The sequence below is a fragment of the Acipenser ruthenus genome, chromosome 9 (genome assembly GCF_902713425.1).
Source record: "Acipenser ruthenus chromosome 9, fAciRut3.2 maternal haplotype, whole genome shotgun sequence".
In the NCBI taxonomy this organism is placed as follows: Eukaryota; Metazoa; Chordata; class Actinopteri; order Acipenseriformes; family Acipenseridae; genus Acipenser; species Acipenser ruthenus.
Window position 1 is genome coordinate 27,695,674 of NC_081197.1, and position 72,089 is coordinate 27,767,762.

The 72,089-nt window shown below is 36.8% G+C and overlaps 2 protein-coding genes across 2 annotated transcripts; both read right to left on the minus strand.

Annotated features, from left to right (window-relative positions):
• Nucleotides 1-35,827: 35,827 nt before the first annotated feature.
• LOC117406376 (POU domain, class 4, transcription factor 1-like) lies at nt 35,828-38,974 on the minus strand. Its single transcript, XM_034010361.3, has 2 exons — nt 38,576-38,974; nt 35,828-38,239 (listed from the first exon to the last, which is right to left on the minus strand). Exons 1-2 carry the CDS (start codon nt 38,696-38,698, stop codon nt 37,271-37,273), a joined length of 1,092 nt encoding a protein of 363 aa, XP_033866252.1. The 5' UTR covers nt 38,699-38,974; the 3' UTR covers nt 35,828-37,270.
• Nucleotides 38,975-45,270: 6,296 nt separating this feature from the next.
• LOC117406225 (ORC ubiquitin ligase 1-like) lies at nt 45,271-55,930 on the minus strand. The gene is made up of 6 exons (XM_034923541.2): nt 55,796-55,930; nt 54,798-54,933; nt 53,941-54,032; nt 53,481-53,726; nt 48,412-48,500; nt 45,271-47,238 (listed from the first exon to the last, which is right to left on the minus strand). Exons 1-6 carry the CDS (start codon nt 55,865-55,867, stop codon nt 45,696-45,698), a joined length of 2,178 nt encoding a protein of 725 aa, XP_034779432.2. The 5' UTR covers nt 55,868-55,930; the 3' UTR covers nt 45,271-45,695.
• Between the last annotated feature and the right edge of the window lie 16,159 nt (nt 55,931-72,089).

A 72,089-nucleotide genomic window follows, 5' to 3' on the forward strand; every position in this document is an offset into this window, starting at 1 on the left:
GGAAATCTAAATAAACCATGTCATATGCTTTGCAGTTATCTATTGTCGATGTTGCATCCTCAAAAATTCGAGCAGGTAAGTTAGACATGATCTTCCTTTCCTAAAAGCATGCTGACTGTCTCCAGAGGATATTGTTACCATATAGGTCATTTTCCATTTTGGATCTCATTATAGTTTCCATAAGTTTACATATAATAGAAGTCAGGCTTATTGGTCTGTTGTTACCTGGTTTGATTTTGTCTCCCTTTTTGTGGATCGGTATTACGTTTGAGATTCTCCAGTCTGTCGGTACACCCCTGTGTCATGATCCTGGTTAGAGGTTTGTAAATAACTTCTTTCATTTCTTTGAGTACTATTGGGAGGATCTCATCCGGCCCAGGGGATTTGTTTATTTTAAGAGCTCCTAGTCCCTTTAACACTTCTGCCTCTGTTATGCCAAAGTTATTTAAAACTGTATAGGAACAGGTCGACATGTGGGGCATGTTGCTTTGTAAAAACTTGTTTAAAGTATCATTTAATACATTTGCAATTTTTTTTCTCTTCGTCTATGATTTTGCTAGTTGTATCTCTTAGACATTTTAACTCCTCTTTGTATGTTCTCTTATGTTCTGTTATAATATTGGAAAAAACTTTTTGGAATTGGTTTTAGCCCCCTTAGCAGTGCTCATTTCTATCTCTCTCTTGGCCTTTCTAACTTCCTTTTTGACTTGTGTTTGCAGTTCCAAGTACTCTTTCTGTGTACATTGTTCTTGGTCCCTTTTAAACACTCTGTAAAGTGCCTTTTTTCTCTGAATATATTTTTTATTGATCTATTAAACCATTTTGGCAATTTTGTTTTAGATTTATATTTGTCTACTTTTGTGATGTAATTGTTTTGTGCCTCTAGTACTACATTTGGAAAAAACAGCCATCCTTTTTCCATGGATGTTTTCTCTATTTTACTCCAATCTATTTCTATTAGTCTCTGTTTCATACCTTCATAGTTTGCCTTTCTAAAATTGTAAACCTTAGCTTTAGTCATTGCTTTTTGGGTTTTAAAAAGTACTTCAAATGAGACCATGTTGTGGTCTGAGTTTGCCAATGGTCCTCTGATCTCTGTTTTAGTTATTCTGTCTTCGTTATTTGAAAAGAGTAAATCAAGGCATGCCTCCCCTCTAGTCGATGCCTTGACAAATTGCATTAGGAAGCAGTCATTTGTCATTTCCACCATTTCAATTTCGTCTGTCGTGCTCCCTACCAGGTTTTTCCATGTTATATGGGGGAAGTTGAAATCCCCATTAATATGGCTTCACGCATTAATATTGCTGCACGCATTTCTAATGTCATTGTATAACAGATTATTTTGCTTGATGCCTGAATTTGGCGGTCTATAGCATGCCCCTATTATTATGCCCTATGATTTTTTGTCCATTATTCTGACCCATATTGATTCTGCGTTGTTTTTTTCTTCCAGATTTAACACCTAGGCTTCAAGACTATTTTTGATTTCCACAAAATACAGAATATACCCATGTATAAACCCATGCCTCGATTATATGTTAAATGTCAAAATAATAATACGTCTTGCAAATATGTTTACTATTTATTATTCACATAGTTTATTGATTGCTTACTAATGCAATCATTATTGAAAAATATGACCTGTGTGTTTTTATCAGTATGAAAACAAAGCAAAACATTTTATTTTCCAGGTATTGTTTTCTATACTGTTATCTGAAAAGTAAATAAAAAGGGTACAGTCATGAATTTTAAGGTCAGTTAATCCTGAAATATGCATCTTCTCAAGGTGCTAACATGAATGCTATAGATCCAGTTTGTTGAAATGACTGAACTAAATAAGACATTTTCACACAGGGCAAATTCATACAGTTTCTGTTTGTACCTCAGAATCCACGCCATCCTTCTAGAGTGTGCTCCCACACTCTTGCCACTGTCAAGACTCAAAGTTCCTTAATAATTTAGTATTACTGATTTAGTTCTGCAACGTTTAGGCACATGACACCAGTAGCATTACCCTAATGTACTGACATACCTTTCACTTTACAGGCACATCATTAATGGTTTGAAGGGCATATAATTTAATTTCAAGCCACTTTGTGAAAATAACAAAAAGTTATTATGTTTAGTGGTATATTAAACATTAGGTCATGGTTTTTTATTGTGAGTTTGTTCACATAAGTGACACTCGATGTACTGCATGTAATTGTCTTTGGGTTCAGGTCAGCTACCACTGAAATAGGACAGAGATGAGCTGATGTCAAACCTGCAGGTTAATGTCTTGGATATTAAGGTATTATCCTTTCAATATTGCAGTTTATGGAAACTTTGTAGGTTAATAAAATGCACATCTTTCTTTTCAGTAGCACTGTACTATATGCTGTCAGGCAAAAAAGTCCTTTGGTTCAGTCAGCATCCACTCATGTCACCAGGAGCTTCTGTTGTCTTGGGGGTATGTGGTTAAACTATAAGGCATTGTTTCAAATGTATCCTAGTATTCGTATTATAGTATCTATCTAGTTATTATGCACAAACAGAAATACCTGTAATTTTACAGGATTTTTTCATTTAAAAAATATTTTTTATTTGTTAATTGCTAGTTAATACAGTATTGGTTTATGTACAAATTAATTAACAAATTCTAGGTCGATGGGTTTCCTCCGAGCCCACAAACAATGCCCTTTATACTGAGGAGCTCCACAGTAGATATCAGTGACCTACCGGCCCCTGGAGGACAGGGGTAGTCAGCCCAGCAGGTATCTGCTTTATGCTAACCGGACGTCTGGCCAGCAGGGTCCGCTGCAGCATCTCTGCTGATTTTGCTGGTGGAACCCTCAGCAAAGATCAGCAACTTTGCACAGCCAGGATGAGAATCTGTGCTCCCCTGACTGTGTGACTCACCTTGCACACCACGCAGACGTGTATTCAGCAGGTGAGCCACCCAGGAACACCATTGCATGCACTTTTAAAAACAACATCATAGAGCTGTCATGCTACTTTAATCAGGGTCCACATGATTATACCAATGTATTACTTTATATATTAACTAACCATTAACAAAGCCTTTTGCTTAAATTTCTAATAACAAAGTACAAGTAAAAGTAGACAGGAAGGACAGAAAGATTAGCAAAAAAATGAATATTTATTATGAATGATATTATTGTAGTACTGTGGTATTTCAAAGTTGTTTAAATAATACAAGACAGGCAGGTTATTTTCATTTAGGTATGATATGAAAAACTTCAGCATTGAACATGAATATGAAAATGATCTTTACTGATATGGGCCTTATATAACAGAAATTTAACTTGACAAGGTTATGTTTGCTCTTTTGAGTAACTATTGAAACTGAAATACGGATTTGTTTTAAAAGTGTTGAAGAAATAGATTGCAGCTTGTCAAAGACATCATCTGTAATTACAAATAAAATTACAATTCCGCTTTCCAACTTGAACTTTACTGAAGGGAGAAAATATATATATTTCTAATCTAGCCATGATTATATCTGGACTGCTGCTTCTTCAAGGCTTATCAAATTGCTTTTCCTAATAATTACGCAGGAAGTGTTTGATCTCCATGATGAATAGATGATTAGTTTTTCATGAAATCATTCAACCAGAATGCTCAGCACTGCTCATGTGAGACATTGTTGATTTAGGTGTTTGAGAGCACATAGTCCTCTTCTAGTAGACAACTGGATAGTGGTCCATAGGGAAAACAGGGAGGTCAAGAAGGCCAAGTTTATGGGTAATGATATTGCACAGGCAGATATTTTAAGGTTTTGCTAATTCTCTTCTCAATTATCTTCATTCCCCCTTTTCTCACCCTGAAAGCAATGAAGCTACGAATTCAATTTTAGTTTTGGAATGCATTTTTTCCACTTTAAGAAAAAGAAAAAAGGTTTCCTGGCACCTTTGTTAGTTTGAAGATCATAGTGTCTTCTCCAGATGGGTATGATGTGGGTGTCTGATGCATTTTAGATCACGACGCTACGTCACACAGCAACCTTTGTCATTTGATTCCATATGGCAATGAAGGCGAGCTAGCGATCTTGCCAATTTTATGGTTGACATTTATTTTTCAGGGAACCAGAGTTACGGTAAGTAACCTAACGTTACCTTTCAATCTCGAAATGTCAACCATTACGCGTTGGGAAATGTATACCCAAGCTGTCGCAGTGAGCCAAAGCAGACACAAGCCTTGTCCTGGTGCGAGCCTAACTAGAAGGCTGCTGCATAAGAGGGCAAGCTGCATCAAGGACTCTGGACCCCACAGAAGGCGCTGCTGAAGTAGCCACATTCAGTCGGTAAAACCTTATAAAGGTGTGTGGTGTGGTCCATGCCGCAGCGTTACATATGTCAGTTAGGGATGCCCCATGAAACACTGCCCAAGACGTTATAGTCCCTCTAGTGGAGTGAGCTGTAACATCACTTGGAGAGGAACCAAGGGATTTGGACCCAGGCAGCTCTGCTCACAAGGGCTGCTAGTTCATCCGCCAATGGACTGCTAGGAGCCATATAAGTCTCCGATGGAGAGCCCTCTGTTCCCCCTTTGAATTTGCCTTCCTCCGTGGAGGCGGCCAGGGACACCACATCGTCTTGCTCCTCCTCAATCAGCTCAGACTGAGGGAGAGGTGGGATCAGTACTGGGGCTGAGGGAGTTTCTAGTATCCCAAAAGCCAGAGTGGGTGCAGGGGGAGCTGTCATATTGACAAGGTGCTCCAGCAACGATTGCTGATTTGCAACCGTGCTTGCCAGCCATGTCACCTATGTCTGCAGGGCTACCACATCCATATTGGGAGAGTGCCTGTGCTTCTTGGGCTTCTTGGTCTTGTGCTCGGGGGAGCGAGACACAGACCGAGCCCTGCGACTCGCAGATGGCTCATGCGAGGAGCTCCTCGAGAGCGTCAGCAAAGGTCGCGGAGAGCCAAAGGAGGTGGGACGACCTTCAGGACGGTCTGCCCTCTTAGCCCTGCCCTCTTTTGAAAGCTAGCGCACACCATACAAAAGCTGCTAGCGCTCGCCGGGCATGATCAGTGCCCAGGCATTGGACGCACATATTGTGGCCGTCCTCTGGAGGGAGGCTAACTGGAAGGCTCACACAGTCTTGGAATGACATGGTGAGGAAGCTGTGTACTGATGGATAAATGTGCGGGGTGCTCTGCACAGGAGTGCTATGCACCTGTACCGAGCACGGGGTAAGACACTGGTGCTATGCACAGGAGTGCGAAGTACCAAGGTGTACCAGGTACGGGGACACTGAGGAAGGGCACAGGGATGCACGGGAGTGTTATGTGTACCGGGGCTATGCACGGAGGTGCTATGCACCGGGTTAATGCACAGGCACCAGATGAATGCACGGGGCACCAAGTGCGAGTGCACAGCAGTGCGATGCACGGAGGTACTGAGTGTACCGGGGCTATGCACGGGAGTGCTATGCACCAGGTAATGCATGGGACACCGAGGCACATCGTGCATGGAGTACCGATGGATGTACGGGGTACTATGCACGGGAGTGCTATGTACCACCAAAGAAGGCCCAAAATGCTATGCATGAACAGTATATATATCTCCAGTTTCTCTGGAAGGATACGAATGTACCAGCTTTACATCATTTTCTTTTAACGTATTCTCATTTTGTTGATCATTAACAAACATTTCTGTACTGTGGATGTTGTCAAGTGATTGAAAACTAGACATTATGTGCTTAAAATGAAAGTGATGGTCTCAAGGAGTCGAATGGGTCAAAGTTCAAGTATATTTTCCTCTAGAGGAATTCTCACTTTTTGACGTCACTACTGTGGTATTATGCCTTTTTTAATGGCTCAGGATGAAAATATAGCCTTATTTAGGATATTTGTGAAAGGAAAAACCCAAGAACAAAAACACAACTCAGTTTGGCACAATGCGTGAACGCGGACCAGAAACCAAGACACAAAAAACTATTTGTAGAAGACAAAATCCAAAATGGACGATGCGGGAAACAGCAGTCTCGAAAGAGAAAGAGATTCTCACGATAACGGAGCTAGTGGTTACACGTCTGCTTAGGTTGGAGTGAGGAATCAAATAGCGAAGGTTGCTATGTGATGTTGCGTCTTGTTCCAGAATGCAACAGACACATGGTCACACCGGGCCTATAAGGCAGCTTTTTAAATATGTGCTCAGGTCATGTGACATGAGGGTCATTTCCCAACTCTACATGTAAGAATAACATGTAGAGTTGTATTTGTTTTATTTAAATCTTCAAAAAGATTAAAAAAAAAACAACACCACCAGTTTCCAGAATTAAAATAGTATCCAAAGTCAGTATTCTAAATTGCATATTATTTGATAAAACCCCAATGTCACAGTTCACTTGCAAAATGAAAATGCACAAAAGTGACTATAGATCACAGATTAAAAAAAAAATGCATCACAGTATCTAAAACTGTTTAATGATTAACTATTACATTACTGTGTCTTGTCTCGTTCACTTTGTTTTTGCTGCATTTTCGTCATATGAAATTTGAGGAAGCAGTGTGTAACTGCACAATAAAGGCAGACAGATTTGGCTTTTGAGAAAAAAAAACAGGATGTGACAGATAAACAAGTACATTGTAACATTGAAGAAATGGGCTTTGTACCAGAAAACTGGTGACAGAGTCGGAAATCGCGTGGATGGGTAAGTGCATTACTTTGTTACATATATATATTGTGAAAGGATTGCACTCACTTGGGTTCGTTGCCCCTTTAAAAACACGACCCAGGACACTCAAATGGATTTTTTCCAGCGCGGTTGCGCTATTTTTTTAATAAACACAAACGTAAAACAAAGCACACAAAATAAACACCTAGCTCTTTCTGAGCACTAACTACACACGCAGAAACCTAACTATCACAGGACGGCTAAGCCGTTTCCCTGTTCCACAAAACTTAACCACACAGGTTTGCACTGTACCTTTTTCCTCGGGACTGCCAGGAAGCAGAGCACTCCTTCCTGCCTCCTTCTCCTTAGCAGCCACGAGCAGACTGCTTGCTTTCCTTTTAAACCCCCGCACCTGGGTCTAATTCCCTATAGCGCCCAGGTGCGGATGATAATTAATAATAAAACAATTAAACAATTAAACAAAACAAAAAGACAATTAAGAAATCAATTAGAAAATCAAATGAAACAATAAAGCAACACAAATCAAAACGGTGCATTTCTATAGCAGGGAGGTTTTAACCCCCTCCCTGCCGTCTCTCACAACCCTCTATCTCACATATCCCCCCCCCCCCTTGTCTTTACAAGACACAGGCCACGAGACGGCCACCTCCTCCCCTAAAACACAACCACCCACCCTCAAGTCCATAAATGTCCTTTCTTGCCCTCTTCCACGGGCAGGCTTGAGGGTGGATCGGTCCACATCCCGGCTCAGCCAGGTAAGGACCGCGCACCGGCGACAAGGGGACCCAACGGTTCGACAGGGGCGACCGGAGCGTAGACCGTGGCACTGGAGGATGCAGCAGTGGACAGAGATCTTCCCCTGGGAACCAGCGCAGTGATGTCCGATCACCCAGGGGAAGCGAAGCAGCGAACAGGGGGAGCGACAGCGACGTCTGGCAGCAGCCCAGCGACGTCTGGGTGCTCGGGGAGAGCGGAGCAGGGAACCAGGGGCAAAGCTGTGGCCAGTGCTGCAGACTCCTGGGCTCTAGGTCCAGCGCAGGAAGGTCCGGGAAGACCGGCCGGGTGTCCTGGAGCAAGGAGTGAGGGACTGGACGCAGCAGCGCCGGACTGGACCGTAGGGGTGGTGGTCGGGGCTGTGGTGGAGATATGCGTTCCCCCTCCTCCCCGGGCTCCAGAAGCAGCGGCTCCTTCCCTCTGGGCTCTGGCAGCGGCAGCACCTCCCCTCTGGGCTCTGGCAGCGGCAGCTCCTCCCCTCTGGGCTCTGGCAGCGGCAGCTCCTCCCCTCTGGGCTCTGGAGCCTGCGGAGCTACACTAGCCTGCTCCCATTCCAGGAGTAACCGCTCCAATTCGGTTGGCTCCCGCTCCTGTCTCTTCCGCGGTGCCAACCCCATCTCTCTCTCCCATCTCCTAAGTTGCTCTCCCTGAGCAACGGCATTCTTCGTGATCTGCTCAATCAGCTGTAGTAAATCCATTTTCTCTGGGTCTTAGGGGCGCCCACACTCTCTGCCACCATATGTGAAAGGATTGCACTCACTTGGGTTCGTTGCCCCTTTAAAAACACGACCCAGGACACTCAAATGGATTTTTTCCAGCGCGGTTGCGCTATTTTTTTAATAAACACAAACGTAAAACAAAGCACACAAAATAAACACCTAGCTCTTTCTGAGCACTAACTACACACGCAGGAACCTAACTATCACAGGACGGCTAAGCCGTTTCCCTGTTCCACAAAACTTAACCACACAGGTTTGCACTGTACCTTTTTCCTCGGGACTGCCAGGAAGCAGAGCAATCCTTCCTGCCTCCTTCTCCTTAGCAGCCACGAGCAGACTGCTTGCTTTCCTTTTAAACCCCCGCACCTGGGTCTAATTCCCTATAGCGCCCAGGTGCGGATGATAATTAATAATAAAACAATTAAACAATTAAACAAAACAAAAAGACAATTAAGAAATCAATTAGAAAATCAAATGAAACAATAAAGCAACACAAATCAAAACGGTGCATTTCTATAGCAGGGAGGTTTTAACCCCCTCCCTGCCGTCTCTCACAACCCTCTATCTCACAATATATATAACAGGGAATTATTTTATTCTTAATACAAGGGCGGTAAAATGTGACTGATGTGTATCTGGGTAACGGATATCTGAGTGCTGACTGTAATTGTAGATAATAAAATAACCAAAAAGAAACAAGTGCACTTTATATAGAATGTTGATGCATCATGCCCAAAGTCCTAATGAAACTTAATATTTACACACAAAAGTAAAAGAAAACACACTAGAGGCTCCAAATAATTAAAACTATTGTCAAATAAACACTTTAATGCAATCTGGACTCTTCAGAGTGAAACTGAGTGCCGGTACTAACCCCACCCACTTCCTAACTTCCTATTGGGCTCCGAATAACAAATATGAATATGACATCCCCGAATACAGATATAGATACAGCTGCAGATAATGGACCCTCTGCACACCCTTCTAGACAACTTGTTCATTCAGCCTCGCCACTCTCCCAATATTCCAGAAATTTCCAAGTACTAATCATCCAAGAACTGCAAGAATCATTTAACAGATCTCAGCACATTTCTTCTGAAGCCTGGAACACGAGACCCAGTTTTCATTAGCAGTACTCAAGCAAAAGAACAAAGTCAAATTTTTATGAAGACTGAATCAAATGATGAAATGTGTGCTTTTCATTTAATAAAAAATGACCAAGAACGTTTTATGCATCCAGAAAATGCTCTGTAGATTAATAACTTATTTATCATAATAATATATCTATTTCTTCACATTTGTTTAATGATTCAACATGTGTTACCTAAAACACACTCAACTTTAAATGTGGCAATAATGGTAACATTTCAAAAGTGGTATTCTTGTGATTGTAAGAAATACATGCTGTCCCTCATTTTGTCATTTGTCGAGTTGTGAAACCTGCAAAAGATTCAAGTTGAAGGAATTCATCATGTATTCATGAATTCTGATAATTTAGTACCCAATACGAATAAGGAGACAGAAGGTTATGTGTCCCAATGTACTATAAACACACAATACAGTCACAGGAACAATACTGGTTTATAAGAGAAATAAGCCACACAAACGGAGCCTATATTTTAGCATAGAGAAAACCAACCTTCTTACTGAAAAGGTCAAATTTTATATTTGTATAAGGCCCTTTGTTAATAAAATTGCTAAAATGCTGTTTCTGCTATGTAACAATAACTCCAGCAGCAAATTCCATAACTGCAGATTGACTAAAGTCACATACACCACGTCATTGTCTTACAAATGAGACCACGGCAGTGGAGGACAGGCTGTCATAGCCACAGGCAGGACATGCCTCTTTTGAGATGTGTCACTGTGGCAAAGTGGTAAAGAAGTGCAGGTGAGTGCAGTGCAGAATAATCACACAGACAACGTTGGTACAGGTGCAAGGGTGTTTATTTAATTTAATAAATGTCCAGAGCCTTAAGGCAAACCTGCAAATAATAATAGTGCTGGAAGTGATACAGCGGCGTGTATCAACACAAAACACAAACACAAAGACAGTGCGTGATTCAAGTGCTAATGGTGCAAACAAAAGACAGTTCCTGTAGTGAAAAAGGTGAGTGGTGAAGTCCGGGTTTTTCGCTGGCCTGCGGCTGCAGCTCTGGATCGTGCTCAGTAATCTTTAGTGAAAAACAATACACAAGAAACACATAGTGTTAATACACAGACACGAAACACTCACGGTTTATTTCTTTATTACGGGCTCCTTCTCGGTTATATGTTTTAACCATATGCAAAGGAACAGATCACTCAAGCCATGCCCCCTATTTATACCCTCGCCCATGACCCCGAGGTTAACGAGCGCATCCGCTCCTCCAGTCCTCGGATGCCACGCCGCTTACCGTCCGGGTCACTGAGCTCGGGTGCCGTGGCTCCGCCCCCTTCCGAAATGACCGACTTCCATCTACCCTACGGAATAAATTGTCGTGCCATTTCATTAAGGGTACTCTGTTCCTCGTGTACCGTGCCCTCACAGGTCGAGAGGGAGATCTAACACCAAGACTCATTCGCTCTCTGTCACAGTCACCAAGCCTTTTTTGGATCCCATCAGAGATCAGACATGGCATTCTTATGGGAAACACCAAATAAGCGGCTCACCGAAAAGCTGTTTTTTTTGTCTTTCTCCTTTCTTCTTGTCTATTAGTATTACCAGGAGTTCACATAACAGATACGGTGGGTATGCATGCACACCAGTAAAAAAAAATGCAGACTTCTATATTGTTTTTTAGGATGCAAAGGCATACCAGCAGAATATTTTTAACAGAAAAGCATGCTTCATAAAGGCAGAGTGGGTGCTAACGTTTGCAAGGTTAAGCATATTATCTGGCTGTGATCCATACCTGCCTAACTGCTGGGTTTTCCTCAGAGACTCAGGGTTTTCTATTCAGTTTCAATTTAACTAAAAAGTCACTCCCTACTAGTGCTATCATTGGCTGTGGCAAGTTTTTATTACAAAATGGAGAGCGATAGGTGGAACCACTGCAGTTCATAAGATCAATAATTTTATTTTAATGGGCTCTTGGAACAACCAATGATAGCAGGGATCTCCATTTAGCTGTCCATTCAGAGAAGAGCGATGCAGTTACGGGGAGTGGCGTTTGTGAAGCTCGCTGACGCTTCACTTCCCAAACTGAGCATGAATGAGAGGAGTTTAAAAAGAATACATTTACTTAAAATATTATTTTTACCCCCTCAGTTAAATATCATTGTGCCGTCAAGCTAACATGTTCAACAACACTAATAAAGTGACAAAGTGTTTTGGTTTTCACTTTTGAATCCCTAGGGCGGGAATACGGTGGTAGGCTATTGAAATAAATAGAGAATATGGGTGATTTGTTAATTGTAACAACCAGCAATACAGACGAAGTGGAGTTTGACAGCGACTTGGATGATGACCCCTATTTTTGGTGTGTACCAAACCATTTCTGCTGGTACTCACGTGAGAACCTAATGATAAAAGTTACATGAATCCCTGTGTATAACCTACTAGTTAACCTTGTTATGTGATTTCTAAAGACACAACACAAGTGATCAACTGTATTCCCTATGTGCCTCTGACCTATCCATTGCATCTTTATTGAAATTATGAAAATATGCTACATTCCTTTAGTTGTAACAATGGCTGTTATGGTAATGCTTGGTATGGTAAAGGGTTCAACTATTTTTCCACAATGTGGTTCATATGAATATGAGTAGCAATGCTAGAGGGTAAATACATGTAAGGTGCACAAACTTAAAAACAAAATGTATTCTACAGTAAATATAAGCATTATAGTTAGGGCTTCTGATTTTCAGTTTTAACCATTAAAAACCGATAAAACACCCCTGATACAATATCCAATATACACCGGAAAAACACTGGAAATGGTTACTCAATTCATGTTGACTTGACCCCTTTCCCTGTAAAAAGAAATAATATAAAATAACCTACAAAAATCAATACAAAAGACTTTCCAAGTGCAATTGGCTTATGTTTCACATTGATTCGTTCTGAATACTTTAAACCCTCCCCAACTACTGAGTGGCAGCAAATTCCTATATCTCTATTGGAGGATTGTACACGCTTGCAAGATTTAAAATGAGATACAATTTAATATGGAGCATTGTTCTTGTTTGCAAGATTTAAAAACTATATTACAGTTTGATAGGGTTGATTTACATGCTCGTAGAATTTAAAATAGAATTGCAAATTGTGGCAAAATGTAAAAAAAAAATGCCTAAACACACAAAAACCCCAGAAGAATGTGCCCGTGACCATAAGGATGTCTTTATGGAAGACAGCAAAGGAAAGAAGGTACAAGTGTGCAAACACTATCAAGTTACTGTACATATTGTGACAGAAAAAAAAACGCAGAAGAATTTTGGAAAGTAACCGAAAACAATAATTTCTTACAGTATATAAAAAGTGAAAGCCCTGAAAAAAAAACTATTTAAATAAAACTAGAAAATAGCTAAAAATAATCACTGAAAAATGAAATGAATATAAAGCGAAAAACAGAAGTCCTAATTATATTACATAAAACACACGCACACAAAGTGGACCTATACATACCAAGATACTGACATTTCTAAATTCTGATTTGTAAAGTCAGTACATACGTGTGTAGTATGTAAGACTCATCTACACAGCCTACTTTTCCTGGACTATATAGCAAACTTGAATTTAAAATATACACACGATGATGTAATACTAATTTCACATGTATAATAAAACATTTTTACTAAAAAGTGTTTTCTTTCTGCCGTAGTTTCAGATATCGTGTACAATACCTTACAATGAGCATTAGAGAAGTACAGTATCTGTGGAAGGGAGTATACTATACATTCAGTTAAAAAATGTATGGCTATATTTTAAATATGTATTTATTTACTGTAAAAACAGGAGCATAAAGTACCATTTGAAGCACAATGTATTTTTTCTTTAACATGCTATATTAGCAGAGCTTTCCTTTTGTCAAGCAACATAGGATGAAAAAACTAACAAGCACATGTCGATTCCTACCCATCAGATTTATGACAGCATGTCCACTGGACTTTCTTATCAAGAGAATTTTATCAGTGGAAGAGATGGAATTTTTCTTAGAAGAAGACAAAAAAACCCCCCAAAAAACAGAGCTCATCAAAAATTTCAGATATTTGACATGAGGGCATGCTGTCTCCAATAAAGGCTTTTGATCGCCTGCTGCTCTTTCATTCAGATTTGACATCATGCTATGGCTAATCAATATCTAACATAGTCCAAGGCTCCAGTCAGAAGTCATCACACAATCGGACAGGGAGGCCTGCTAATTGATGAAAATTCAGAAAGCCAGGTACCTTTTGCCCTCAGGCCAAAGACCTGGTTCGACTCTATCATTCCATGGTGTTCTAGAAATGGTGGAAATAAAATGTGGAGCTCTGACATGCAGGCAGTAAAAAGATCAATTCTTGTCACTTGCCACCGTCTTGCTGGGCCTTCAGAGGGTGTTTTTATTTCATTGCTTAGGGGGTTAACCTTTTCTAAATGTGCAGTAGGTGTCTTCATGTATTTTAAGTTATGTTATCTAAACTGTATGGTTTTCTTTATAATCTGAAGAGAAAAATAATGACTGTGAACATCAAATGCACTGACATGAAAACATCTCCAAGCGACTTGTCTATGGGCTATTTTTTTGATTATTTGTATTTGTTTTTTGTTTTTATATACTTGTACCTCTCACTATTACTATAACAAACACAAAAGAAGTACACAAAATAACTTTTGAATAAGAGCTATTTTGGTATGTTGCATATTATTACCCTTTCTCAAGGGTGCATGTGTTTGAAAACAAACAGTGGAGGTAATTGTGGGATCTCGATGGCATATCAACGATTGTTGTTCATTTTTGTTTTTATTAAAATATTACTGTATGTATGTAATGAAAATACAGCCAATCTGATGTAAAGAATTGCTTAAATAAGGAACTAATATAAAGGGAATTCTATCAATTGTATATAATAAGTTTTAATGTGCCAGGACTGGGAAATAGTTCAACCCTTGAACTTGACAGATCTCTTTTAAATTCACAGACAATAACAACAACAGTATGGTACTCCTACCCGGCTTAATTCCAAACCCACTTCTACATGACCCCATTAAAGTATGCAGTGGTGTGCAAACTCACTAACTCCATTAGACTTGCCTACTGATGACAGCTACAATATGTTAATGGATTCATGTTTGGCTGGAGTAGCCTTGCTACCACTTAGGACACAATGCTAATTACCATAAGGTGGTGACAACAGGTGCATGTGTCACTTCATATCCCCATCATTTATGGCAGAATAGTGATTGCTTGTAAGTGAGCATTACATTAAACAATACTGCGTCTGCTCCATCTGACCAATTATACAATACGTGAAAGAATAATATACATTGTAATACATCATTTACCCATTAAAGTATGTTTCAGGAGCAAAAGAGTAGACCACAGACCTTGGAAATTCTAATTTAAACATGATGCTGGAGCTCAATGTTTTAAAAGGGCAGAGGTATAGCGTTTGTATTTTGTTAATGCATATTAAATACACATTGTGTAGGAGGTTTGTTGACTAATCCTGTTAAGGATTAGAAAGTAGTCTTCAATTCAAATAGTTGATAGATTTAGTCCAAAAAGTTAACAGAGGATGCCAATGCGGGTTTGGATTTCTTAGCTTTGCTGATTTGAAGAGGCTATATTTCTCATAACAGACAAAACTGAAAAGGCTACTTGCTATTTTAACATACTTCCTTATCTAGCTATCTACTAGGTAATGTTCTTGATGCGATTGAAAATGTCTTCTAAGTTTTATTGATTTTCATATTTATATAACCAGTGATTCATAAAGCAGCTATCAGTATTAATAAACTGTCTGATAAACTTCAATTATTAGAATATTAATGAAGGAATTACACTGGTCCCATAGTTGAAAAGGTTTTTAAAAAAAAAAAAAAAAAACACTGTTTATTATTATTATTATTATTATTTATTTCTTAGCAGACGCCCTTATCCAGGGCGACTTACAATCGCAAGCAAATACAAATACATTGTTTATATTTTGTTGAAAATTATTAAGAGCTCTAATTAGAGATTAAAACCTAATTTAAGTATATTGTCACACAATCATACATTCTTGACTTGAACCAGACTCGTTAGGCTTTGATAAGCATTTCCCATCAGAAAGTGTTTATGGTTAGGATTAAGGTCTGGGTTAGGTTGAGGTTAGAGTTAGGTTTAGTTTAGGGTTAAGGTTAGGTTAAGGTTAGGGTTAGGTCTAGGGTTATGATTAAGGTTATGGGTAGAGTAAGGGTTGGGGTAAGGGTTAGGGTAAGGGTTTATGACTGGTGTTAGGGTCAGGGTTATGGTTAGAGTAAGGGCTAGGGGTAGGGTTAGGATTAGGGTTGTTTTTGGAGTTATAGATGGGGTTAGGGTTAGGGTATGGTTTAGGGTTGGGTTAGGGTTAGGTTCAGGGTTTGGGTTTGTGTAAGGGTTAGGTTTAGGGTTAGGTTTAAGGTTAGAGTAAGGGTTAGGTTTAGTGTTAGGGTTATGGGTAGAGTAAGGGTTAGAGAAAAGTTTGGAATTGGAGTTAGGGTTATGGTTAGGGTCAGGGTAAGAATAAAGGTTGGGATTTGTGTTAGGGTTAGGGTAAGATTTGGGTTAGGGTTAGGGTTAAGGTTTGGGTTAGGGTTAGGGTCAGGGTAAGAATAAAGGTTGGGATTTGTGTTAAGGTTAGGGTAAGATTAGGGTTAGGGTTAGGGTAAGAATAATGGTTGGGATTTGTGTTAAGGTTAGGGTAAGATTAGGGTTAGGGTAAGAATAATGGTTGGGATTTGTGTTAAGGTTAGGGTTAGGGTTAGGGTTAGGGTTAAGGTTTGGGTTAGGGTTAGGGTCAGGGTAAGAATAATGGTTCGGATTTGTGTTAAGGTTAGGGTAAGATTAGGGTTAGGGTTAGGGTAAGAATAATGGTTGGGATTTGTGTTAAGGTTAGGGTTAGGGTTAGGGTTAGGGTCAGGGTAAGAATAATGGTTGGGATTTGTGTTAGGGTCAGGGTAAGAATAATGGTTGGGTTTTGTGTTAGGGTTAGGGTAAGATTTGTTTTAGGATTAGATCTTTGTTTGCAGATCTGATGATATACAGGGATATCAAAGTATTTATGAGCAATGGGCCTCATAGATTTTAGTATGCGTGCGTAAAACAGGCAACAAACTCCCCAACTCTAGTTTTTCTAAATGTATTTATGTAGGGCAATACTTGATGGAGGGTCATGTAAATGTAAGTTAATTTAATTACCCTGATTTCTCTAAATAAATTCTTTATCCTGAGGTTGGTGGTATCTTTTAAATTGTGTTTTTCCCCTGACAGTTGACAATTATCATTTATGATTAGGTCAGTATTTTATAAGATTATACTGCTCTACTGTTACAACATGTTAAGAAATTGACTTCATTCACCATATGAATATATTGATATCACATATAATAACTGCACCATGATAATTATTATTAATAATTCAGCAGGATAAAAAGGCAAATGGGCTTGCATTCAAAGGTCTTTCTGTGCACTTCTTAGTTGTGGAGACATTCGTGCCAGCATTACTAATTTACCATTCTTTTATGTGTCACTAAAGATTTTCTTTATTTGTACCACATGCATATCTGGAATATCGCTTGTTACTAGCAAACAAGGTTTTATGATTTTCATTGACCCCATGGACTCAATAACTACATGCACAGCACCAGCCAGGCAGAAAAATATTTTGAATTGCTCATTAGTAAATTAACCCTTGTATTACTTCGGAATATCAAGTATGAAGTCATATCAATGACTATATAAATATATATATATATATATATATATATATATATATATATATATATATATATATATATATATATATGGTAAAGGATTCCTTATTAATCCAATGTCAAAGACTGCATTGCATTGCATCATGGTTTTTCCAATTAAATATCTTTAAGGAACTTCTCTTTTTCAAAGCTCTGTGATATCATGAAGAGAATTTCATACTGTAGAATGGAGTTTAAACTATTTCACATCTGTGAGTGACTTAATTTAGTATAGAGGGGTTTTCTTTATTCTTGTTTGTTTGGGATTTATTCCAGTGTAGTGCTTTAATGTACTTCACTGCTTGATTGGCAGTAGCAATGGCACTGTAGTTATTAAAAAGTACTAAATGTATGTTTTTACACATTCGGGACAGAACATTTTAGCAGGAAAATGATACATTCTTGTATCTGGGTACTGTCTGATTCCAATCTTTCAACCCACCAAAATCACCCTAATATGCTCTGTCATAATGAACCATCAAGGGTTACCAAGCTTCTTTGGCAGCATTTCTGCTGAATGCTGGTAATATGATCTCCTTGCAAGTCAGTGTAAGGCACATTGCATAACTAGCCAGTGCACAATTATCAAGCATGCTCACGTTGATCTCATCCTTAAGTCCCACGGGTTGTGAAAACCTAAAAGTCTAGCACCACTGAAATGAAATGCGAATGAAAAGGAATGATTCTGTCATTGATGTTCTGTTCATTACTGATGGTCAATTCTTGCTTTATTTGTCTGTGGTATTTAAGCCTGTAGACCTCTTTCAGTGTAGTCATAGGTTTTCATATAAGTATAAAGAAAGTTCAGGGTCAGTATTGACTGAAAACAATACACCCTGGAGAATCAGTACACTTTCCAAAATGGAAATTTTCTTTTTTGAAAGATTATTTTTCTTCACTCCTGTTTTTGAAGCTTATGAATTCACCTTTAAACAGCATAACATAATCAATGGTGTGTTATTAATAGGAAAATCATTTAAGTACATTTTTGTTGCTCTCCCTGCTGAGTTTGAGTAAGTCTTTAGAGTACAGTGGTGGGGTTTTGCTTTATCCATTAAGTCTCCTATGGAATTTTCTGGTTTTTTTTTTTTTTGACAGATCATGTCTCCAACTCAGTTTGAAGTCAATTTAGGTATTTGTTTTCTTTGATTTTATTTGGTATAAGGAATTGTTTGATATTTGATTGGCAAAATAACAGAATGCATCCTGTGCAGTATAACAGCATTTTAAATGAAGCTTGACAGCAGAAGTTAAAATAAGTGATTCTTATCAAAAATACATGGCACTGGAATAAACAACAGTTGGTTATTGTTCTGCTACATTCATATTTGAAATAGGGAATGGTGGTGGTGTTGGTGGTAGTGGGGGGTGTATGGTTAAATTAATTAGCTGAATTCCATGTTGGTTTAAATTAATTTAGCAATAATTGGCAGGAACAATTAATAAAGTCATCTATAATGTCCCCTGTTTTCTATTAATAACTAGTAATGATCATAGTGTCAACCTTTTTAAAAGCCCAACAAGTGCTTTTAGAAAATAATTTGTGTAACTTACAAATGTTTTTTATTGCCATTGTTCATTTTGAATATAACCCTTTAGTTCATTTAATATATACCGTAAAACAGGAATCAGCAGTTGGTGTCAATTAGATATTTATTGCAAAGGATGTTCTTATTTTAGACAGGAATCTACCATATTCAGTAGTACTGTATTATCCAATATGCTTCTTAAGCTTGTTAATGAACTCTTTATTGTGCCTGCTTATAAAAGTCTCCTTCAGCTCCCACTAGAAAGTCTCTGTTTATCCATCAAGCATTTACCGCTAGTGACTACTGGGAGCAGGCTCAGATTTCCACTCCATTACGCACTTGTGGCATAAATCACATTAATTATAGATACATTACAGTATTCAACTCATTGAGGAAAATTATATGATAGAGGCTCATTTTCCTTGACAATAAGCAAGTTAATGAAAATACTAATTACCTGATGATGTACTGGAAAAAGTTTCCTAGATTCCTCCTCCAACTGACTATACTAATTGGTTGAGTAATACAGTTTGATTAGTCTACATACCAGTGAAAACTTTAGTGGGTAAAGGTATGTTTAACATATAATTGTCTGTACCACAATGCAATGCTGATATGTTTTTTTTTTATGCTGTTCTATATGTTTATAGAACAGCTGCACAAACTCTCTAAAGATTAACTTTATTTGCAGGTATGAGTTTTATCACCTAATGAGTGACACATCCAGCCCTGAGCTCACTACTTTGTGCATTTCTAAATGCCAGACACACACTCCGCTTCTACATGGACAGGATTCAAAACCAGACTCTTCTAGCTTATAGACAAGCATCTTACCTACAGAGCCACAAAGGCAGCAAAAGTACCATAAAAGAGGCTCCGAAGTATAACTGCTGACATACATTTAATTTCATTATCATTGCCCCTCAAGATATTGCACAGTGCTTATAGCCCTTGCATTTGAATACTACACTTACCTCCGCCTCTACACTCTATTTTCAAACCAAATGGTTTCTTCACCTTTTAGTTAAAAGGCCATAGGCTTGTGACAGTGTTATCATTGTATATAGAGACATTTTGTCAGCTTCAGGTTATAGTAAAATTTGTCTTATTAATGAGTGGGTGGGAAAGTCTTATATCTTCATTAGTTCCTTGTACTGAAAGACAGCAAATTATAATTATGGCTTATTAATCAGTCTTCCATGGCATTTTCCATTAAATTTGATTACTTCAGCAGCAGTCAGTCTAATCAACTGAGATTTAAAATGCTGCAGACTATGTTTAAGCAGCAAACGATGCCAATAAATGCTTGATCCAATTAGATAATAATCATTAGTTTAAAATAACTGGTTTGTATGCTTCCATTAAGACTTCATATAAAAAAATGACCAATCAAGGAAATACTATGGCTTAAATGAGGGCTTTTTAATACAAGCTTACTGTAGTACATTCAAATGTATTTCTTAAACTGGAAAGCCATAAAGGTTGTCTTGATTCCACAACCTAGACCAAACGATAGGTTTCACATTGTAACAATCAGTATACTGTAGATATGAATTATTTTCTCATTCATTAAGAAATGTCATTGTTAATTATGCAAATAATTGTATTACAGTGTATATTTATATTCAGTAAATAGGGTGCATCATGATATTGATGTATATATACTTTCATGAATAACAAGATAAAAATGACTCGATTGCGTCTCCAAGCCAATCAACCCATCCTGAAATACAGTAAGTATTACTGAAACCAGCCACAGCCTTAATATGTAAGTTAAGTAAGATCTACCAAACACATACAGTAACTGTGGAAGCAATGCAGGTGACACAGCAAGTAGGAAAAATAAAGCTAAAAGTTAAGTTTTTCTTTCAGAGAAATCCTTTCTGTGAGTAGCAGCTGTCTCCAGTCACCTTATACTGCTGAGTTTAATGTGGCTTCAATATCAGATACGCTGTATCGATTTCCTCTGTGTATGTTTTCATTCTGAATAATTCAGTGGCACAATTTTTCCCATCATGGTCAATAGCAGGAGCAAATTTTGAGGATAATCAATTGAGTCCTGCTTGGCGATCTGCGGTGTTGATATCCCCAGATGTGAGGGGGTCGGAAATGCAGGCAGATAATATGACACAATAGTCAATCACTGCAATCAGCAGATGTATCAACACCGGTTTCATGTTGGGAGCCCAGATCCATAAACCGGGCCCATAATGGCTTCTAATAGTGCACAATCTTGACTTTGTGTCTGATGTCTGATGAGCTGCTGTGTACTGGTCAAGGAAAAGCAGTCTCTTCCAGTGTGAGGCCCTTCTTATAGACATATTACTTGTTTATTGTTAGTTATTAAGCCTTGTTCTTACTTTTGAAAGCTGTTAAGCATGTAAGACATGTTTGCTGACTGCTTATAGAGGCAGATACATGTGTCTATATCAGATAGATACACAACAGGAGTCTAAACAGTGTAAAGCCTAAATAACAGCACCCTAAATTGAGTAAACCTTCTTTTTAGGGAGATCTTTCCAAAATCTATATTGTATTTTGTGCAGTAAAAAAGGGGACAATAAATGCCCTCTATGGTGGTATGGGGGGTTGGGATAACAAGATTAATTTAGAATTGAAAACCAGGAGCATTTAGATCTGACACTGTTTACATCATTAAAATAGAAATACTGTAATCACATTTTCTGAAAAGATTATATACCACACTATAGTTCTAGAGTTTCATCATAAATGAAGGTACTTATTTGTAAACATCAGTCTCTTTGATTTATGGCAACACATCATCGTTGCTTACTCATTATTGCTTACTCACTTTATGTTGATGTGTATAGATATTTTGGACGAAACAGAGTAGTAACTTTTAAGATATTATATTTTCCTCACTTTCAGCATATTGTTAGTGTAAAGCATTATTGTTCATTATATTTAATCCTGCCATTTGTATACATCCACCCAAGTTACAAAACTGATTCATCCAAAACAGGCTTTAGCTTTAAAAGCGAAGCTATTTAGCTAAAAATGACTCATTGTAAATAAGTATAAAACATGTTATCTGAAGGTGCTTCAATGTATTACTTAAAAATATACTGAGCATTTGGTAGATAAAACTAGCTGAATGTGTCAGAAATGTGCCTTCTCCCACAAACAGCTTAAGCTCAAGAAGCAACCACAGCCTCTCAAGTTTATAAAGATCTGTGACACTTAGTTGAAGTGCTGATCCAACTGGTGGATGGCAGGAGTACAATATTACTGTCATTGGATATAGTGGGTGATATTCCAGTACTTAAATGCTGTGGAAGGATGTTAATGAAAATGCAAAATGCTGTCATTGACAGTAAGACAATCTGGGGCACAAAAAGAAACTGAGCTCGGATGTGGCTTTCACAGTGGTTTATAATATACAATTAAAAAAAAACAAAGTTGGCCTCCAGAAAGCCTGTTTAGTAAGACTCAAGACAGATGTCATGGACCCCAGAGCCCTGTGCAAATGCACATAGGTCAGCCAGCAAGGTTACATCAACATTGCAGCAAAGGGTTCATGTGCACTGTTCCTTATGACCCCAACATGAGACACTCAAAGCCATACATTTCCATCAACAAAGAAATGTAAGATTTATTGTGTCTCAACAAACATGTTAGGAGTGCATGGAAAAGAGAATCTAACCCCAAATCCTTAGCAAACGATGCACATGTGCATTTATTTTATATATTTGTTTATTTGTAATCTTTCATTAAATATCCTAATCAAGGACTTGTTAAAGTTGTGTTAACTAATGGAATACATTTTCACAAAAAACAAGGATATTTAAAGGGAATTACTAACTGAAACGTAATATTATATTTCAATGTTTTGTGACTCCTTAGAGCAGAAAACAAAATTATCACTGGTACAGTAAAAGCTGTAGTCAATGTTATCTGTGGACAACTAGGATTTCTGATTTTATGTCGCTGTTACTACCATTGTAAATCTAACATTCACTGACAGATTAGTACTGCTGTTGTATTACACATGTTGCATCAGTTCAAAGGAGTTTTGTTTATAGAGACATGACATTGTGATAATAATGTAAACTGTGCTGTTTACACACACTATCCTTTAATAAAGGGTTTACCTAAAAACGGCAAGATTGAAAATTGAGATCGAGCCCCCTGTAGTGTTTGAACATCGAATTGCAATGCACATTCATTAAAAGAAAAAAAAACAAGGCTGGCTACTGCCACTATATATCTATATCTCTATCTATCTATCTATCTATCTATCTATCTATCTATCTATATATATATATATATATAGTTGGAGAAAAAGGAAAACTGCTGTGTACCAAAATGATCAATAAGAAAAAAAGAAAAAAGAAAAGGATATTTCAGGTACTAAAAAGGTAGAATAATTGATTACAAATCAATTATCAGGACGTTTCGGACTACAAGTCCTTCATCGGCTGAATACAAAAAAACAAACAAACAAAAAAAACAGTGCTTTAAGAAGTTGATAAAAAATAAACAAGTAGTCTTTTAAACAAAATTCCAGAATGTTGATGATGATGATGATGATGATGATGATGATGATGATGATGATGATGATGATGATGATGATGATGATGATGATGATGACCTCAGAATAGAATGTTCATTCCAAATGGCTCCATAGTGCCTAGTTTCAAAATAAGTTCACAGGAAACAAAAGGAATGTGAACTTATTTTCAAACTAGGCACTTTGGAGCCATTTGGAATGAACATTCTATTCTGAGGTCATCATCATCATCATCATCATCATCATCATCATCAACATTCTGGAATTTTGTTTAAAAGACTACTTGTTTATTTTTTATCAACTTCTTAAAGCACTGTTTTTTTTTTTTGTTTGTTTTTTTGTATTCAGCTGATGAAGGACTTGTAGTCCGAAACGTCCTGATAATTGATTTGTAATCAATTATTCTACCTTTTTAAGTACCTGAAATATCCTTTTCTTTATATATATATATATATATATATATATATATATATATATATATATGTACACACACACTTGAAATTGGACTAATTTCACCTGTCTATCATCATTGACTCCCTATTTAAACCCAGTCACAGCTCAGCTCTTTCTCTTGCATTTTGCTTTTCCCTCCTCTTCCTCACTTCTTTCATATGCTGTGTGCCTCTATGTTGGTCCCCTGTGGGGGGATAGTGAGTCTCACTTCCCTGACCTGGAGTTCTAGTAACTCTGCAGGTTCTTTGTGTGGTCAGAGTGGACCACCGGCCACACTATTCTTTTGCAGCTCATGGCGCTGTCTTACTTCCTTCTCCATGGATGTGGCCATCTTACTCTTAGTGCTCCAGTCCCATAACTACCAATTATTTGTGTTCTTTCAGATTCTCTTTTCTTCCTTACATCAAGGCTTCGTATGAGCTGTTCCATCCTCTGAGGGTCGAACACTGGTCGGTAACTGGGACCCAGTCGAAGCTCCGCCTATAATGACTCTACGAGAAGTCAGAGGACTCTGTCTTTTCAGGGGCCCGGAGGCCTTTAGGGCTAGCCTCGACTCCATAGGAAGGCTCTCTCGGTTGGAATCCGGCCTATCCTTTTCTCTCTCACTTGTCTAGAGGCCGAGCCTCCAATCCTAATTGCAAAAAACACTCTCTTCCGCTCACAGCCCTGGCTCCCTCTCCGTGAAACTGAAGACACTCTTTCTCCTCTTTACAATGAACTCGACCAAAATAATTTACCAACATGATCAAATCTCTTATGAAAACAACAAAAAATGTAACCATTGGCTGTGATTATACACTGAAACGCTGTGAGACATGGCAGTATTCCCTTCACACCAAAGGCATATCTTATTGGCTTAAATCATTTTCTCTACTGCATGAATGCAGAAGCACTACACAAATGATAACATTGGTATTTCTTTGAAATGTTGATTCAGTTTAATTATGAAAACCACCAAGGTATTTTCTGGCTGCTACATCACTCCCTGTACTATGATTAATCACATCACCGTCATTCATTTAATGTTCAAAGAGGAAGCACTTGCCCACAAAAGTGTTCAAATGGCCTCATTAGTGCAATTTTCTCAGAATCAGGTCCTTAGTTGCAGCAAATGATCATGCATAAGGAGTTCATTATCTGATATTTTCTTTCCTTTTCTAATTTTGACATTTCAAACTTACATAAAAAATCTATTAATAGCTATAAATTCTGTTCAGTAGATGACTTATAAGGTACTTGGATAGGGTGTAGATGCTGTTATTTCTGGTGTCTGACAGGTATATTCACATTCCATATTTAAGTTTAATTACACTTAAAATCACTCACTTTTGTGTTGGCCCTGGACTCACTTTGAACAGTATATGTGATCATTTGGAACAGGCTGTGATTAACAAGGTCAAATCACCTTGTGAAACTCAACTCATATTCTTTAGTTACTTTTAATGAAATAGGTGGGATTGCATCAGGCTTTTAGGATCTGAGTGGATCACTAAGAACAAAGACAATATTATATGATATTTTGTCCAACAAACAGCTAATACAGAATATATTTTGAGGGAAAAAAGTGACCTTTCAATCAGCACCTTGAAAATCAGAGACCAACTTTCCAAAATAGTTATTTTATTGATTTTCGTGTAATATCTTGTATTGTCATGTACAGCAAATTTATTTTGTATATACACACACACACACACACCAGGAAAATTGTATTTGATGTTGCCAAAGAATAAAGAAAAACAATGGTGATAAAACCCACTTTTTAGGAAGACACAACTGTAACCCCTTAAAATGTCTGTCTAATTTTAAGACTGAAAGTATTGAGTATATTTTTAGTACTGCTGTAGGATTTTATATTTTCATGTTCTAGCATTGTTTTTAACTCCTAATTATTCTACATAAAACAAATCAATTTAAATTTTCTAAGAAGTAGCTTTACAATTACAGTTTTGTTCTAGTGTTTAAAGATGACTCTAGTGTAGCATTATACTGTATACAGTGGCACAAAAAAAAATATTCTGTAACATTTTACAGCAAGTGTCTCTAACTATACAGGAATGAAACTGTTTACACAGTAACTACATAGCAAACACACAAACACATAAATAATGAATCATAAATACAGTGCATTTACAACAGAAGTCAGTATATATATATATATATATATATATATATATATATATATATATATATATATATATATATATAATTTATTTCTTAGCAGATGCTCTTATCCAGGGCGACTTACAATTGTTACAAGATATCACATTATTTTTACGTACAATTGCCCATTTATACAGTTGGGTTTTTACTGGAGCAATCTAGGTAAAGTACCTTGCTCAAGGGTACAGCAGCAGTGTCCCCCACCAAGAGTCCAGAGGCCTAATCATTACTCCACACTGCTGTCCACAGTGTGGAGTAGTGGTTATAAGTATATATATATTGCAATTAAGCATGTTTCACTGTAACTAGAGAACCATATTTAGAACTACACTGTTAATCACAGTGCAGTTAGAGACACAATGTAGTGTTACCAATTATTGAGGTTTCCATAACAATTGGTCTACATACAGTTCCAACTATTATATATATATATATATATATATATATATATATATATATATATATATATATATATATATATATAAACTGTATATATTATAGCTATAAAGCTTGTTTTGGCTTTCCACCACTGTTCTTGTTTAATTTTCTATAAAATTAATTATATTTTGTATAGATATTTAGATGGACTAAACAAACTTTATTCACAATATATAAATCACAAAAGAGCAGAGGAAATGTAAAGAATAAGGATCCACACAATTTGTTTCACCTATTACATATTTATTTGGAAATGTATGAGGAATTTCAAAAGGAATATAAGCAGTGTATTTTTATTTGAAGTCATTTATAAGAGATCTTTAAACATATTAGTGTCAAGTTTATCACTAATGGACTGAAAAATGATGGTATAATTCAGCAAGTTATAAGGCAACACTTATCACAGAATACTAGGCTTTAGAGAGGACACTGTTTTTTCACAAACTATTATTATAAAACTATATTTAAGACTGAACAGGTGTTAGTGCGACTCTGTTACTGGGAGTGCGCTAATTGCTGAGATATCTATGATTTTGGTAATAACTGAAAATACAACCCAATACACAATATTTTTAAATGTTCGAGTTAAACAGATTACAGTTTTAAATGATGTATGTAGTTTGAGATGGCATTTAGTGTTGCTATTTTATCAGTTTATTCTTTCCACCAGAAACCTTGGCATGTATCAAGAACAAGCAGCTCTGAAACTATAACCACAGCTCCTTGTTCAGTAAAAGCAGAGCACTTAAAATACCAAACGGTTGGCATTCTAATTCTATAAGGCTGCTGATAAGGAAACTTCACTTTAACATTTATTCTTCATCAACTCTGGTTGCTGAAGGCTTTCCAGAGTTCCACAAATGAGTTGAACTAACCTTTCTGACCACCTTCTTTCCTGTCTTCTCTATCTCCTCATAAAATATTTAATGTGCTTCTGAATGACCACCCTTGCTTTCCTTAGAATCCTTTTTCAGATTCCCAGATGATGTCATGGAAACGTTAGAACCATTATGCTTAGATAGGGCTCCTAGCTGCTGTGACCCTTTACCATACATTGGTTTCTGGGGACAACATGCAATTTTTTTTTTTTTACTTACATATTAATCAACACTAATAAATATTTCACAGCATACCTAGCAATAGAAATGCACAAGATTTGCATTTTGAACAGTTTGATTATAAATGATACAAGACTCATTCAGTTCATAGTAAAACTTAGCAAACATGTAACAAACTTACATTTCCACAATACCTTTTACTGTGTAAAATATTTAAAATCACTATTCTAATAGAATAATTCTAAAAGATCTCATTGTTTATACATTTTAATTGATTTGCAGAAAAGCAGTGGAATATAAAGCTTTAGAACTCCATCTTTTGTGGTCATGTTCGTCTCTTATTAAAATGTACTATAGACATTATAATGATTAATAAGGAATAGTTGTCACAAGGTTAAGTTGCAACAAGCACAAATGTTACAGAATGGGCAATAAGACTGTGCCCAGCTGTTTACAGATTATGCACTCTTCGGTTCACTTCTGTGATTTCAAGCTGCCTATACATTAACATAGAAAAAATGTGTTTCAAAGTGAAACAAAATCTGGACAATATCATAAACAGTGATAATAAGGAGTTTGTGAGGATATTGTTATGCCAGTAAGGTAAAGCCTTCCTTAGCAGTGACATATTTTTTCAATCTTTTTTTTCTAATATTGTGGGTGAGTCTCATAAGTCTTTAAAAAGAGGAAAATGACAAGTTTGCCTACTTTAATATTTCATTTGTTGTTGATATTTAGGTTCAGAAGAGTTTAGACCAATTATATAACAATAAACAACTTGTGTTTCTATAGCTAAAACTACCTTTTGGAGATGTAAACAAGAAACTGGTCATCTATGACTGTATTCTGATAACGCAGAGTGCAGAGAAGACAAAACTATAGAAGCATTTAGTCAACAGACACCAATTAATTATATTTTAGTATAACACTGGCCATGATTGTGGGGCACTGCTTCTTTAAGAAAAGCCTGTGCAGAACTTCAAGCCAAGAAGTACAGCAGCAATACACAGTACAAAGACAACAATAAATAAAAGAGTTTTTAAAGACATTGAGATTGGCTTTTGTGCTCAAAAGGTTGTTTGAAAAAAAAAAACCAAGGAAACTGTACAGGGAGAATGAATAAAACTGATGTTGTATTATACGTTACATTCCCTCCATCAGTTCAAATGGATTTTGTTTATAGAAACATGACATTGTGATATTATTGTGCTGCACTGTTTACACACACTATCCTTTAATAAAGCGTTTACCTCCTAGTAAAATGATACTATTTTGAAAATGCCCACCATAGTATTTGAACACCGAATTTCAAAGCACATGGGTTTAAATAACAAGGCTTGTTACTGCCATCATATATAGAAAACCTGATCTGATTGTGGCTTTACTTTTTGTAGTGCAGATAAAATATGACCCTTTGTTTAAAAATAAATAAACATGCATTTGATGTCATGTGACTGACAGCTGTTTCTTCACATACATGAAATTATAAACATCATTTTATAGGATGTTAGGGTAATACAAATAAAGTTATAAGATTTTTTTTTTTTTTATAACATATCATGAAATAGTAAGGACCTAAATATTTGGTCTACATATTTCTGGCACAATATTTTTTTTCTCTCATTCACTTCTATCATAATTTAAATATAGATATATAATCATGGGGTTCCTAATTAATCAATCATTAATGGGTTTGTTTTATGCTCATAAAAGTTCCAAATAGAACCCAGACCTTGGTTCTATCATGACACTTTTATTCATAGAGTGTACATGATTGGGCAACATGGTATAAAGAGAGTAATAGATTGATTACTGGAACAAAAAGTAAGTGCCCTCAGGCTATGTATTAAAGTGATAATGATGGACAAATGCGTTCAATATGAGGTCAATAGTGCAGGACCAAAGTATGCCTGCCAGATAAGTCAATCTTAGCATGCAAGTAGACAGCAGATTAGATAGATAGATAGATAGATAGATAGATAGATAGATAGATAGATAGATAGATAGATAGATAGACACTCTTCTTAATCATGTTTTGTTCTCAAAAGTATTTACTTTCTTAAATAAAGAAAAGAAAAATCAATATTCAATTAATTATAGATACAAAAAATATTATTAAGGTATATGTTATTGCAATGGTATATGTTGCCTATATTATATTTTCAAACAATATTTTAAATGGTCTGGTTTCAGATATCTTCTGAGTAATATCTCTGGGATTAAAAGGTAGTCTCCCCCCATTTTATATTTTCAGACCTCCTGGAATAATGTGACATGTGAGTAACAAGAGGTCAAGTACGACTGCTCAAATATTTTTCTTACTAAATGACGGATTTATTAGACAAATAAGTCTTGCGGCTGATTCAGAACCCCTGGTGATTGAATTTTGCCGTTGAGTCAACAACAACTCAAACTACATCAGTGGCCCAAGATTTAGTGCTGATGGTTGAGATTACTGAACAAATAAGAGTTGGAAATGAATACGGATTTCAAGGATCTGCCCCACTACCCTCCGCCTGACATTTCCATTCAAAGGCCAGCCATAGTGCCTATTGTTATAACAAGTGCACCACTCTTCCACCGGCAGACTTGTTCAGTCCCCGTTTATTTATAAAGAAAGGCACAATAAGAGACACAAGGGTTGCACAATTACCAGTTCAGTTCTAAGTATCCATGTCTTATTTATTTACTTTGTTTAGTTGTATACTCTTTTGTTAGCAAGTCTGAAGAACACACTTAGCCTGTCTACAATCGTCTGCCATTGTTTCACTGAACATGACTGTCAACAGCCCTGTTAAGGAAGCAAAAACATATGCGCCCCTTCAATAAATGACATATGAAACATGTTTGAATTTTGAGCCTTCAGCGTACTTACATAAATGTCCACGAGTATATTACCGGGAAAGAAAAGTTTCAAATGTTTTTTTTAAAAGCTTTGTATTTAATTAATTTTTTTATTTAACAATTTTAACTTTAAATGCAGACAAATGCCTGAACTTACCGTTATTGCACTTTTAGGATCATCAGCTGGAGAAATGTAATTCGAAAATTACAAGAACTAGGCATATATTAGAAAGTATTCTTGCAGCAGATGTGATCACTGTGATTTATTTTGTTAGATCATAGAATGTAATTAAATAATGGTTTTCGTAGAATATATATTACATTTAAGCGAAACATATGTTATATTGTTAAGAACAAAATGTTATTTGTGATAGTTTAAACTTAAAAAGGGAAAGTGACCTTTATAATGTTAAAAGTAAGCTGAACTGTTTTATCTGACCTCCAGCTAAATGATATTGAAATAAAACTGCCGTGAGAAATAAAATACGTTTTTGGATGTAACCTATTTTCTTGTTCTGACGATTTATATGAATAATGCTTATTTTGTTACCTTTTGCAATTTTTGTAATCTGCAATAAAAAAACTGAAAGATTGATTGTCTCATTAATAGGACAGGCCTGTTACAAATGTCAGTCCTGCAGGAATCACAGATTAATTGGCTGAGAATCTTAATGTCTATCATCAGCCCTATAAACCTCCGCACTTCAGCGGCCGTCTTTGAATAAAGAAAAAAAAGATAAAAGTTATTCTCTTGTTCGGTATGCTTGCAGCAAAAATGTGCACGTAATAAATCCCGCGATCGTTCCTTATTCAGCCTGGCGTAGAAATAATGATTGTCCTATCCTGCTCATGTCAGAGGCCTCTTCATCTCATCTGTCATGAAACCAATTTCACTTTATTTACATCCATTTGCTGGTTTAATTACTGCCCCGATGAATAGCCTAAAGGATTTAAGTTACGAGTCCTTAGATACCCAAAGCGACAGATATATGGGTTATATTTTACTAGAACAGGAAAATTATATTTTGTTGGTGCGCAACAATTAAAAAAAAAAAAAAAAGTGGGTGAGTTGCTTTACTGGTTTTCTGGATATCTTTGTTCTTCTTTTGCATCCGCTATATAACATACCGTGAATATGATTTGCAGTCGATGTGTTAGCTTGAATTATAGTGAACTCTTTCATGTCAGATATTCATAATTGTAGTGCTATCACAATTGTACAAGTGTGGGAAATTATAGAAAGGTGTTTATTATTTATTATTATTCTTAACATGTACCTTTTGGCACGTTAATGTGACACTGAACAAATGTTTTTTTTTTTTTTATCTTCATTGTGAAGTATTGTCTGCCTAGTCGCTTTATTCTAAGCATTAAAAAAATGTATTTTCCCGCGAAATTGCACACAATATTAATTGGTTTTATGTTTTAACTTCACCCGCATGGCTTTAAAATTGCTAAAACTGTAATTACAAAGGCAAATTAATAGACCCTTCCATGACATCTAATTTACACGTGCTGTCAATTTAAGTAACGCGCATATTAAACACAGAATAACATTAGTTAGTCCAAGTTTAGTGAAAACAGCCATCTTTTTTTATTCTTTCAGAATAAACCCAGTCGAATTTAACTACAAATAAACTGTTTAGAAGCGTATATTCTGAGTATAGTTTTATGGCAATGCACTATTAAAACGAAAATGTGTGTTCCTTGGAAGTAACACAGATTGTGGTAAAAAGTTGTCCAATAGACGAACCAAAAAGAGCAGTCAAGACTGGATTGTTTATTCTGCGCCCGAACAGAAGAACACGCCCAGTACTGGTTTAGCATCACTTCATTTTAGACTCGTCCTGTACTAGGACATTATTTTAACAGAAATTGTGTTGCTGAACTTTGAGAATGGGGTATTGTGAAGTTCTAGTGTGTGTGTGTTTTGTTTTGTTTTGTTTTGTTTTGTATTAATAGATCCATGTGGCAAGCAGCCTGACATATGGTGTGCGAAGCAGCTGGAGATGGTACCTTAGGCATCCCCTACGGCCATTAACATATTAGAAGCTTTTGTGCAGTCAGACAGTCGGACTTCATCTAGAATACAGCTCAGAAAGACAGGACCCCAGAGCTGTTTGATATAGCCTTTCAATAATGCATTACTCTTCAATTTGCAAGGGAGCTGTTCACGGTGCTGACATATTACTGCTGTGTACAGCCCTCTTGAAGTTCATAAGCAAAGGTCTTCCAGCGTAGATAAGGGTGTTTGAATAGGGTGTAAAGGAAATATTAAATTAAAATTAATGAATCTGTCCAAATGCTTTTAAAAATTGTTTTATTTGTACTCCATTGAATGTTTTTTTTTTTTTTTTTTTTTTTTTTTATGAAGATAAAATAACAACATTGAAAATAGAACACGTAAGAAGCCACGGCCTAACAGTAGCCTACATCAAACACAAATTAAATATAACATGTTTAGAATATTCTATATTATGCTAATATTAATTTACAATGGTGTAGTAGCTATCAGTTTCTTAGACTTAAAATGGCAAAAATACACAATTAGCCTTTAAATTGTTCCAACCTGTCTTATAATGTAATAACTAATTTAAGACCCGTTACAATATCGATCAGGTGACACAACTGAACTACAAATTAAAAATACATACTAGAATACAAAACCGTTTTATGATAATAAACACAGTATGCCAATAAAAACGTCATGTTTAGTTGTTAAAGCAAAGTAATAAAAAATGCCCTCATCTGTCTAACTGGAATTTTTAAAACTTTATAAACAACATATAAAAACTGACGGTTGAATCATATTAAAAAGCAAATGTTTTTAGTTGTTTCTGCACCTTCTATGCTCTATTCCTTTATTTAATTATATTTTAAAAAATAAAACTATTTTTAATTATGCATCATATTTAATGTATTGTCCTTAAATATATAAATGTACGTGTTAGTATAGAGTTGTTATTTTTTTTAACTTATATTCTACTTTTCCAAATCTCTAGCTTTTCCTTTTTCATTAATGTTTGCTTTTTTTTTAATTAAAAGCCAACATGTTATTTTTAATAAAACATAACATTGCTTGTTTTATAGCAAAAGCAGGAAAACAAATACAATAACGTTCATTGAATCCAAGTTAAACGGAAATAGCCTTTAAAAAGGGTAACATAATACAGTTTTGAATCCGCGTACATATATTTTAACAACATTAAAAATACTCTCCATGAAAATGGAACAGTCCCATCTGCTTCTTTTGATATTCCAATACTAAAATACAAACAAAGTAGATGCCCTTACCCACACAACAATGCTCCTTTCGCTGTAGCCAAAAGCCAAACAAAAGCAATAAATATAGCTTTTCTCCACTACAGCTGTGACCAGTTTTCACCAGCTCTTCCCCATGAAAACCCCGTTAGCTGTCTGAAAATATTGCATTTTATATCACCAAAGGCCGATTAATATTGCATTACCTGTATTTAACATTTCATTTTAACCGCAAGAAATCTGAATGGCTGGACAATTCTACTGAACATAAAGAAATATTTTAAAATACGGCTTCATCGATCAGCTTAAATGAAGAAATGTCTAAGTTTGGATATTTGCCTCTCATTGATGTTGAAGAATCCATGATAATGTTAAATTATTCTGACACCGTTTGGAGACAGGCTGGTCTCAGCCTTCATTAAATGTTTATTGTCAACACTTCACTGAAAGAATCCCTGTTCTTGTAAGTTTCCGAACTAAACACTTTCAAGTAAACAGTGTTACTGTTTATAGGATCTACATGTAAGCGCTTAACATGGGTTTTGCTGTGTGTCTAATACACTGAATGTGATTTATGCCTTAGAATGGCATATCAGTGATCTCAAAAGTGTCACTAAACTTAAAACATCGCTTAAATAACAATGCAAATACGAAGTGGACGTACCCATCTGCTTATACTGACTTAAATACATTGTATTATTTTAGTAGCAATCTTATTGTATGGAACATACTTCATACGTCATACTTTAAGAACATATAACAGTTCTTATATTGCCTCACCCATGCAAAGAAAGATCTAGGCTACTCACTATTCAATAAACAATTTGCTTTAAAAAAAAACCCTAAATATGTGTTTTCTAATTTCTAATTTAAACAATCTATACATTAATATTGTATTAAACACAAATATTATAAAACACTGTATGTGCATACTATTATTATTATTATTATTATTATTATTATTTATTATTATTATTATTATTATTATTATGGCATGGAACATTTGGTTCAAAGACATTCGTTACCTACCTCCCATTAGTCTTGACAACAATCACTAAAGTTTTGAATTAGCCTCTTGTTATAATTCAGTTTATTAATGTTCTAAATCTCAGTCCATGAATTATTTATAATTATTTATTCATGCTCTATAATTGTGTGCAAAGCATTCTATTAGTGTTACTATGTGTATGTATGTGTGTGTGTGTGTGTGTGTGTGTGTGTGTGTGTGTGTGTGTGTGTGTGTGTGTGTGTGTGTATATATATATATATATATATATATATATATATATATATATATATATATATATATATATATATATATAAGCTGTTGTTTTTAGTTAACAATATTTTAAATACAAAGCGTATCGATTAAGTGTAATACTGCAGTGGAAAGGGAAACAGTGTCAACCAGTTCTGCAAGGTGCGTACTGAAGCATTTTTCTTGTTCAAGCAGGACAGAATTAGTCTTAATATCACAGGAGAGTAAAATAATCAATAGTATCATAGCAGCGGGTGTCTATTGTTCATTTATGATGGTTTAATCTAAGCTGAAAGCAATTGGTGAACAAGTGTTACACAGAAATTCCATAACTCCGTTCTGGGCTTCAGGCTCCACATCCGCTTTCAACACGACACAATAGTAAACTAATGCCTACCTCAATAAAAAAAAATAAACTGGGAAATATGTAAGGCATTACCTCTTACCCTACCTGTTAACCCATGCATACTGTGTGCTAACATTATTGCATAGTTGACTAATGTCTTGTGAATGTAAACCACAACCGAATGCCATGAATCCGTTCCTCTGAAACACACTAACATATTCTGTACTTTTATTATTATAATTATTTGTATACGCTATATGTTGACTTGACTATAGCTGGTGTATATACCAAATATGCAAAGTTATTTGTTACTCTCAAAAAACTACTATTTTATTTTGATCAATTATTATTTTATATAATAAGTATTATATTTTACCATATGTTTTACATTTCTTCCGATCACCATGAGTGTCACAATTCGACTACATAAGCATGGAAATTAATAAATACAATCTAAATGTTCTGAAGAAATGGCTTTTGTATTTGTATCTAAACTATTAGCGGATTGAAACAAAATGATTTAAGAATGGTTGAATCCTAAACCTGCCTTATGTACGTCATGTTTTCTGATAGTATTTCATTCTACATGTTCAGTGATTGTGTAAATATCTAACCATGCTGCTTTAAAATTAGACACACATGTATTACTTACGAAATGCAGTGACATTCTGGCACCGTTCGGTTCAGGAAAAGTTGAGAAAAGTGTGCCTCCACAGAGCTGTTCACTTAAAGCGGTAGGTGGCATCCTTCTCGTTATAATCAGTATTCATATGCATACAACACTCGTGTACAATATAATAACGTATTGCTGTGTTTAGGTACAATATAGGGAGCAGTACTTAAACGAGAGTGGACATTGTCAACAAAGGCAATACCAAATCTATACACAAAAGATGAGTTTCTAACTACAGAATATGACGGAAACAAGAATGGTACGTCCATTAACGACATGAAACAGACGGTACTAAACTGTTTTCCTTCTGATATATGAATATAATATAATCATTGCACTCGAGAACAGAAATGGCTTGATTTCTTTTTTTGTTTTATTTTTTATTTGTAAGAGTGCCGGGACACATCTCCCTGTTGTTGTATTTGGCTTACAGAAATAATTTAATATAAATAAAAATCAGAAAAACACAACAAAGGAGAAAGCTCAGCAAACATACAGTAGACAGAGTGATGAAATAGTGAGACATTTCATGGTGCACACGTGACCGCAGTTTGTAAACATACTTGGGCACAAACAACTCTTTTTTTTAACAATCAACACGACAAAAAAAGTGTATTTTTGTGAAAACAGGCAGTAAACAGTGAGATGACACCATTCACAAAGGTCTACCAGTAGATAGTGCTTAATTATTTCAATGCATAGAACGTTTGCACTGCAAACCATAATATACAAGAAAATATTGTCTCAATTTTCCAAAATTATTTTGTATTCAGTCATGCGGATTTAGTTGTAATAAGTATTACAGATAAATAAATCTTAATTATAAAAGTCAATAACTTAAATATATTTAACGTGGAAGGTGTGGGCTTTACTTTTAGAACTCTGATCAAGTTTTATATGTACAGAAATCATAATATATTAACATTAATAGAACTGAAGAAACCATTAGGGTTTAGTGCAAATTTCCAAAATAAAAACAGTCATTAAGATAAAATAATTATTTATTTTTATTTATTTTTCATTTTTTGTTCATATCATGCAGACCTTTGGAACGAATACATGAATTTAAATGTACGCTAATGATTGATTTTGACTTTTGAACCAATTGAGCTACATCTATATGAATCTTTTCGTTAAGAGATATAAGTGTTAAGTCGATATTTTTAAAACTGTTCTTTGTTTTTGTATTTGTTTTTATAGAAAAGATATACGAGGTATTGGAAAAGTTATTAGTTTACGTAAAACTAAAAGACAGCATTTCCCGAATGTTATCGTAATGAATTTAATATCTGCGTTTAGCCTGGGTCTACCAAATGAGGTAACCCTTTTGTTTTGTCTGAAATAAATGTGACTGAGAAGACATCTTAAATACTAAAACAATGCGATCAAACATCAATCAACTTTCATTTTACTATGATTTTGAAAGGCCATACCCAGATCTGCTGTTTTACAGTCTTTTCTCTAATTCACCAGACAGAACGCGACCTGTTATTTGCATACTTCACATTCACCAATAACGTGAACATAAAGCAGAAATGATGTTGCCTCATAAACCCGATGATTTAACACATCAACCCCTGTGTTTGAAAGCCTCTGTTGTGAAAACAAGCAGGACCAAAAACAGTGAGCATTTTGTATGTTCCGTGGTCGCCAAAATATTGTCTTTCAATACAACAAGTATTTTACAACTAATGGGATGCTGAAAATTTCAGTCTTTTTTGTTTCTGTCTCTGGTTGCAAAACCATACTCGCACCACATTCTTTTTGAGCTCCAATTTTTCCGCAATTGCTGCTATCTTTTCTGAAGAAGGACGAGGCTGAACAGCAAAGTAAGCTTCCAGAGATCTCTTTTCTGGAGCTGCGATCGAGGTCCTCTTGCGTTTCTTTTCCCCTCCGTTAAAGATATCAGGTTTGCTCAGTTTCTCTCTCTGGGCCCCCTCGGCCTCTTCCAGCCAGGCTTGTAAAATGGGTTTGAGAGCTATCATGTTATTGTGCGACAGAGTTAAAGATTCGAACCTACAGATGGTGCTTTGACTAAGAGAGCCCACACCGGGTATTTTCAGGTTGGCGAGGGCTGAACCAACGTCCGCTTGGGTCACCCCGAGTTTGATTCTTCTCTGCTTAAAGCGCTCTGCAAAAGCCTCTAGCTCCCTGGGATCTGTGTCTGAGTCATTAAGAGAGGGAAGTCCGTTATTACCGAGCCCCGATGTGGCTTGACCTCCTCCGTGGTGGGCAGGAAGAAGCCCGTGATGGGTGAGAGGGGAATTTATGTTCATAGCCTGGTGGGGCAGGTGGCTCAAACAGTGCATGTGTGAGTGCGGATGGGCTGAGGAGGAGATCAACCCCCCACCACCCCCTCCTCCACCACCCCCGACTCCGTCGTGTCCACCAGCCATGAGGGTCAGAGAAGAAGAGCTGATATGGTCCATGAGGTCTCCCGCCTCTAAGTTCTGGTGGTGATGGTGGTGGTGATGGTGGTGATGGGCGAGGGGTACGGTAGAGTTTGAGGAGCATGCCACGTTGTTCATCGTGTGGTAAGTTGCGTCGGGCTTGAAAGGATGAGACTTGCCCTGAGACACTGCGATATCCACGGCAGCAAAAGCTTCAGCGCGGGCCAGAAGAGTTTCATCCAGACTAGTGAAGATATTGCTCTGCAACTGAAATCAAAAAGAAAAAAGAGAGAAAAGAAAACACGGAATAAATTGATATGTTACTCTCAACTGGGGAATACTGTCAACACATAACACATAAAGAAAAATCCTTTTAGAGACTCAAAGTCAAAAAAATTAATTAAAAAAAACGGATGAAGTAGGAGCCTTGTGTGAATATGTTTTCAAAAAAGACACAGGCGTTCTGGTGATTGCTAAGGAATACATGAAAAAAAACATTAAGCGCAGCTTGTCAAAATGTGCCTTGCAGCACTTCGTATTATTAAACAGATGCATACATCCCTGACATAGAAAGGGACGCAAAGATAAGTTCAGTTCATTTACCTGTGAAGTTGGTAGACAGGCTCTCCTTATTGCCTCTGAGCTGGAGTGCAGAGAGGTATACTTGTGCTCAGGTAAGCTTGAATGCATGGCAAAATGTGGCTGTTTGCTGTTCATGGACATCATTTTCTCTGTGTTTAAACAAAGTCCTGTAGTGAAAAGGAAAAAAAAAGGTTCTATATAGATAACGTTTCCAGCAGAGCCGCAGTAGCTGGTGATGCCGCGTGCTGCTCGGAGCTTTATGATCCACAGTGTTGCCTCCAGTCCAGTCTCTCAGTCTCACTTATCTCTGCTGTATCCTAGTGCTAGGATGATAGGCGCTCTTACACCTGAGTCCCTCAGATCTCGTTAAGCGAGCCCGGTTTTCTCGCGAGACATTTAACTGTACAGCTTGATAGACAGTAGACGGGTTAAGCCTAGATGCATTTCCAGCTCCTTATCTGATCTACACAGCAAATGCAAGAACACTCAAGCTTCTTGAGTTAAAGTGGACGGACAGAAACGGTGTAGAGTAGATTCTACACCTGTAGATTCCGGGCATGCGCAACGTCTTAGTTGTAGGCTAGTTCTCCAAACCGGTCTTTTCAAAAATAAGGTTAGTGTTACATGGATCTACCGATGGGATCCTTATTTAATTATGGCACATTTAAAATAAATAAATACACAATAAACGTGTTAAAATAACGGCGTCTGTCTTGCATGTCATTAATTATACAAACATATATTTAGACATTGAGCAGAAACTATACTTTCTCTATTTAAATATGTTGTAACGGCATATGTAATCACCAGCACATTCTGACCATTGTGAACGAGATGGCATATTCTCAGTAAAATATCTAGCCTATAATACAGAAAATATTTTAAAAACATTACATTTTGTCGAAGTAAAATGTATGTAGGCTGCTGTACACACATTTGAAATATCACGCACTTGAAATCTCTCTCTCTCTCTCTCTCTCTCTCTCTCTCTCTCTCTCTCTCTCTCTCTCTCTCTCTCTCTCTCTCTCTCTCTCTCTCTCTCTCTCTCTCTCTCTCCACATAGTAAGTGTAACCACGCCTTCAAGTTCGTTTTGGGAAGGAATCTTTTTGAAAAAATGTGAATGATATATATTTTTAAATATAATATTTTCTTTATAATAAACCGCCTTATGAGAACAGGGGTAAGCTTCACCCCCTTCAAATGTTCTTTTTTTAAAAATACTAATGATAATATTTTAAAATATCTTAGCAGCACGTCATACATGCATCACCTACACAGTAGGTTAGGGTAAAATGGGAGCATCGGAGTTTTGAACATAAATTGTGAATGTTTCTTTTGTGAAGACAATGTCATGTTAATTGTACATTCACAGTCGAGAGCTCACTAAGGGTTACGCAGCGACGACCCATTAACACTGATATATAGAGGGATGTTCCTTTGCTTATGGGTGAAAGAGTGAGAGGCCGAATCCTGGTCCCATTATATATATATATATATATATATATATATATATATATATATATATATATATATATATATATATATATATATATATATATATAAACACACAGAATAATTCCATAACTCGGCTTGTGTGACATCAAGCTGTAGGCTTATATATGCAGTACATTATATTGGGAGAAGATCTTCATTGTTGATACTACAAGGAGCCTATATTTTTTATAGTAGGCCTACGTTTTTGTACCGACATTCCTTTGCTACTTATAATTAAAATAACATTAATATTTCACAGGGATTGGTTGCACATAGTGTTGCACTGAAACGAGATGCTTTATCTACAGCAGGGTTTAATGTGGTATACGCTAACGTGTCGTCGCGTTACTGATTATATATTAATACAAGTGCATGTAATGACTCAAAATATGTAGTTTATTACATTTAGCTTATTTACCATGTTTCATATTTATGGTTAGCCTAGAGCAGTCTGCAACTCCTGACGCTGTTTAAGGTCTCCCCATACCGAACGATTTTACTCACGGAGATCTCTGAAGAATGTGCTGTATTGGCCAATCACATATTTCAAAGAAAGTAAAAGTTGAGCTTCATTAGAAGTAGGGGATCAGTTAACCAAAACCATTATATCCATTTCTATTACTAGTCGTTATTTGTGGAATATATTAGAAATATGTTTGACAGAATACTGTAAAAACTATCAAATAAATGTAGCCTACCTCTGAAATACAAACCTAATTGTCAAAATTCAGCATTCTGTAATTTTAAACACATACTTATCTTCTATTGCCTTAAAAGTTTGGCAAAATTATTATTTATTTTATTACTTGTAGTAGTGTAGCTTTTGCTGCAATATGTGTTTCCTTTTAACAGCTTGGATGGTTCAAGCACAAGTGCAAAAAACCCCAACATATTATGAAATACTAACTCGTGGGATGGCATGACCCTAATCCCCTATCACAGGTTCAAACAAAACTTGTTTCCCACATACCCATAACATTACTTGAAAACAGTGTTCAACTGTTGTTATATCCGGATGCATGCTGTTTAACCACCTGCAGACTCAAAGTGTATTGTTCTGGACCCCCCCCCCCCCCCCCTCAACTGTAATTGTCCTGGAGGTGCAAGTAAAAAAAAAAAAGGCTGTACAGCAAATTCTGTTATGAAAAATTGCTTTGGTATAATGGGGCTCAAACTTACACTATCAAGGTTTCTCTATAACTGAAATTACAAAGCCCAGTGTGGATGTAATAATGGATTATTGGAATTACATTTTTAAAATCAACATTGGAAATATTCTTAAATCAGAATATTAGAAATGTGCATCAACAACAGTGTTACAACTGTAGTCCAGTCGTTACAGAAAGAAAAGGCTACAAAGACAATAGCCCCATTCTCCTCCCACACCACACAGGAGGGGTAAATCTTTGCCTTGTTGTCATGTAGCATGATCTCCTGATTTATTATAACATTTTAATGAAACCATGCATATTTCACGAGCCTTTAATCACTGCATGCAATTTTAATTCATTAACTGCAATTTTAATTCATTAACTGCAGGGAGTTTAAATAAGTGTTGATTCATTAGAATTAATTAATTTGTTAAAAGACTGCAAGGTTATGGTAGAAATTGGATTCATTTTTTTTTTTGTGCTAATGACGGCTTTCATGTAACAGGTAGCTAGTAACTGTTTACTTGTGGATTGAAGAATGGTGTTTTGGGACTGAAATGCAACTGACTAGTGTCATTCTTTAAGTCTTGCCACCCCCATACAACTTGATTCATGAATATATCAAGAGTACAAGAGTCACTCACTTAAACATAATCCAGTAAATTCAATTACATCAATACATTAAACAGTGCTAAATATGAAATGACACTATGTATACTTAAATACAGGGATTCAAAACAACCCCAAACAATTGTTGGCACCATTTATGCAATTTATACGTTTGTATTACTGTTCTTTACATGTTTCTAAACATGAACTGGCTGTATCAGGGTTCATTTTGCAATTTAACCATTTTTTTTTATTTCAGCATTAAGTTGGACTGTATTATTTTTAGTAAAATAAACAATTAATACATTTGGGACTAATAGCATAGAATCTAAACATGATATGAATGGGATTTTCATGGCTGACATGTCACCCCCATCACTGTACTGTTGTTCCAACAACAAACAGTTAGGCCTTTATTATTATTTTTTACTTTAAGACTGTTTATCTGTTTATGCCACAAGCGTAGATATATCTAGCATGGGTTAACATTTTGTTATCCCATTTCAGTGTTACAACTGTAGACTAGTGGGAAATAAAAATCCGCAACTAATAAAATATTCCAATGAAAAAAAATTATATATATATATATAGACACACACACACAAACAGATGAACCCGCTTTATATCATGATTGCCGTGCAGGCATAATTTGTGATATAAAGCGGGTTTCACGTTTGCCTATAACAGCACATTAAGAGTGCGAGAAAAAAAGAAAGAAAACTAATGGTGAATTAAAGAGCAGTGTTTCAATACTGTACATTTAGTTCTTTACATTTAAACAAATGCATATGGTTTACTACAGGACAAATACGTTTTACATCCTTAACAGGAACTAAACAGGTTGTCATTATCTAAAAAAGGCATGAATTATCGACTGATGAGAGTTATCAATTAGGCCTTGCACTTGTTTTCTTTGTGAATAAGACTGTTAAAAAATAAAAATTTGGTGAGATTGGTGTTTTGTAACTGAACTGTATCCCGTTAAGAACGCCCACGCAGTAGTTGACAGGCTGCACAAAATGTCAGTTTATCAGCCGAGATGATTACTGGTTATTAGTTGCGTTGGAAATTAATTCTATCCTGTGGTTACTTAGTAAAGCTCAGCCACGCAACATTTGACAGGCTGCACAAAACATGACAATAAGTGGGTTTCTGAGATATTAAGAGAGGTAATTTCTCAAAGAACCTATAGTGCATGGTTAGTGGTTTTTGAAAAAAAAAAAACTTGATAATAAACAGAGCATGATATTAAGCGAGGCGATATAAAACAGGATTATCTGTATTTGTGTGTAATTATATATATACAGACGTGCTCAAATTTGTTGGTACCCTTACAGCTCATTGAAATAATGCTTCATTCCTCCTGAAAAGTGATGAAATTAAAAGCTATTTTATCATGTATACTTGCATGCCTTTGGTATGTCATAGAATAAAGCAAAGAAGCTGTGAAAAGAGATTAATTATTGCTTATTCTACAGATATTCTAAAATGACCTGGACACATTTGTTGGTACCCCTTAGAAAAGATAATAAATAATTGGATTATAGTGATATTTCAAACTAATTAGTTTCTTTAATTAGTATCACACATGTCTCCAATCTTGTAATCAGTCATTCAGCCTATTTAAATGGAGAAAAGTAGTCACTGTGCTGTTTGGTACCATTGTGTGCACCACACTGAACATGGACCAGAGAAAGCAAAGGAGAGAGTTGTCTGAGGAGATCAGAAAGAAAATAATAGACAAGCATGGTAAAGGTAAAGGCTACAAGACCATCTCCAAGCAGCTTGATGTTCCTGTGACAACAGTTGCAAATATTATTAAGAAGTTTAAGGTCCATGGAACTGTAGCCAACCTCCCTGGGCGTGGCCGCAAGAGGAAAATCGACCCAGAATGAACAGAAGGATAGTGCGAATGGTAGAAAAAGAACCAAGGATAACTGCCAAAGAGATACAAGCTAAACTCCAAGGTGAAGGTACGTCAGTTTCTGATCGCACCATCCGTCGCTTTTTGAGCGAAAGTGGGCTCCATGGAAGAAGACCCAGGAGGACTCCACTTTTGAAAGAAAAACATAAAAAAGCCGGACTGGAATTTGCTAAAATGCATATTGACAAGCCACAATCCTTCTGGGAGAATGTCCTTTGGACAGATGAGTCAAAACTGGAGCTTTTTGGCAAGTCACATCAGCTCTATGTTCACAGATGAAAAAATGAAGCTTTCAAAGATAAGAACACCATACCTACAGTGAAACATGGAGGAGGCTCGGTTATGTTTTGGGGCTGCTTTGCTGCGCCTGGCACAGGGTGCCTTGAATCTGTGCAGGGCACAATGAAATCTCAAGACTATCAAGGCATTCTGGAGCGAAACGTACTGCCCAGTGTCAGAAAGCTCTGTCTCAGTCGCAGGTCATGGGTCCTCCAACAGGATAATGACCCAAAACACACAGCTAAAAGCACCCAAGAATGGATAAGAACAAAACATTAAACTATTCTGAAGTGGCCTTCTATGAGTCCTGATCTGAATCCTATCGAACATCTATGAAAAGAGCTGAAACTTGCAGTCTGGAGAAGGCACCCATCAAACCTGAGACAGCTGGGGCAGTTTGCTCAGGAAGAGTGGGCCAAACTACCTGTTAACAGGTGCAGAAGTCTCATTGAGAGCTACAGAAAACGTTTGATTGCAGTGATTGCCTCTAAAGGTTGTGCAACAAAATATTAGGTTAGCGGTCCCATCATTTTTGTCCATGCCATTTTCATTTGTTTTCTTATTTACAATATTATGTTGAATAAAAAATCAAAAGCAAAGTCTGATTTCTCTTAAATATGGAATAAACAATGGTGGATGCCAATTACTTTTGTCAGTTTCAAGTTATTTCAGAGAAAATTGTGCATTCTTTGTTTTTTGTGGAGGGGTACCAACAAATTTGAGCATGTCTGTAATATATATATATATATATATATTATATATATATATATATATATATATATATATATATATATATATATATACACACACACACTATATATAAATATATATATACACACACACTATATATATATATATATATGTGTGTGTTTTTAATAATGTTAGGAAAGCAATACTAATTTATTAATACTAATGTTTTCAATCTGGATACATCAAATAGTTAATAAATGGGTTTTATATTGTACCTATACAGCTTTTTTCTTTATCAGGGTTAACATTGTAATAACTGTTCTGTCACATTACTAGTGAAAAATTTACATCTCTGAAGAGCTGCAGTAGGGAGCAATGTTGATACCCTAAGAGACACATTTGGCATGTCCTCCCATTTGATTCCCATGTTGCTGTACTGTATATAAAATAATAATAATAATAATAATAATAATAATAATAATAATAATAATAATAATAATAAAATTATTGTATTCATCTTTGGACTGAGGTTCTCCAAATTATAATATCTGGTATAAATGCAATGATCTTCTGTAAGACATTTTTTATTTATTTTTGCGGTTAACATTTCATAAATACAACACATTTTTCATGAAACACGTGCATAACATTATTCACCTAATCTGCAGGTTTACGCAGTGCTTCATACAGTAATCACTAAGCATACACCTGGCACTAATTGCTTTAGAAAACTTACATTCAATGACAGTGGCTGGCTGTATACTCTCAAAACACACTGCCAAGTCTTGGCAGAAGCAAAAAGAAAAACAATTGAACACAACTATAAAGCTCCTCAAACAATTACTGCTTCCAAAACTGTATTTTACTTTGTAAATGCCTTCATAATAGCCAATATTTTTTATTTTTCAAATTGTACTCATTCTGTTTATGTATTTTATTATGGTATCTATTGGCCAGTGTAGATAGAACAAATACCACCAGCAGCAAAAAGACCTACAGTAACTTGGATGCTTTAGAAGGACTGGCCATGTCAAGGCCACTTCTAGTTTTTCTTTTTATAGGCAGGGCGCTACTGATCTTTGATCCTATGTGCTTTCCCTTTTCAGATGCCAATGCTGTACAAAGAAACAGGGAATGATTCTCAGCTTGGTCAAGTTGGGCTTCTACTGAGTGAGGAGAATGTGAAGACCCAGGCTTTGGATTTCCAGACAATCCCTGCGAGTCTGCAAAGAAATCGGGCGAAAGTTCATCCAATTGCAAGAAATCCTGTTTTGTTTGAAGACCACTAACTTGTGTATCCTCTTCTCCAAATAAACACAATTCTTGTTTCAGATCGGTGGTGACTGAAGTGCAGTTGGACATGGCTACTGTTTCCCCACCTCTTATTTCACGGTTTTCTTGAGAACATGACGCAACATGCGGTCTTCTCCTTACCTTTGGCTCAAGCCTTCTGTCAGTTTCATTCATAAGTTCAACGCAACCTGTGAGCTCTGGTATCAAAGTAATATCAAGGTCAGAGGACTGTGTTGACATTAAAGAGTAATGAGAGCCCCTGCTGCTTTCAGATTCAGATATCATAGTGTCCAGTTCAGAGATTTTATCAAGGTAAGCAGCATCCATGGAAGCCTCACTTGATGTCCTTAAATGGTTCACTTCAAAGTCAGAAATAAGTTGAAAAGTTCTACCAGAGTTCTGAGCCATTGTAATATGTCCTGCAGTGGTTGCATCTCCAGGTGGAGTGCAACGGTCTTTGTTACGAGTCTTGGGACCAGTGTGACAAGCTGAAGAATCAGTTGCTCTCTTCTCTCTAGGGGTGCAGCTGCCTGAGTGAGGTTTATCTGCAGTTGTATTACTTTCACCAGGCATGCTGCTACAACTAGGATCATCAAAACTAAGTTTCCGTAGGTAGAATAAAGGCTTGCTACCAGTATTTTTTCTACCTTGCTCACTCGGGCTATTCAAACTTAAACAGCTAAAGGATGTAGAAGGAGTAAACACGATGTGATCAAATTCAGATTCACTCTTCTCTTTCTTTGGAGTGCCATCCTCACTGCCTTTTCTCTTTCCATGTACCACACCAGGGTTGTTGCTGTTACCTGCTGTAGTTAAAAGAAGCGTCCTGGCACCATCTAATTTCTCATTACTCATATCCACAGCTGTGCAATTGCTACTAGGTTGGTCAGAGCACAGTGAACCATTACCTTGTAATTTGCTGACTGATGGCTGTTCTATTTCACTGAGACGCAATGATACAGTCAGGTTTGGCTCATTTTCATTTTGCCCATCCCATGCTACAGAACATTCTTGGTTGTATTCCACTTCCTCATCTTCAGAATCAGAAAAGTTTGGATTTAGTGTCTTCGAAGGTCCGCCCATATTTTCCTTGCCATCGGTTTCCCTCCTGACACTGGAGGTCTGGGCCTCCAGCTCTTCTATATATTTATCGCTTCTTTCAAGGGCTTTTCTGAGGTGGCTAACATCCCGTTCATACTGGTCGATCTCTGCCTCCAGAGCAGCAACAGTACACCTTCCAAACCTACAGAGACAAAAACAATATTGTTACATACTCAGGGCTTGAATTTCAGCACAGAATCGTGGGAATCGCGCATTTTCCAAGTTGCTCAGTGGGAAAATCCTGCTGAGATGTTTTAAGACACCAAGCTACTGTATTTTCCACCCAATTTAGAATGCCTGAAATGCTACAACAATCTCTACGAAAGTGGGAGTCAGTGACGAAAGCATTATGAGCCGCATTCTGAGTAGTTCTGGTTAACTGGCTTTAACTCAGCCCCATTCATTTTGAAGCACCAAAGGTTACACACATATTACTCCGTAAAAGCCCTTTTCTTTAATCACTGGACCACACAGCCTCCTAGAAGCTCAGCTCCCCCTGACTCCCATGTTCATTTCATATTGAGGTTCAATGGTGCAGTGTTTTTTTTTTTTTTTTAACCACCTATGATTACAATATATATAGCAGTTACCAAACATGATTTTTTTTTTTTTTTTTTTTTTTTTTTTTAACATATATTCTCATCTCTACCACATAGTAAGCCTGATCATGTTGCATAATATGAAAGGAAATTGTGTGGCCTTTCATTTGATATGTTACATACATGCAGTACAAACTATCCAGTAGTTAAACATACATAAATGAAAACAGTGAAAAACAGGCAGAAATAGGGCTGAGTGTAAAGTGTTAAAAAAAAGAAATGGAGCGCTGGTTAAAAAGAAAAGCACCTTTTTCTTATATATATATATATATATATATAGTTTTTTATATGCAGAAGTGCCTTTTTTCAAAAAGGCAATTCAAGCCCTGATACTACAGCATGTAACATAATTCTATGTCAAACTTTAAAAAGTGCAGGGAGATTATTATTTTTTTTTACACAATGGAATACATGATGTGATGCAGATTTTCATGTTGTAATGTTTTCTTTTTGTTAATAGATTTTTTTATAGCAATATCACAGTAGATAAATTTAACTTTTTTTCCCTCCCACCCGACTAGGAAAGGCTAAATGTATAATTAGTGTGTCAACATTTTTAGGTATGTTAGGTATATTTTTATCAGACGTATATTTTTAAAGAATCAAATGGTGAAACAGTTTAGGACAAAAGACCGATTAAACATTCAGTCAATCAGATTTAAAAACTTGCGTTAAATAATAATTTACATTATGAACTATTTAAAACAATGACATACTTTTGTGGAGATCTGCTGTCAACCTCAGCTTTCAGACGTAGATTCTCTCTCACAAGATCAATGTTTTGACTTCTCAGATTCTTATTTTCCTGAAGACAAAAGATTGCATTTAGAGCTTTTGTGTTATTCTCCATTGTTTAAATGTCAACATAATTGAAACAGAAAGGCAACAACACTATGCACCAAAAGTGTTAACATCAAATAAGTCACCATTATCTACTCCTACAGCATGTAAGAAACGACCACGTATAAAGAAAATCCGACAAGTGGTTCTCAACACAAAACCTTTTACAGGGAAGTAGAGGCCTTGAAAAGCATACTTACAATATTAATACAAAGAGAAGGAGATGTGACACCTTAGTTTTATTGGACTAACTAAACAATTAAATCACAAGCTTTCAAGACCTCAAAGGTCTTCTGGTGAAAGTAAATAAAAACTGCTTCTCTTTGTCTATCAGCTCTGGACTGATACAGCTACCATTTCATCTATCAACGAACATTTATACACAAACTCACCATCTTACGGCAGCTCGTTGAGGCCATCGGGGGGGGGGGGGGGTGGGGGGGGCGTAGTCATGTTGTTTATCTCGGGATCTTGAGAAAACTTCTGTTTTCCTGACACTATCTCTCTCACGAAAACGGAAGTAATGATTTCTGTTTTCTCGAGATCCTGTGATAAATGATCTCGTGATCACAAGATAACGGAAAGGCAATATCGAGATCCTGAGAAATTATTTTGTGATCTCGACAAAGAATTAAAAAAATAATAATAATTCTGGATGGCCTCAACGAGCCGCCATACAATCGTTTATTTTCAAGCAATCAGTGTACAATTAAACTGATGCAAATTATGTAATTAACCACAAATTAGGCTTTGACAATGTGACAACGGAAGATTTGTAATATTACTGCTACCCACGATCGAACTTGATACACTCGTGCACCAGATTTTTTTCATCTGGAAACCAAAAAATTCACATGAGCACAGTATGTCAATCTAAGGTTTCACGTCAAAGTGAAGGGTACCATTAGATTTTGCCTGAGGAGTTTCCACAAAATTGAAAACACAATGACAGTACATGTAATCTGAAAAATATCACACTATTCACTTTTAAAACAGGAAGGCATCACATGACCTGCCCAAAAAACAAAAAAAACAACCAAAAAAAAAAAAAAAAAACAAACACAAAAAAAACAACAAATGCTTCATATTGTTCTTGTGGAGCCCCCTATACATTTGAATGTTTTTTAGGAACCAACACCATAAAAAGTCCTATTTTTAGAAACAAACAGCACAAACGATGAGTCATATATCATTCATTTGTGCTACGTTTGTGCCGTTGTAACAAACGTTTTTGCTATTATTGTTTCCGAGATATTAACAATATCATTTTAGGGCAGTGACGTCACTCAGCCCCCCTACAATGTCGGAACTGAACCAAACTTCGTTTGTGCAGTTGAAGCTAACGTTAGTGCAGCTATGTTAAGATATTAACGATTATTTTGTTGGGGAGTTATGTTGTCATTTTTTAAAAAAAATGAGTAATCAACAACACACGAGAAATACATATGCATGTATGTATTTGTTTGTACAGATGTTGGTATGCCACCGCAAAATAGAATAGGCTACTTGATGCATTTCATAATACAGAATTATCCCAAAATGCAACAAAGCGAGCTTTGGTGTGCCGAAATGTATTCTAAAATGAATCACTAATTTGGAAACACGTCAGAATGTGATAAGTATTTCACTACCGCATCCCATCTAGCCTCTCTCGTTTTACCTGCCTTTTAGTTTGCAGTTGTGTTAAAAAGTCAAATCAACTATTGCTTTTGTTCTGCTGCTGCTGCTAATAATTAACTTTATGGACAAATAATTGAAAGAACGCCACTGTGATGATTTATTTAGTTGCAGGAAACCACGCAACTGTACGTGCATAAAGTTTATAAAAAATGAAGTCATTGGTAATGGCTGCGATTACAACAGAATAAAAAGAGTCAAACCTCTGTCTCGTTGCCAAACGTTTATTTATTTATTTATTTTTAAATAGAATTGATATCGTCATCATCGAGGAAAATATGATATTATTATTATTATTATTATTATTATTATTATTATTAAAAACATAAGTATTTTGAATAAAAACGTTTGGCACATAACTCTCAGCCACAGGCAATTGTTTATTTTTGCCACTCTAAATACTCTTATCTTTATATTTTCAGTTTTGATCCATTTCCTTTGCATTTTATAAACACATCCCTTTTCAATAAATACAATGTATTTTCTGCTATACGCATACATTACATACATTAAACCTTGAAAGGGCCGAAAACATTCCTTTTTTATTACACACTGTTCAATAATATTTTCAATTGGCATTTCATTTTCAATATGACATGGTTCCATTAATCAGCTGCCTTTATACTGTTATAGATGCAATAAAGAAGGAATTCCTGGAACGGGCAGACGTTTCAGTCAAGCATTTAAACACCTGTGCAAACGTCGAGGCAGTCGACTGCACATATTGAAAGTGAATCGAACTGTCTCATTTTATCATTTAATAAAATATATGTTACATTTTATCATTTAATAAAAAGGGCTTCTAATATTTTGTCTAGTGTCTTCTTGAGGTAACAACAGCGAAAAACTGCGAGTGAAAGTAATGTTTTATTATAGTCTGTAGGTGTTCAACAGTTACAAAAGTAACTGAAAAATAGTACATTTTCTTACAGAATAAAACACATTGTAAAACTGAGTTTTCAGCTTCATGTCCTTGAGCCACGTGGTTGTGCTACTGTTGGTTCTTGCAGTAATTCAGATGAAAAGTGCCAAGTATGAAACAACACTTTATACACAATACAATGACAGAACCAGCACCTTCTGTAGTAGGACCAGCATTACAAAGGTTTAAAGGCATACTAAAAAAGTACCACATTACCAGAGAAGTACTACATGACAAGTACCACAAAAGTACTTTAGTTTTCTATAGAATCTGTTAAAAATCATTTGAAATCTTACTTTTGAGCAAGTACCCATTTTTGCTGGTGCCTTTAATCAGTTTAACAAAGATAAGAAAATATCTGGGACATTGTTTACCATTATTGTATCTTGTTTATTTACTATAATACCAAAGGGAAACTTACTGTCTTTAAAATAGTTTCCACTTGGCTTCAGTGTTATTTAAAAGCATTTAGACATGCAACCCAGTCTCACGAGAGAAACGTTAACAGGTTAACGTTTCTGCATTTCTGCTTTCTGAGTTGGGTTGGGTTGGACATCCTGGACATAAAGCACTCAGTCAGTAAATCATGGAAACAATGGAAACAGTCTGCAAACAAACGTTTCATTTTTAACAGTCTTCTTTGTGTTAGGATGATGGATGTAGAAACGGTTATCACACCGGTTGCTTTTAGTTATCAATAGTATTTTGGTAAGACCGTATAAAGGCTAACAATTAATCAGTATCATAATAGAGGAGCATTTCATTAGGAATGTGTCGCCTTTGGTGGTGGGGGGCGCTGATTTTTCGCGTGAGAACGTCACAGCGCCTTTACAATAACAGAATAGTCCCACCTGTATATTTGCCTTTTTTTAATGACTTACCTCTATATATCAGCTCATTGAAAATATGTAAATCAATATGTGCTGAAAAACTTCTGAATATTTTTTTTTCATTTCTAGACTTTTACTTGAACTGATTTGTTTAAAAAAAAAAAAAAAAAAACCTAGCTACATAGTAAAATCCCTAGACCCCATACTGTAATACCACTATTGTTATACGATGCCTTATTGTTTTGTACATACTGTTAATAATAATAAGAAGAAGAAGAAGAAGATGAAGATGAAGAAGAAGAAGACCATTCGTTAGTGCTAGGTCAGGTGGTTAGTGATGTGTTTCCAGAGTATACCTTTAAGAAGGGGAGTGTAAACAGCACTAGGGAAGTAATTGTACATATTAGGGTTTTTCACGGAATATCAGTGTTCATAATGTACACACACTTAAGGCAAGAGGACTGAATAATAAGTAGAACTTGAAAATTTTGAGATGCACAAAAAAGCAAAAATATTGCAACATTGTCTATGCATCCTCAGTGTACACTTGTTTCAGATTCATTACACTGTGAAACAGTAAGTGAATAAGAGGACACACTTTTTCTATACTTTCCTAAAAATGGTGTTAGGGTCTCGCTCTGACCGGAATAAAGCTATACCAGTGATGAAAGAAAGACTGGACTTTCTTCCGTTGCTATTCATATTTTTTTGTTAGTATTCACTTCTGTAAGCAGCGTCGCTTATCAAGTGACATATTCTTATCGAAGAAGTGTCAATACATATTGAAGGAAAACAGCATAATGTTAATTTTGTAGCACTAAAGCAGCACAAACGAATGACCCATATTTGATTTAAACCCGTTATTATAGGGAGACTGTGACCTCACTCGCTCTAAAAGAATCGTGAATAAATATTGAAGGAAAACAGCACTAACATTCATTTTGCAGCAGTGATCAGCACACACGTAGCACAAAGGAATGCGACAAGTTTGGTTCAATTCCGACATTGTAGGGGGGCTGAGTGACGTCACTGCCCTAAAATAATATTGTTAATATCTCGGAAACAATAATAGCAAAAACGTTCGTTTCAACTGCACAAACGTAGCACAAACAAATGCAACAAGTTTGGTTCAATTCTGACATTATAAGGGGGCTGAGTGACGTCACTGCCCTAAAAGAATAATCGTTATTATCTTAAAAACTATAGCAGCACAAACGTTTGTTTCAACGGCACAAACGTAGCACAAACAAATGATATATGACTCATTGTTTGTGCTGTTTGTAGGGGGGCCAACTTCACGGAGCTCATATTCTGACATCCCTCAAATCAATCACTAAGATTTCTGATGGCAAACCAGAATTATTAACCAATGATTTGGAAGTAAATAGAGCTTTGCATTACTTATCAATTAGTCTGTATTCAATTAGCTACTGTCTGGCTGGGATATTCTGACTAACAAATGCAGCATATTTAAGAATTTCACAACAAAGATGTTGTTTAAGGGTTTTTACAGTACCTCCTTCAGCTTTGCACCATCAGTTTTCACTCTCTCATAAATGTCAGTAACAACTTTGAGTTTCTCTCTCCATTCCTTCACCATATCGGGATCAAATCTCTTGTCTTCTCCATTCTGCTTGCAGTCCTCGTTTTTATTAAATAGCAATAGGGCTGATGGGTCAAGGACAGTTTGCAGTTGTGACTCCAAGCTCAGGTTTTTACTTCTCAGCTCCTCATTTTCTTTTTGAAGAGACTCAATTTCATCCTACATTGCAAAAGTTACTTGTTAAAGACACAGGTTTAAATGTAGCTTTAAAAGTTCAAGCTCAGATTTAAAAATGAATTATTAGACATTGACATAGCTATTTGCTTTATCTACACCTACATCACGTTATTATTGAAAAACAATGAATTTGTGATCATAAAGACGAACAAAACAGTGAAGTGCCATGCCTGATTAGCCAGCATTGGACTTGTACCTCAAACTCTCGGAGCAGTAGCTCAAGCCTGGTCTTTCGAAGATGCTTTCTAACAGTACGGCTGTCATCACCATCATTTTCATTTGTAGCACCTACAACATCAACCGATGCAACAGTTTGACAATGTTAAACTGCACTTCAGCTACTGTAGATTTAGGAATAATAAAACTCCCAGTAAAAGTAGCCTTCAGTTATAGTACATACTTTGAAAAAATCAAGTAGAAACAGGTAAATCAGTGGATGGAGTTTGCTATCTGCGTGCGTGCGTGTTCCTCTAAGCTGCTGTGTGACCACTCTGGATGAATGGAGCAGTCGCATCCTGGTTCTGCCTTTCCCATGCCTGTCAATAACATACTACAGGCAGCCCTTCTGCAGTGTAGTGCTTCCACGACTGTACCAATCCGTTACAGGATCCCTGGCCTCTGTAAAATTGGCAGTACAATCTCTGTGAGCAAACACGGATACTGTTGCCACCAAACTCCCCACTTCATGTCTCATCTGACAGGATTGGGCTGACCAGAAAACCCTTCTCCGACCATACCTCCCCTCTTTGCTGATACAAGTGGTTTAAAAAAAGCTGCCTCCCATTTTAAAAGAACACATTTCATACATCTCTCCAAGAATTGTCTGGGAAGACATTGTCTTTAAAAGGCTATGGTTGACTACTATGATGGCAGTTTGTGATGTACACCTGTTTTTGCATAATACATGAGAACACATGCTTTGAATTTGTATCCCCAAATAAAACGCTTTTAGTGTAACAGTCATCCACCAAAGTTACTAACGGGCATGATTTACAATAACTTACCAACACATTGTAAAATTCTCTATAAAGTCTTATGTAAAATCAGCCTCACCTATGATCTCTCTACAGGGGTTCTCCGGTGTAATAGGAACCCTACAGGTTGGACACTGGCTATTTCTCTTCAGCCACACTTCAATGCAAGTAGAACAGAAGACATGGTTGTTAGCACAGATCACTGGATGGCGTACCTAAGAAATGCAAAATAGTGAATGAGAAACTGCAAGCATTATTAGGAAACAAAAAGGCGACTTGTCCATCTTAGGCTACAGGTATGTGTCCCAAGAGTTTACCATCACCCTGCAGAACATTTGATATATTTTGTACAGTGAAAGCTGACATGTAACCTTAATGTTGTTGCAAGACTTCAGGCTGTTATTAAATTCGTGTTTTTTTTTTTTTTATGTAAAATCACTTGTAAACATGTAACTAATAATACTAGATACTTATTAAAAAAACAACAACAAAAAAAAAAAACAGTTTACATAAAGTACTAAACACAAACGTGTGGCCACTCCCAGGGCTGATCCTCACCATGGAATATTGTGCATGCATTTACAGTCGCACGTTCCTTCCGTCTGCTACATCCACCAAAGTGCACAATACATTTCATGATGAATTTATGAACGATGCAATGTATATCAAACAAACTAGAATATATGTTAATATGTGCAGTTTAATCAAACGGGATGACACAATACAACAGGTAGGTTTGTTATGTGTAGACCCGGCTCTGTTCCATTCGCTGAAGTCCAATTACAAACAATATGAAATGTCAAGATACATCCAAATCATTAGACATTATATCAGCTTATGGGGATATATACTAGGCTAGATCCGCGTTACCTATACCAGGAAACTATTATCTACGTTATACTTCTGTCCTTAAGAGACGACCTCTGAAATAAAAACTACCGGTAAGCATCCAGTCGTCCACAAAACCATTTACTGTGAGTATACACTAACTACTGAACATCAGTACACACTTTACTCTCTGATTCTTCTAAATCGCACAAGACCTCTTGAAATAGTTTGAATGTTAATTTGGCCTACCTTTCCGAGACAAATCTGACACGATATCGGTAAAGTTAAGGAAAGGGTTACGCTCTGGATGTTCTGAGACATTATGTACGCCAAATCTTGACGCAACAGCAACACACCAGTGACCTAAAGATATAAACACACCCACTTATTTAGACGAAAACCGTAACTACGGTGAGCCGCGGGGCACAAACTCACATAAAAAAAACGCGAAATCTGTTGAGAAGGGAGCGTCTGCTGTCACACTTCTGTGAAGAGCAGTTTTGCCTTAAAGTTGAAGTTTATTATAAATCTATAATTTTCAAGTAGATGTACAGTACATAATATCTGTTTCTGTTAAAGTTGTGATACTCTTCGGTGTATTATTGTCTTTAGTACGGTGGCCCTGAAATGCAAAACGAAAAAAAAAAAAAAGTGGTGTGAATTTGTTTTAAAAAGGTAGCAAAAAAAAAAATGCGAGCATTTTAAATAAAGGCTGACAAAAAACACGCTGTCTGCATTTTAAAAAAGTGTGGCAAAAAAAACGTGAGCTTTTTAAAAAAGGGTGGCAATGACAACATTGTCACAAATCCAATTTTTAAATGAAAGAACAATTCAGAACAATCAATTGATTTATTGGCTCTGTATTTATTTATTTATTTTATTTATTTAATTCTTAGCAGACGTCCTTATCCAGGGCGACCTACAATTGTTACAAGATATCACATTATTTATACATACAATTACATTATTCTTTACACATTATTTTTACATACAATGTAGCCAATTCCATCAAGTCACCTGTCCCTCAGTGAAGCAATTAGACAGCTCCTGTTATTACATCTCTGCAAAGCTGAGTGATCTTTTTAATGTGGGCTTATCATGTGCGTAGCATTTTCATTGTTTACTGGATGTTAAATTTGATTCCAAGTATTATTATTATTTTTAAACTCTTCATAATGCAACCCCATTTCAATCATAATTGCATATACAGGAGTCATTGGAAGTGTAATAACGTGCATGGACTTTGTTCAAAATGATTTTTCAAACATGAACATAATTGAGGAGGTCCTTGGTACACTGGATAGTGCTGCAGGCAAATTAATAAGAACTATGTGCTCTGGAATGATGCTGGGTATCATTTTTCATGCTGGAGGGTTTTTAAAATTTAGATGATAGCAACTAATTGGGTGAATTTGCACACCATATGTGTGTAAGTCATTTAATGTATGCTATGAAATGTATGTCATGGACTGGAAGACAATACCCAACTGTCAAACAGAGAAAATATATGAACATTTATTTTAACCATTTTTTAAGAATTATTATTGAACTATAAAGTAAAATATAAAAATTATATTTATTTGACTATTATATGTTTATATTTTATATGTTTTGTTGGTTTATTATATTTAACTGTTTATGGAACGATCATTCTACACATAAGCTTCATTTGTGTTCAACAAGACCCCATTTGAAGTCCTAATTGTTTAGGCTTTATGAGCTTTCACAATGACACAAAGTTTAGGAGACTTTCTAGAAAAGAAAGAAAGTTTAATAATGTTTAATAAAGCACAATTGCATACCTGTGAGTGGAACATGGGCAGGCTTGATAAATTATACCTCATTTATCCTGCAGCAGCAACCGATTGAAAACAGAGAAAGGGTCTAATGAATTCCGCTGACTAATTTGTAGCTCATCAAATACCAAAGAAAAAAACAGAATAAAGCCAACAGGGTTTAGAATTCCTACCTGAGGGAACGCATCAGCTGCCTGCATCAGAACTTCCAATAGGCTTGGAACCACTCTGTAAATCAAAGCCTCTGGGATTTTACATTAAACAGTACATTTAAACTTGCTATGATATTCTTTACTAAATTTACTCAAAAATATACAAATCTGCTACACAGGTAACTGCCTTAAACTCTTTTCTAAGTTAATTCATGTTAACTGTATAATGGTTTAGAATAATATAGAATACTGAAGTATAGAATAGAGAATCACTACTAATTTGACGGGGAGTCGGTCAGTCTGAAAGAAGGTGAAACTGTTGCAGGAACGTATTTGCCTGGAAGGTAAACGATGTAGCAGCTGCAGACAGTAAAGAAAGCTTCAATCGTTTACCAAGGGGTTATGCGTAATGGCATAAAGGGGCCTGAAAATCGTAAATCTTTTCCTTCGCTTGGTTTCAGAGCGCATATGGAACTGGAAGGACCGGGAGAGATTCCCCATTTGAACTGTGAAAAAGTATTCGTGAGTATTTTGTTTGTTTGTAGCATTGTTAGTAATTGTCTTTTGTTCTGTGAATTCACTAGACGGCTAACACGTCTCTGGAGCTGTCGCCTTGGGCCAGCACTACCCGGAACAACAACACCACAGTCACTGTTTGTTATCACCCACCTCTAGCACTACTTCATGCAACCGGACTGGTGATTGTGTTAGTATTATTGTGGGAGCGGATAACGTGTTATTATTTGTTTTGTTTTGTAAATCATTATTATCATTTTCCTGCCAAGCTTTACGCATTGGTGTGTATTGCCGGAGGATTATTGTTTGGTCGCTAGACCGGGATTTTTATAAAATAAAGATCCTTTTTCCAAATCGGATTAGAGTTTCCATTTGTGATTATTTCTGCACTGCATCACCTCTTCACCTGTTCTACTCAGCAGCCACTTTACCCCCCCCCCCCCCCCCCCCCCAAGTAATTACGTCCTAAACTTGGTACAAATGGTAAAAATTCAAATTTCATGGGGGTTTAATGACCAGTGGTGGGACTTGAAACCAGATGTTTTTCATAGAATTTGGAAGACTGGTACATAAGGGTCTTAGAGCAATACTTACCCATACAGGGTAAAGGGTTCGGCTGAAGTTCAAATAAAACTCGTCAGTTACCCCTCGTCTGGCAATTTGTCAGAAGTGAGTAGGGTACTCCTAGTATTTCTTTCTGAAAAGCCCTATTCAATACAAGTAGAACGAGGTGCTACACATGATGGTAGCATCTAAATTGCACCGAGGGTGATTTTTCTGGTCAAGGTCCCTTTCTCACTTTAGGTTGACCTTTGCAAGGTCACAGGTCGAAGGGGACATTTAAAAAAAAATGGCTATCATTTCTGCACTCAGCGTGTCAGAAAACCCCCAGGTGAATTTTCCTAGGAAGATCTGAGATGGACAGGCAACGAAATGTCCCTTTTCTGGTTGAGTTGGTGTGGAATGACCCAAACTCAATATTTGTATAGATCTTTTCCAAGCGTCACTTAAAAAATAGACTTTGGACTCAACTGGAGTGTAATTTTTAGCAGGGTCCTGCTTGTTGAAACTCTGGCACAGGACAGCTGATTGTGGATGGATTGCTAAATTGCTACATAGATCCCCCTGATTCCTTGTTCTCTAATGACTTGGCCACACGTCTTTTCTTTCAGAAAATCACAATGGCCACACCCCACCCTCTGATAGGTGTTTACGTCTGACATTTGTGACTTGACAGCAAGGCTTCAGCATTATTTAGAACCAGAAATTATTCCCTGTGGCGGGGTGATTCGCCCCTGTGTGTAGGTTGTGTTTTATGTTGTATGTAGTGTGTTATTGTTGGTAAATATATATTGGTGCACGAGATATAATGGGGTTGTGTATTGTATTTAGGCACAAGGATTGCACAATCACTTCATGTGCAGATAAAATGTGTATTAATATGTGAGCATGGGGATTGCACAAATTAGTTCACATGCTGGGATTCAAGTGAATAATTAATTAGTAATTGAATCCTGGCACAACTGTATATATAGATGCACGTTTCACTCACTCGGGATTATGTGTTCATGAGTGGAGAACGGGTGTGGAGAGGAGGTAATTTAATAAGAAAAAGGATATAACAATTGCTACGTATGCTGGTTTTGCAACAGCATACTACTTGTTACTGTTTATTGTTTATTTGTTTGGCCAACATGCCCTTTTGTTTGGTGTCAGTGTTTTGTGTTTTGTTCAACTATTTTATTTTGCAATAAACTGGCGCAATAGCGGAATTCACATTTCACCTCGCAGTATTGTGTGTTCTTCCGGGTCTGATGTCACCACCACCAGCCAGCCTGTCCACATTCCGCTTGTGCTTATTCCCCAAGAGTATCCCCTCTCTCCATTTGATTAGAATTGAACCATTCATGATTGCTTGTATACATTTAAATAGATTTGTAGATTGATTATTAATATAAAGTGAGACTGTCTCTATACACTATTACTTCATTAAAACAATTAATATAAATGTGTGTTTGTGCACCTGTGTTTGATGTTTTAATACTCTTATTCAACTACAGTTCATTAGGTTAAAGTGCGGGGCATGTGGTTCAAGCTTGGTTGATGTTTCTACTGGACAAAGAAAGTAGACAGGCTGAGACAGCCACATTTTGAATTTATATTTTTCAATCTCATCTTATGGGTAGTATACTGCAAGACTCCCTTGACAGGCATATGTCAATATTGTTTACAATGTTGAAAACCTAAGCAATTTTATTTTTGTTACAGTTGTAACAGGTACAGTAGATAGCACAAAGAAAACCATTTTGAACTGAAGGATACCAAAGATAGTTTTGCATAACAACATACAAGTATTGCTGTCCATTTATATAATGTGTCAGCCATGTCAACAGCATTAGCATACTTAACAATTGGAAGTATGTACTGTAGCATGAGCAGTACCATTAAAAAGGAAATACAAAATATAAAAGAAAAAAGTATGTGGATAGCATAAAATAATAATAAAAAAACAGAATAGCTACTAAATGTCCTACCGTATTTCTGATGTTAACCCACTGATTTTAAAGTCTAAAAGTTATTTTCCAATCCAGTAACCCAATTCCTTGTATCCTCTCAGTTTACTTTGCTTTGAGGAAGTGTTGACAAACACAACATTCAAATGGTAGAGCAAAAGCTTCCACAATAACTAATTGTATTTTCTCCAGAGCTAATATTTCTTCAGTATATGTTTGAGACGGCGGGTTGCAATCATTCAGTCATTAATTGCTGACAGTCAATTAATCATGTCTGGTACCGACTAAAACGACTATTGATCTTGTATAGGGGCTTATTTTTCATTCTTAAATGACACAAATCGCTGTTTTTAACCTGTATGCCTAATGGGCAGATGAAAGCAATGCCCAGTATACTAGGCTGTGAAGAGGGTGTTTTAATCCATGAAATTGCACCTTACTATTTAGCCTGCAAAGGTTTAGATTGCCCTAAGAGCAAGGCATGGAAAGACTGCTCATTTGCTGTTCAGTCGACCTTTTATATTTGAAGCTTAATCACTGACAAATGCTTGCATTAATTAGCCCCTCACATCCCCCGCCTCACAGTTTGCATGCCTTTAAGCAATGCTAAAGAGGACAACCATGTGCTGATGAGGGTGCGTGTGGAAATATAAGCAGCAGTGTGTAAATGAGACCGGCCACCCTTACTGCGGCTAGAAGCCACAGCCTCGGGGCCCAGGGTGCATCTTTGCCCACCTGCAGATCTTATTTACTGATTATTAACAGTGTTGACTGAGGGCAACTGTGAAAGACTCAGCATGGTGTCAGCAAGCATGAATGCTCCTCTGCCCTCTACAGAGCGGTAATTCTCTTGAGTGACAGCTGGCTCACTTTCAGCACAGCTTTAATACATTTGTCACCAGTAATTCCAATTACATTTTCATACTACGAGCCCAATTTGCGACAGAAACTTTTAAACATGCGGTTTATAAAACATTGCATTTTGCAACTGATATTGATTAAATAGTTTTCAATTTTGTTATGCATTAAGTAATAGTGTAGTTACAGAGTCAAGAGACGGAAATAAACCATCAATAATATTTCAGATGAAAAGTCATCCATGAAGCATTAAGGCACACACAAGCATTTACGCACATGCACAAACGTGACCCCAGATATACATGCTTGCACACACAAGCAATTACACAATTGAACAAATGTGACACAGACTTTGTAAAAACAGACATGTCAATGTACATTACATTACATTAGATTACTCTAGTGAAACTATGACATAAATACATCTTCCAAAGGTGTCAATTCAATTGCACTGCGTGTTTTAAAAGAGAAATCTGGCTGGCATCAGACTCAGATCAAGATTTAGATATTTGTTTAGACCACTGGAGAAAAAAACATCTACACAAAAACACTGCTAGTAAACCCTAGATAAGCCTTTCTAAAGCTAATTATCAGCCTTAACAACCCTGTGCAGACAGACACGGCAGCCCAATACAGATGACAGGAGTTTTTTTTTTTTTTAATTTATTCTCCTCAGTACCGTTTTGCCATGTTTATTACTTTGCCCACAGGCTGGTGTTGGCACACGTGTCAGGAACAGTCCTCCAGATGAGCCCCAGCAATAGTGACTTGTACACACCAGAAGGCTCATGGGACCCGAGGCGGATTATTATGGAAATACTATAGCCTGCTGCCCTCTCCTGTAGCACAGCTGGGCTGCCCCTTTCATTACAAGTATTGAAGCAATCTGTTTGGGAAATTGCAGGATGTGTGCAGCATATACAGAACACATAAAACATGATGTGAGCCTGAGAATAAAATACCTAACCTGTTCCGAACATCTTACATTAAATCACAAAACTGTGGTTAAAAAATCAAATTCCACCGTCAAAACCTTTTGTAATTTTTTCCCCATTCTCCCTCTTATTGATGGTTTCAGATGCACCAAAAAGCAACTCAAATTAGCTGTAGTTCTAATGAACAGAGACCCCTGCAAAGAGATCTTTAAATGTCTGTTTCCTATTTTGCATTTATTAAAGTCTTATTTCTATGGGGGGAGGTTGTTTATTGCAGCAAAAAGAAGAAAGGGTTCATCTAAACGCACATACTTTAATAAATCATTTACCAGCATGGGGTTCTGGGGTACAAATACCCCATAGTGATCTTCAGTTCCCCAAAGGAAATTTAGAAAAAGTGTACCTCCTGCGCCTTCAAAATTGATACATTATTATTATTATTATTATTATTATTATTATTATTATTATTATTATTATTAGTGTTGTTGTTGTTTAAATTCAGATACAATAGTACGTGTATTAAATGAATAGGAAAGCGTTCTGTCATCTGAGTAGCAAGTGTGTGGAAGACTGCTGCTAAAGCCTTCTTTAATAAATAATGAATTAAAATGTTACACATTTTTCCTCATTTGCGCTTCTGTGTGGTGACTGAGTGTGAAATAACACTCAGTTGAGTATAGATCACCATATGTTTATGATACATTTATTTATAGTTTAGTTATTTTTTGTAGAATTTTCACTTTTTGGCTGTAGTGCTGGACTGTACTAATGAAGAGTGTAGTAATATTGGTCTGGTGTTATTAATCGACATATTATTAAAACATAAATAGCTTAAAAATGCATTTTGAACAGTTTCAAGTTGTTGTCATTTAGACGCCTATACTCTACAAGCAGACTTAGTGACCAGATATTTATGTTTCCTTTAGATACACATCATGTTCATTTTCTTTGCACACTTTTGGGGGTTGTTGGCACCCATGTACAGTAATACATTTTGGAGGTGCTCACCCTTAAAGTTGTGTTCATGCTATTTTGCATTACTGCTTTCAATTAATGAGCACATTTGTGCTCTAATGACATCACACTTGATGACTCTTTTTTTGCTGGCCACAGATCTCTTGATAACCTACAATGTAATGTTACAGCAGTCTATGTGAAACATTCGGATTCAAGCAAAATCAATTATTCTCAGTAAATGAATGTACCCCAACATACAGTTAATCCTCTTTAGAAGTCTTCCAATCTTTTTTTCTTTATAGATCAGAATTCAGGTTTTGACTATATAACACTTAAAGTGTGAATTAAAAAAGTATTTTAAAAGAACAAAAAGGCTCCACAAAACCAGTAATTTGATAAATTGATCAGCACATGCCTGTGATTACATGTACAGAATAGTAAGCCATAAATAATGTATTCAAGATTTTATTTATGAATTAGCATAATTATTTTAATGACAAACAAAATAGGTCATTATTAACTTACAGTATATGCATCACTGTATAGAGAAGGTTACAGTAAATAGCAGGATAATGTGGTATATGAATGAAGTTAATGAGCCTGCAGAAAAAAAAAAATATAATAACAATGAATCTTACCTAATGTAATACCTTGTAAGTTTTTGTGCTATATGAAAGAAACACCCAATGGTGGAATTAATTGGTGGTATTTACTGGAATTAATTTGTCAGTTTCTTTTTTAAGTAAAATAAATAAAAACCTATGGTAGGTCTACAAATAATTAAAAAAACGGCCATAGTAACATATATACTGAAAATATTAGCACAGAGAACACATTCAGTGGATTTCCCCTATTAGTACCAACAAAAAGGAACTAAATAGTCTTAATGGAAAGCTGGTCTTTAGAAGGAGATGGCAGACAGGGTTATTATGATTTGGTCTTCATATAAGGTGGTCACAAGGATAAAGTTTACTATACAGTTAGTTACCATCACTAAATATTTCTATGAATAATGATTTTATTTGACTGTTATTAGAGCTAGAATGGATAACCAGCGCAATGTGAGTAGGTTACACGTGCTTCATTTGAGGATAGCACACTTCAACAGTAAAATTAAAGAGTCAATACAACTCATCTCATCTCTATCTATATAAAGATTATAAAAATGATAACAGAAATAGTCATAGTCTAAATGTTTTATACACCATACAGCAGTTAATAAAAATAGTATATGTGTACATGCCAATAGTAAACAAAAAAGTAAGGCGGGGCTTAACATTTTCACTGTTGGTCTGTACTTTAGACTGACTGAAACAACCATTAATCAATTTTGTCAGTGTGGCATTCAACTAAATTCTTTATTAAAGTGCCATTGTACCCCCTTGAGCTATGATTTCTTAACACGTCCAATGATTTAAGATACTGCTTTTGTCTGTTGTACCTCTTTTTTTCCCCTTGTCACTTATTAAGCATGGCAACAAAAATGCTAAATCTTTGTTGAGAAAAAAAAAATCGTTTTTGTCATATTATCTAAAGATTATTTAGATGTCTGATTCTGTTTGAAAAAAGTAACGATTTTGACAATATGTGAATCCTGTACAGGACTGTGACTTATGTTCTGCTATTTATCCACAGATAAGTATAGCACTAGAAACTGGAGTGTGAAATTCCCAAAACTGAGGAGCCTCTAAAAGCTGTGGGGGTGTGAGTGAATAGCTTTGGTTATGCATGTAAGATACATGTGACCTTTCAGAGACACTGCCACAAATGGATCAGTTGCCCAGAACTGTATTATATGTTCCTTTGACAACTCTGTGACCCACCCAGATGTAACAGCAGACCCAGCAACTTACCAATGTTTAACTTCAAAGAACAGTTTTACTTATTTTCTTCAAAGGTATCCCCAGCCTAAAAATGCATCCATTTGTAAAGCAAATGCAAACATTACTCATTAAAGGTCCTATTTTGCAATCATACTTCTTATCTAGGCTGTAAAAGAGGATCGGTGAAGTTAATAACACCATGGGTGTGAATCTATTGATCTGCTGGAGAAAAGTGAAATGTACCTCCATAATGAAATGCTCGACCTTCTAAAAGAAGCTAATTAGGGTTGTTAAGATCTAAGAAACCAATACCTATGTATTTTTTTCTCTAGTTATGGTATATAGGCCACATGGTGCTCAGTATATTTGTTAGGGATTATATTTGGATTCTTTATCTAAATATGCATGTGCTCACTCCAATAGACCTTTGTGCTAAATTATTTAGTTATCCTAAGAGGTTTTATTGCCAAACGGGTGTTAAAAATCTCTATACATTAGGGGACAGTAAACATTCTGAGGATGTGTGTGGTGTATAATCAATTCATGTAAGAGTGGCCTGCGCCTTTGATGTTTTTATTTTTAAAAAGGTGTAGAACAAATCAGATAAATATACCATATTTGTTCCTGAAGGAATTCAGATGCGTGTACTGAGACACCATTTAGTATTGTGTGGCTAAATACTTGCAGAATACTGATACAAGCGGGTTCAAATAAAACATTAAGTAATTGTAATTGGATATCCTTTTCATTCTGTTTTATATTTTTCACTTTGAGTATTTTGAATGTATTTTTTTACAAACTCCTGATATTGACTGCTGCATTTTCCTACTTTTGCTAGTGCTTTGACAATCTTATTTTAAACAAAAACATGTTCCTTGCTCATACAATCTACTGCTGTATTCCTTGGTTCATAGTATGGTAAAAGATCATCCCAGTCTGTTTCCTTAGTTCTGTGGCCAGCAATATCCTGTGAGTGGCCATATAGTGGACAATACATACAATGAATGTTAAGATATGCATTTACAAGCTGTTAAAAACTATTTAAATGGCTTGTTGGAGTATACATACTGTTAAACTCCATCTGATTGTTGTAGTGGTAAGTGGTTTATGTCTATTGCCTATATCTATATGAAATGAAGTGTTTACTTGTTATTCATAGAAATCCCTCACTCCATCTTGTTTAAAGGTAGCCCATTAAGAAATCTACTTGACTGTCACTGGTCTAGGTGCACACAAAACTTTAACGGATGAGTTCATAGTCATTCTATTTAAACATGCCAGCAATAGTCTAGAGCAGTGTCAAAAAGCATTCTATAAATAACCAATTCATTAAAATATCAAATGATTTAACATGTGCACTTGTTACAGTTTGTTTCTTTAACCTGGATTTTGACTGAATTTTGACTACATTCTTCAACGTTAAATGTCTGAATGACTGTAACATTTTTTCAGTTCTGCTTGTTCTTTCATGCTTATTTTGAGCAAGTGCTGCAATATACAGTACTTTATGAAACACTATCACGAGTGTAAATGTCTGCAGTCATACAGTATAGTGAATTCTTGAGAAATCGAAGAATCACGTGATAAAATAAGTACTACAGTCTAAAGAAAGTCTGAAATGGGTATAAACACAGCATTTCATTTTATTAGGTTCTGTCTTAATGTGCATTTCACAAAATGGGCTAGTAAGACCCAGCACAGCAGATTTTCAGATAGGAAATATATTTGTGGGTTGTATTGCCGTTCTGAGTTTACATTGTACAATGTTTTCTTTCATCAATAACATCAGGAAATTACCTTTTTTGCTCCCTAGAATATCCCTTTTAAGGCAGCCTTTGATGTTTTTATTTGCTGTAATATTATTGATTATCTGGGGTGTTAATACATTACCTTATATGTACAAGTCACACAATTTACAGTAACAAATATATACTGTATACATATATATATATATATATATATATATATATATATATATATATATATATATATATATATATATATAAAAATATAAAATTGTGACAGAAATACAATGAGTTTTGGTTGTAAATCTCCCTCCCGACCTGTGAGGACGCTAAGCAGCAAAAGGAGAAGTCTTTGGACGGGCTGGCATGACAGTTCGAAGGCGAGACTCTGTTGCAGGAACGTATTGCCCCGGAAGGTAAACGACGTAGCAGATGCAGATAGTAGAGACAGCTGCACTCATTTGCCAAGGGGTCATGCGTGATAGCATAAAGGGGACAGAGAATCGCAAATCTTTTCCTTCGCTTGGTTCAGAAAACAAGGAACTGGAAGGACCGGGAGAAACCCCATTAAAAACTGAAAAGAGTTTGTGAGTGTTTTGTTTGTTTTGTCATTGTTAGTAATTGTCTTTTGTTTTTGTGAATTCACTAGACGCTAGCACTACCCGGAACAACACTACACCACAGTCACTGTTTAATTGTTATCACCCACCACGAGCACTACTGCACGCACCTGGACTGGTGACCGTGTTTTGTATTATTGTGGGGCGGATAACATGTCTTTATTATTTGGACTGCAATCCATTTATTATTGTTTCCTCCGTGCTTTACACATTGGTGTGTATTGCCGGAGGTTTATTGTTTGGTCGCCAGACTGGGAGTTATAAATAAAATACCCCTTTCCAAACGGATTACAGTTTCCTGGCTTGTGACTATTTCTGCACTGCATCACCTCTGCACCTGTTTTCAATCAGCAGCCACTTTGCCACACGTGGTGTTAGACACAGGAGATAGATCGCAACGCACTAGCAGAACTGCTGGAGGTGCTGGATAGCAGACGGGAAACAGAGGAGAGAAGGAGGGAGGAGTGCTACACTGCGCTCATTGAAAGGGTAGGGCTGGCACTTTCCACAGCACCAGCCCCTACCGCAACACCAGCAATGTCGGCACCTAAGGCTCGGGCGATGAAGATGACGGCGGAGGATGACCCAGAGGCGTACCTGGTTGCGTTTGAGAGGATGGCTACCACTGCGTCATGGCCGCGGGAGCTCTGGGCAAGCCAGCTGGGACCCTGCCTGATCAGGGAGGCTCAGGCAGCCTATCAGTCTATGAGCGACCTCAGCGTTGCCAGTTACGACCTTGTCAAGCTGGCCATTCTCCGCTGTCTCAACATTACGGCAGAGATCCACCGGGTATGGTTCAGGGAGTACCGAAGATCCTCGGAGACACGCCCCAGGGCGTGGTACCCAGAGGCAGTTCTATTGTGGTCCACTAGTGCCGCTGCAATAGTCACTGAGTGCAGATTATGGCTAGAGTAGGGATCCCCAAGGAGATTTTGACTTATCATGTAACCAACTTTCTGTCTAACACGTTACAGCAGGTATATGAAATATTAAAAATACGTCCCATCAGGATGTCTGTTTATCATCCACAGATGGACGGTTTGGTGGAAATCTTTAATCAGACCTTGAAGTCGATGCTGAGATGGTTTGTAACACAAGAGCAAAAACATTGGGCATCGCTTCTTCCCTACCTCCTTTTTGCAGTGAGAGAGATGCCGCAGAGTTTGACAGGGTTCTCCCTCTTCGAGCTCTTGTACGGCCGACAGCCTCGCGGCATCCTTGATCTGTTGAGAGAGGAGTAGATTTGGTCGGTCGTTTGGCCCAGGACAACCTCAGATCGGCTCAGCACCGACAACAGCAGCATTACAACAAAAATGCACAAATTCGAACCTTTCGACCAGGAGACAAGGTAATGCTGCTACTTCCCTCATCAAATTGAAATTGTGTGCTAAATGGCAGGGGTCATATGAAGTGATTGTAAGGTGAATTATGAAATTACATCCGATCGCCGTAATGAACGTGAAATTTATCATGTAAATTTATTAAAGCCCTGGCAGGCAAGGGAAGTCTTGTTTATAGCCTCAGGCAATATAGAGGGTGATTTAGGCCCCTGTCCAGAGACTCCTAGCACAAAAATAATTTTGATGGGGGAACTGTCATAATTCGCCCTCCCGACCACGGGCAGTGCTGTGTAGGGTTGACCATGATTGGGTCAGGAGGCTGACTATACAGGAAGTTCTGGGTCGGGCGGCCATCTTGGCCCAAGGTGGAACCATGCAGCCGTCGGGTCCCATCATTGCAATCAGCTGTGCTGTTCTCATCGATTGGCTGACATGGGGCAGTGTGCAGATTGCAGGGGTGGGACTTGGCAGTATTTAAGCAGTGTGGTTTTGCCATTTGGTCCCCCTGTCCTGAACTGAAAACACGGAAGAGATGCGCTGTGTTTTGTTGTTTTGTTTTCATTAACCTGCTGTAATCCACAGAAACTTGAAACTTTGGTAAACCCTGGTGGATTACCGCAGTGAGGAAAACCCAGGACAAATCATTAATCCGTGGAAGGGAGCCAAGAGGCGGTGAGAGGAAACCCACTGCAGTAGCACGGAGAAACCCAGTGCTTCCTTTGTTGTTGTTTTTTTTGTAACCGCAATATTTTTGTTTACTCTTTTTATTTGAAACCTGAGTTTATCATTGCTGGTATTCCATGTGGTTTTCTTGTTTATTTTCTGCAATACTGGACTGTTTATTTTCATTGTTTGTTAAAATAAAATCCTGCCCAATACCATTGTTGGTACAGGGCTCCAGGGCTCCAGGACTATGAATATGACATTATCTCTCCACCAGGTGCTGTCATTTCTTGTCCTTCCCTAAGCTCAACTCACTACCCTCCCACAGAGCTGCATAAGCTTATTGAGGAGTTCAGCGATGATTTTTCTGACTTGCCCGGCAGAACTAACTTGGTTGAATATGACATTATCTCTCCACCAGGTGTCACAGTGTGAGAGAGACCCTACCAGATCCCAGAAAGTCGATGAAGTGGTGTTCACAAAGAGGTATGGGGCATGCTTGAGCTTGGGGTGAACCTTCCAGGAGCGAGTGGTGCAGTCCTATTGTCATAGTGGCCAAGAAAGACAACACCAACCGCTTCTGTGTAGACTTCCGGAAGGTAAACGCTATTGACAAACTTTTAGATAGATGGGGAAAGGTGACGTTTATCTCTACTCTGGACCTGACAAAGGGATACTGGCAGATCCCCTTAACCCACAGTTCTAGAGAGAAAACCGCATTTTCAACACCAGAAGGGCTGTTTTACTTTAAAACCATGCCGTTTGGGCTACATGGTGCGCCCGCTGCCTTTCAGAGACTGATGGACCAGGTTTTATGCCCACATCATGAATATGCAACAGCGTATATTGATGACGTGGTCATTTACAGCTCCACCTGGCAAGAGTATTTGGCTAGGATTGCAGCCGTCCTTCAGTCTCTAAGGGTAGCCCGGCTGACAGCTAACTTGAGAAAATGTGCATTTGCCAAGACAGAGACTCAATATTTTGGATTTGTAATGGGGAATGGAAGGGTGAGACCTGTGGTCACCAAAATCCATGCTTTGGTTGATGCAGCGATCCCCAAAACCAAGACTCAGGTGAGGTCACTACTAGGATTAGCTGGGTTATTACCGCCACTTTATCCCCGAGTATGCCACAGTGGGTAACCCTTTAGTTGACCTCACCAAGAAGAGTGCTCCAAATTTAATTAAATGGTCAGCTGTGTCAGGATGCGTTTGATGCTATTAAGCGTAGACTTTGCCTGACCCCCAGTCTTTCACACCGGATTTCACCAAGAGATTCATCCTCCACACCGATGCATCGGATTTGGGTTTGGGTGCTGTCTTGTCTCAAAAGGGTGGAACACCCGATACTGTATCTCAGTAAAAAGATGCTACCTCGGGAGCGTAACTACTCCGTAGCCGAAAAAGAGTGTTTGGCCATTAAATGGGCTACTCACTCTTTACGATACTACCTGCTGGGACAAATGGATTACAGTTTCCTGTCTTGTGATTATTTCTGCACTGCATCACCTCTGCACCTGTTTTCAATCAGAAGCCACTTTGCCACAATAATACAAAAAAGTTCAATTTTTATCAAAACTGTCAATGCTTAGGCTTTCAAGCTATAGTGAGCTTAAAAGTCCTACACTTGCCAGTGAATCTCAAACTGCTCATCCTGTAGAGTGGGGTACCACAGCGCAGGGGACCCCATGTTCACATAAAGAAAATAGCTTATTTTCTCTTTTTCTGCCCATCATCCTGCTGCTTCCTCAGGTTCTGTTGACTCCACAGACTGACCAACTGAGAGCCAACTCCAAACTACCCAGAGGCAGCCCCTCCAACAAACCTTTTTCAAGTTGTAGCACCAAAGCATGGCTCCACCAGTTCACAGCCTTTTACCAGAGAATCTGTATCAATTTACTGTAAAGGAGTCTTCACCAATGCTTTAGAATCAATTTCTTAGCTTGTATTAGCATTAATAATATTACAGATCTTTTAGATCATTTTTTCTCATTATATGCAAATATGTAAAATACATATTATAAGGAAACAGCTGTATTCTTGTATATTTGCTTTAGGTCATGTGGTCTTATTGTAGCTAGACCATTGGAGCAAGTCTGAACGACAACACATAATGTGATTAGGTATCAGGAAGCAGCAACAACATTTCATCAATAGTATTGTTTATATTCCTAATTGAAGTATATCAACATAAATAAGGATGGACCAGTCGCAATATTGTTAGTTGTAATGGATTTTAAAACTGTTGTTAGAAAAAAAGAACATTCATTTTAAGTTGTAAACAATTCTTTTTTTTTTGTGGAAATAAAAAAGTGAGTTAACTCCAAGCTATTTCACATCCTTTTCAATTGGCATTGATCACTTTCATTTTTGTAACAGACTGAGAATGAATGAGGTAAAAAGAAAAGAAACATTGTTAATAATGGATTGTTTATGTTACATTAAAAAAATCAATGCTGGGATTGCATTGCTACATCTGTATTCATTTTGTGATTCATATTTCACTTTTAGGGGTCAACTCGTTAGGAAAATGAATATTAATAGTTGAACAATAGAATGCAGTGCTGCCTTAGGCTGACCCTACAAAGTTACAAGTTTCCCTACCGTAGACTATAATTCCCCG

Bases quoted from the DNA above. Each gene is read 5' to 3' on its own strand.
- LOC117406376 (XM_034010361.3), bottom strand. From the start codon at position 38,698: ATGATGTCCATGAACAGCAAACAGCCACATTTTGCCATGCATTCAAGC. The intron at 38,240-38,575 runs GTAAATGAACTG...TTTTGATTTCAG, and splicing joins CCTGTCTACCAACTTCACAG to TTGCAGAGCAATATCTTCAC.
- LOC117406225 (XM_034923541.2), bottom strand. From the start codon at position 55,867: ATGTCTCAGAACATCCAGAGCGTAACCCTTTCCTTAACTTTACCGATA. The intron at 53,727-53,940 runs GTACAAGTCCAA...TTTGCAATGTAG, and splicing joins TACTGCTCCGAGAGTTTGAG to GATGAAATTGAGTCTCTTCA. The intron at 47,239-48,411 runs GTATGTCATTGT...TTGTCTCTGTAG, and splicing joins GACAGCAGATCTCCACAAAA to GTTTGGAAGGTGTACTGTTG.